Below are 70,000 nucleotides of genomic sequence, written 5' to 3'. Positions count from 1 at the left end.
ATTATTATTATTATTATTATTATTATTATTATTATTATTATTATTATTATTATAGTATCTACTACTGTACTGTGTTGTAGAGGAACAGGACAGAGACACTGAGACAAGCCGACCTGTGCCCTCTACAGGAGAAATCAGGATGTTATGGAAAAATTACAAAGCTTATGGTGCTCCTTATTTTACAAGATGTTCACATTATTGGAAATAAAAAGCGGTTGATATCTGTAAACGTCCTCCCACTGATGTGCAGACACAGATTGCCACAGTGGATGAACAGTTCATTCTCATCCTTTCTGCTCTTCTCTTTTTTTTAGCTGTTTCAACAGATTAAGAGGCCAATTAGTAAAGCTCTCACAGCACCTATTACCACGCTGGGAACTGGAGAGAGAAGAAAGCCCCTCTCTCCTCTTCCAAAAAGGCGGATTTCTGCCTCATTGTCGCTGAGTTGAGAGCGAAGGATGTGGAGTGAACGCGGAGAGCTGATGTGGTAATTTTGGCTCGGAAACAATGCAGCGCTGTATAAAGAGGGGTATTTGTTGTAATGGGGGGGAGGAGTAACAGAGGTAGTGTTTGCCCTGTGAGTGATACACTGTGCACACACAGCGAGGTGACATCATGAAGGCCACACTAACTTCCAGATGAAGGAGGAAGCATCGTATTAACTCCAAATCAGGACGCTGACACAGACCGTTTGTGTAATTGTAATGAGCACCAGAAACGACAGCATAGAACGGTGGGGGGGGCTTTTCCGCTGGAAGACGCTTTAAATGGATGGAAAGAGAAAGAACAACAGGCACAGAGAAAATGGTCAAGTATGTGGATTTCACAACATATAAGCACATTAACCCAATGTTTTTCAACCTTGGGGTCAGGACCCCATGTGGGGTCGCCTGGAATTCAAATGGGGTTGCCTGAAATTTCTACTAATTGATAAAAATTTAAAAAACAACTTACTGATAAAAAATATATGGTAAGTTGAGAGAGACAGTCACAATCCATAAAAGACATGACAAACTGTGAAGCTAAAACTGAAGCACTGTGGTTCTGTTTATCTGTCAAATGTTCATTGTGGTCAGTTTCAGATGCTGCAGCTCTTTCATAATTCATAGTTTGAGTTCTTGTTTGTTCAGTATTAATTGTCAGCCTTGTAAATACAAGTTGGCCTGACTGTACATATCCTGACCAAGGAAAATAGAATTCTCCCTTTGTGCAGTAATCTACACCTGGCTTTTCTGCCTCCATCCATAATAACATACATTATATAGTGGAACAAGTACCATGAGGACTAGGGATGGGAATCGACAACCGGTTCTTTTTTGAGAACCGGTTCCCAGTAGCTCGATTCCTTGGAATCCTTTGCCTGCCTGCTTAACGATTCTGCTTATTGATTCCGCCTTCGTTGTGCATGCGCGATGACGTCACACATACGCTGCATTGTTTTGGTCGGAACGTAGCCAACATGGTGTTGAGGCAGAAACGGTCTAAAAAGACGACACCAGGTCCAGTTACTTGGAACACTGTCAAAGCTTCCATGTCTTCAAAAGGGTGGAATCCCTCCAATATCCTCAAACATTTGTCCACAGCATGTGAATCATTTACAGGAATGTCACGCTGATACTCCACTCAGCGGTGCTTGTGAATGTAGTGGCAGAGTGAACGCCGGGCTGGTTCCGGTTCCGGTGTGGGCAACAAACGTCGTAACTCCTCAAATACAAGTTTCCGAAGGTCAGAAGGGAAAGGAAATGAGGTGCACAACAACAGGAGACAAGCTGAGCCGAGTCAAACCGGTTCCACACAGTAGAAATGCGGCAATAGAGGAATTAGTAAAGCATCTTTAGTTTCACTTTCACTGTACCCCCCCCCCCCCCCCCCCCCCCCCGAACTGGGCCGGCGTCATCTGTTATTATTTGTACATACTGTATATGTTATATTTTTTGTGCAGAGATGGAAATATAAAAGACAGTTAATGCAAACACACCCGTTTGTACTCTTTTATTCCCACACCCAATGAGAATCGATAAGGAATCGGATCGATAAGCAATATCGATAATGGAATCGGAATCATTAAATTCTTAACGATTCCCATCCCTAACGAGGACCCAAGTGCAGATAAAGGTGTTCAATAAGAACAGTCTTTATTAACTGGCAAACAAGCAACAGGCAAGAGACAGACAGCAGGTGAGTCAGGGACAGGCGGTGGGTCGGGAACTGGGGTATCCAAACAGGACCAGGAGGGCTCAGGCTGGAGACGAAGTCAGGGACAGAAGGTGGGTCAAACATCCAGGGCACAGACTAGGAGACGTGGTCAGGAGACGGCTGGTCGTTACCGGGGGCTGAAGACAGGCAGGCTTGGTCGGACGGGTAGGCAGGTAGGGAAACCAGGCAGGCGGGTCAGGTTAGGACGAACAGGGTCAGGATCAGAGATACAGACAGGAGAAAAACACTGGAGAGTTACACACAGAGGATGAAACAATCTGGCAAGGAACAAGGAGCAGAAGCAGTGAATATATAGGCCCTAAGGAGCTGCAGCTGAGGGCACAGGTGGGAGGAGTTAGACTGATGAGGAGGTGTGGCTGAGAGAGAGATGAGGAGGTGTGGCTGAGACAGAGATGAGGAGGTGTGGCTGAGACAGAGATGAGGAGGTGTGGCTGAGAGAGAGATGAGGAGGTGAGGCTGAGAGAGAGATGAGGAGGTGTGGCTGAGACAGAGATGAGGAGGTGTGGCTGAGAAAGAGATGAGGAGGTGTGGCTGAGAAAGAGATGAGGAGGTGTGGCTGAGACAGAGATGAGGAGGTGTGGCTGAGACAGAGATGAGGAGGTGTGGCTGAGAGAGAGATGAGGAGGTGTGGGTGAGAGAGAGATGAGGAGGTGTGGCTGAGAAAGAGATGAGGAGGTGTGGCTGAGAAAGAGATGAGGAGGTGAGGCTGAGAGAGAGATGAGGAGGTGTGGCTGAGAAAGAGATGAGGAGGTGTGGCTGAGACAGAGATGAGGAGGTGTGGCTGAGAAAGAGATGAGGAGGTGTGGCTGAGAAAGAGATGAGGAGGTGTGGGTGAGAGAGAGATGAGGAGGTGTGGCTGAGACAGAGATGAGGAGGTGTGGCTGAGACAGAGATGAGGAGGTGTGGCTGAGAAAGAGATGAGGAGGTGTGGCTGAGACAGAGATGAGGAGGTGTGGCTGAGACAGAGATGAGGAGGTGTGGCTGAGACAGAGATGAGGAGGTGTGGCTGAGAAAGAGATGAGGAGGTGTGGGTGAGAGAGAGATGAGGAGGTGTGGCTGAGACAGAGATGAGGAGGTGTGGCTGAGAAAGAGATGAGGAGGTGTGGGTGAGACAGAGATGAGGAGGTGTGGCTGAGAGAGAGATGAGGAGGTGTGGGTGAGAGAGAGATGAGGAGGTGAGGCTGAGAGAGAGATGAGGAGGTGTGGCTGAGACAGAGATGAGGAGGTGTGGCTGAGAAAGAGATGAGGAGGTGTGGCTGAGAAAGAGATGAGGAGGTGTGGCTGAGAAAGAGATGAGGAGGTGTGGCTGAGACAGAGATGAGGAGGTGTGGCTGAGAGAGAGATGAGGAGGTGTGGGTGAGAGAGAGATGAGGAGGTGTGGCTGAGAAAGAGATGAGGAGGTGTGGCTGAGAGAGAGATGAGGAGGTGTGGCTGAGAGAGAGATGAGGAGGTGTGGGTGAGAGAGAGATGAGGAGGTGTGGGTGAAAGAGAGAAAAAGAAAGAAAGAAAGAACAGAACAGACAGGGATGTGACATACAGACTAAATGTTGTCTAAATGTTTATTAGCAAAATAGTATGGCAAACTATTACATAATCAAAAAAATAATAATTTTAGCAAAAAAAAAATGTCTGGAGTCGCCAGAAATTCGTGATGTTGAAATTGGGTCACGAGCCAAAAAAGGTTGGGAACCACTGCACTAACCCCTTACTACCTAAGTTAATTTTACAATTATATATAAAAAAACAAACAGATTTGTATTGTTGCTGTGATGCAGATCCTAAATTAAGTGATGACTGTTCATATGAATATAGTACCTACCATAACTATGATACAATAGTTATAGTAATAATAATGAACATAATAGTAATTCACCCTCCGGTATCCGGGTGCGCTTTTAAGGCACACTTTGCACTTTATGTTAAAAAACTTCATATTATTTTTCACACTTTAAATAAGGTTAGAATTCAAAAGTTGTTCGTTTGTGCATGAGCTTTAAAATTCTGGCCACCACCTAACATTTGCACATTGTATACACAAGAAAATTACAAGACTAGCATCTGTCTCCCAAGTGTGCCTAAAACGCACTATTTCTTCCATTATAACCACTGTTTTTGATCTGTAAGCCTTTAAGGCATAAATCCTGCTTTTACTGATATCTGGGCTTCATTTGAGAGCTGAGGGTCTAAATGAATTTATTAATGTTGTTAATCATTGACATATGCCAGGCTGCAAAAATCAAATAATATTTAATCCAATTTTTATGTAGTATTTTGAAAAAAACAAACAAACATATTTTGCGTTTTTTGCACCAAAAAATGTAGGGACATCATGATAAAAAGAGATCATTTAAAAGGTTAAAAAAAAATGTAAAATGAATGATTATTTGATATGTATGATTAGGGCTGACCTTGATTTACAAAAATAAAATCAAATTAGAGCAGAAAAATAAATCAATATATAAAATTTAATAGTTTGATTTATAGGTGTGCCATTTTGGCACACTTGGTGACAGATGCTAGTATTTTTGAACATTTGACCTAGCGCCAAAAATAATAATGCAAATTAACCAATCTTGGAGTTAATCACTGACATATGCCAGGATGAAAAAATCAAACAATATGTGATCTACTTTTTATGTAGTATATTGAAAAAAAATATTTTTTTGTTTTTTGCATAAAATGGTTTGTTTACATTACAAACACGGCATTTAAAGGGTTAAAAAATGTGACAATTGTTGAGTATTTGGTATTTTTATTTATGGCTCAAGTTGATGAAATAGAAAAAAGTGTAAAAGAATTAAAAAAACAAACTGTATGAAAAACTTTTTGACATTATTCCACAAGTGTGCCAAAAAGGCACACTTGGTGCTTAGTAAGGGCCTTGCTGGATGGGATACTGGAGGGTTAAAGACGTTTTCCAATCCCAGGCATGTAGATCACTTTTTTTTTTACCTCTGCCAAGGAACGGCGGAGGTTAGGTTTTCATCGGGGTTTGTTTGTTTGTCTGTTTGCAAGATAACTCAAAAAGTTATGGATGGATTTGGATGAAATTTTCAGGAAATATTGATACTGGCACAAGGAACACGGTTAAATTTTGGTGGTGATTGGGGGGGGGGGGGTGTCAATCTGCCTTGGCAGAGGTTTGCGCTCTCTGAGTGCTTTTCTAGTTTGTTTGTTTGTTTGACTGTTAGCAAGACAACTCAAAAAGTTACAGACGGATTTTGATGAAAATTTCAGGAGATGTTGGGACTTGCACAAGGAACAAATGATTAAATTTTGGTGGTGATCGGGGGTTGGAGGGGGGGGGACTGATCTGCCTTGGCAGAGGTCTGCGCTCTCCAAGTGCTTTTCTAGTTCTAAATACAACATCTAATCTATGGTTGTTTTCATTTTTAGTTCAGTTTTTTGTTTTAGATCACGTGAAATTAGATCATATGCAGGAGGTTTGTCCCACATGGATGGATCTGTTTTTCACAGACAAGCCTCACTGATTTACAGCAGCCACTAATGGCTTTTTAATAAAGGTAATAATAAAGGGTGTTTCAAAAAATTTTTTTTAAAAAATGCCAAATGTTACAGTGGAATGCAGAGTGTCAGACAGTAATATATTACAGGTATTTTTGGCAAAGCAAACAAAACTGGTACATATGTGTCTTTGCTTAATTATACAGTGTTGTTATTACCTGCTTGCCAACTCGCCGGGTAAGGAGAGATATTCTCACCTGTGTTGAGACATGAAGTAGCCTGGCTCTGCTCCTTTTCTCATCAGGCCTCATTATTTTCTTCCATATCTGTGCGGCGAAGTCATTACAGGCACTGAATGAGACAGACACAAGTGTTCAACAAGCCTGAGCTGGTGGGGTTCCCAATGAGAGGGAGGAACTAAACCACAGAGAGAAGATCCAGAAAAACTGACGAGCCTTGGATCTGACTTTAAAATCTAAAACACGTTTGGTTTGTCTCATACATCTGCATCATAGGGTTTGGAATCTGAGGCTGCTGAGAGTCATCTGAACCATTTCTACCTAAATATACTGGATCACCAACAAAATGTAATCATTTGTTCCTTGGGCCATTATCAACATTACCTGAAAATTTCATCAAAATCTGTCCATAACTTTTTGAGTTATCTTGCTAACAGACAAATAAACAAACAAAAAAATCTGCCCCCCCCAATCACCATCAAAATTTAATCATTTGTTCCTTGTACTGGTACCAACATTTCCTGAAAATTTCATCAAAATTCATCCATAACTTTTAGAATTATCTTGCCCCCCCCCCCCCCCCCCCCCCCCCCAATCACCACCAAAATGTTATCATTTTTTTCTTGGGCCAGTATCTAACCCTAACCCTAACCCTATTTCCTGAAAATTTCATCAAAATTCATCCGTTTGCAGTTTTCAACATGTGGGCTGGGGTCACACTGAGGTCCCTCAGAGAGTTACCAGGGACAGATCGCAGTAACCTGTGGTCCTTAATTTGTGTAAAATAACGGCCAAACCCAAAAATAATGAATAAATAAATTGATCAAAATGCAGTTCTATTCAGAAGCATGACATACTCACCACTGAGGTCCCTGTCATCTGGACTGCTGTATTTTTCCTGATGGGTAAATAGATAAAAGTAGCGCACTTCTTACAATGACTTAAAGGGGTCATGTTTTGCTAAACCCACTTTTATTAGTCTTTGGTTCTTTTATTTGTGTATTTGGACACTAATAGTTTGAAAAGTTTGAATTTGAAGCCTCCAGGTGCTGCAAAGCTATCTTTATATTCATTTTGGCAAAAATCGAGTGGATTTCTACGACCCTTTTTAATTCCTGCTTAATTTGCTACGTTTTATAACTAATTATGTCACAACATTTGTACATATAAGGTCAAGATTTGTGACAAACATTTCTCCAAGTACCCCGTAATTGTTTGTCAGCTGCAGCGGTTGTAGTAAAAATGAAAAATATGTCCAAACTTCAAGCCGATTACCTGAAATGTTCCGTTGTTGGCTGAACGGGACAGAGCAGCACAGTCAACAACTTGGAGGGGGCGGGGCCTGAATTGGCTCATGTGCATTTAAAGGGCCAGCGCTCAAAATGACCTTTCTGGTGTCATTACTCAGAAATAGGGTTGAAGATGGACCTGTGGAGTTGAATTAATGAAGAATTCAGACCCAATCATAGCATTTACAGTTTATGTAGACCACAGGGAAATGTTTGAAAATGCATAATTCCATTTAAAAAAAGGAAAATATCACTCCTTTAAATCAAATGAGACGTAACAGGACAACAATTACATAAAGACTGGACAAACTGTGCCGTTTTCTTTGAAGTTAGAATGGTTTCAGTCTTCACATTATGTTAATATAATGTGAAGTTTGGTTTATGCAGAAACATGTGTTAGAAACGTCCTTCAGTGGTTTACCTTATAATGTTATATGTTCAGAACATTTCAGAGCCTGTACTTTTTCACGTGTACTGCAGCAAAGAAACAGTCAGTTCTTCTACTTTTACGTTTAGTCTGGAGAGAACAATACCTCCTCTAATGATGACAAGAAAAACACCTTCTACAAAACGAGTTAGTTATTAGTTTGTCTTCCATGCAAGCAAAGAAAAAGAAAAAGGGTTCAGTTAACTAAAAGTAAATTGGCTGCGGCACCAGCATTCACCTGTAACACTGGTCTACAAGGAAAATGCTTCCAGAATAAAAGTAATGAAATTTTACCACATGAGAGTCACTGACAAAGAAAAATCAAGTCAAAAATGCTGGCTGGCTGAACTTTCCAAGATACAGCCTTGGGTCAAAATGTGAAATTCAAGAATTAACAAGAGAATGGGTTTGACTCAAAAGGAATATTTGTCTCAGAGCTACAAGATCTACTTCAAAACACTGTCTGCACATTAGAATACATTCACTTTACAGGTTCTATTTAGTGGAAGATTTATAAAACTATTATAGAAATGTACATAAACCAATATATACAGAGTGGGGAAGCAAAATTTACAATGAACATTTAGTTGTTTTCTCTCAGCAGGCACTACGTCAATTGTTTTGAAACCAAACATATATTGATGTCATAATCATACCTAACACTATTATCCATACCTTTTCAGAAACTTTTGCCCATATGAGTAATCAGGAAAGCAAACGTCAAAGAGTGTGTGATTTGCTGAATGCACTCGTCACACCAAAGGAGATTTCAAAAATAGTTGGAGTGTCCATAAAGACTGTTTATAATGGAAAGAAGAGAATGACTATGAGCAAAACTATTACCAGAAAGTCTGGAAGATACTATTAAAGAAGAATGGGAGAAGTTGTCACCCGAATATTTGAGGAACACTTGCGCAAGTTTCAGGAAGCGTGTGAAGGCAGTTATTGAGAAAGAAGGAGGACACATAGAATAAAAACATTTTCTATTATGTAAATTTTCTTGTGGCAAATAAATTCTCATGACTTTCAATAAACTAATTGGTCATACACTGTCTTTCAATCCCTGCCTTAAAATGTTGTAAATTTTGCTTCCCCATCAAATGAGACGTAACAGGACAACAATTACATAAAGACTGGACAAACTGTGCCGTTTGATTAAGTGTGTAATAACACTTAATCATATACCTTGAAAACATCAGCAAACCGGCACTTTTGTCATTTATTTTCCAATTAATCTTATTAAAATACGTAACATTTAGCACATTTAATCTCTGAAGCAAATCATTTCTAAAAAATTGTAGACCAGTGTAATAAACCATTTTAAAAAAGCAAAATATCACTCCTTTAAACTAACCTTAAAACAAGTCTTATCCACCAGATTTAATGGTTCACATTGTAGAACCCACCACGTCTCCACAGACTGACCGTGACACAGGAAAACATGATCTACCAAACACACTATGGCCTTGTTCTGCTCCTGTTTGTCACAGTGTTATGGCTGTTAACCAGCTCACACATGCATCCACACACATCCATATACGTCACAGCGCACCTGTTACTGGTACCACTTCTCTGATATTATCTGGTGGATTTTACTGAGAAGAACCACCAGGTTCCAGAAATGAGACCTCAGACATGGACTCAGGGTCAGAATCAGAGTAAAAGTGGACAATGGAAAATATTACTGGGAGAGATGGAGAAAGCCCCATGAACCCATACAAATTATAATCTATTCACAGAGCGAGAAGATGAACTATAGCGAAAGTGGTCGAAGGAGACAAAGCCCCCTAGGAAAAACTGTTCTCATGACTTCACCAAAAAGACCTGAAACAGCTGTCAATAAGGATGTAGGGTCTGTGTGAGCAGCACTATACATTAAAGCAGTTTTTTTTTCAGCCTTGGGGTCGGAACCCCACGTGGGGTCGCCTGACATTTCTAGTAATTGATGGAAAAAAAAAAAATAAAAAAAACCTTATTAATAAAAATATATATGGTGAGTTGACAGAGACAATCCCAATCCATAACAGACATGACAAACTGTGAAGCTGAAACTGAAGCACTGTGGTTCTGTTTATCTGTCAAATGTTCATTGTGGTCAGTTTCAGATGCTGCAGCTCTTTCATAATTCATAGTTTGAGTTCTTGTTTGTTCAGTATTAATTGTCAGCCTTGTAAATCCAAGCTGGACTGACTGTACATATCCTGACCAAGGAAAATCAAATTCTGACTTTGTGCAATAATCTACACCTGGCTTTTCTGCCTCCGTTCATAATAATATACATCAGACCTGGGCAAAGTTAGGCCCGTGGGCCACATGCGGCCCGATAGCTGACCCTGACTGGCCCGCATGAGGTCACTGGCAAATTAAAAGTCAATGCAAATATATACCATGGTAATAGATGCAACCAATGCAAGGGCGCAGCTTTTATTTTGTAGGATCTGCTAAATTAGCTTTTTTCGCACATACTTTCCGTACTCAGCATAAAGCTTATGGTTATAATAAAGCTTATTGGCTTGTTGGTCAGTTTCAGCCCATTAAGATGTCAGCTAACGCCAGGGCCAGATTAACACTCCATTGTACCCTGGGCAACAATATTCAAGGGCCCCATCATCACAACCCCAGGATCCCTGTAATCTGGCAAAATACAGAATAAGTTCCAGGAATATATGTAAATATACCCCATACTTCAATATCTAAGTATCATCAAATGCATTTTGATGTACAAATATGTAAATGCTCGTAGAACTACAAGTGCACCACTATAGCCTCTTGTCAAGGCCACTCACTTGCATATGATGATATGAAAACAAAACACATTAGCATCAGTATAATCTAAAATTGATCCACTACATTAGAAATAGAGGGAAGTGTCCTCCATTTTCACAAAAAATGAATAAGAAACCAGATATTTTCGTTATGCCCGAGCTACCCAGGGCCCTTCAGAGGTCGCGGGCCCCTGGGCAATTGCCCAGTTGCCCATATGGTTAATCTGGGTTTGGCTAACGCCAAAAAAAAGAAAGAAAGATTGATTAAGAATGCAGAGATTTTAACAAGACATGGACTTCTAAGTATTTCTTCACTGAAGTCAGAAAAGGAACTGAGATATGCAAACAAACAAAGCTGCATTTATGGTTTTTCATGTAAAGTTAACATGGAGCTGGTTTTGCACATTTACAGAAATGTTTTTGTGAATATTCATTAAATAGTTGTATTCTGTGCTCCACATTTTCATTGTGTCATTGTATTGTTTCATTTACTGTTTTTATAGAGAAATACTGTATATTGAGCAGAACTGCAAGTGAATTGATCTGGCCCTTAATTTTTTCATGTGGCCCCATTAGAAAATTAATTGCCCACCCCTGATATACATTATATACAGACTAAATGTCATCTAAAATTAATGTTGATTTGCAACATAGTATAGCAATACTATTACATGATCAAAAACAAATTAATTTTAGTAAAAAAAAAAAAAAAAAAAAAAGTCTCAGTTTTGAATATCTGGGATCGCCAGAAATGTATGATGTTAAAATGGGGTCACGGCTACAAAAGGTTGGAAACCACTGCATTAAAGTAAAGTGAGAAGCAAAAGTAAAATAAAACACTGAATAAATACTTACTTTCCTGTGTCAGTGGTTGTATTAAATATCATCAAATATATTTCAATGATTTTAACACGTAACATAAGTGAAATGACCTGCAGTACCAGTAACAACAACAACAGTAATAATAATAATAATAATAATAATAATAATAATAATAATAATAATAATAATAAAATGGTAAAAACAAAAAAATAGGAAGAACAATTTCATCCTAAAGTCAACATTAATATTTAATTAAAAGATGCAAAACTTTTGGATTTATGAGCAGATAATGATGATGAGCATGAACATTTAAGGGACATATTTTGACATTACAAAAAGTGAAACTTACAACTGACCAAATCAGAAAATGCAATTTGTGTTCCCACATTGTGATTGTGCTGTGATGATGGCGCCCTCTGCAGGACAAACGATGCTATTGACAAATTCAGAACTTGGGCTTGTGGGTCACTGTGCATGTATGTCCTATATGTTGAAGAAGAAAGAGGAGGAACTTAAATGTTTATACACTTTTTGGTACAAAAGTTTTTCTTTACTTAACTCTGTTTAAGTTGTGTTTTTTTTTTTAGTGCGTGTTATGACGTTGTACTGGCAAGTCAGTTTTCAGTGGTTTAAGGTGAATGGACTGATGGGACCTGTAAGGGATTGTCTGGTCTATATGGGTGTTTTCATGAAACTGGGTTCATTTTGGTACCTGGCAGCTTTTTAGACCCAATTATAAAAGAGACATTTAGACATATTTCCTCCCAGGATGTACCTAATAATAACCTCAGATAAATGCAAAAAAATATACTCTTGCTGTGAGCCATCCCAAAAGGAATGATCTTTTAAAATAAAATATTGGGGTAAAAAATGGGACCAAAATTGGGACAGGAAAAGCTATCCAGGTGTCAGTGTATTTGAAATGGAAAACATGGCTGGAAATGGTCTTATATAGTGCTATAAATAAAGACACAGTATTAAATTTGTCAATCCTAGTGGTTTTTCTAATCCAGACATGTGGGTTTTTCATGAATCTCAGTTTCATTCCAGGTTTTGTGTGTAACCCATCGTGTCCACTGCTGTTACATGCGGAACCTGCCCATTTAAACACAAATAAATCGTGATTTTGCATCAGCAGTCATTTTTGTGAAACACTCTCCCTTGCATAATTAATTCGATTCCCAAAATATACCATATAATTATATAAAAATGTGTTTTATCTGAAAAATTACAGAAGAGGATTAGGACCACTAAAAAAAAAGGTCCAATATAAAAAATTTTTTTACTATTCTGCTGAGGTAAAAGTCAGAATTCTGAGATTAAAGTCAGAATTCTGCGAAAAAACTCAGAATTCTGACTATTTTCTCAGAATAATAATTTGAAAAAAATATTGGACCTTTTTTTTTTCTTTCTTAGTGGTCCTAATCCTCTTCTGTAGAAAAATACCTTCTACCTCATAAACCATTTATGTTTAAAATAGACCCAAAGTGCTTCCAAACTTGCTTCATAACATTAGTCTACATCTGGGTTGAATTTTTAGCCCCTCCTTCCTGTTTTTAGGTACCAGTTTCATAAAAGCACCTACATGTTACTGTTCATTTCATTTTATTGAAAATTCCCTAAAATGCATTAAAACCTAAATCATGCATTTGTTTAAGAAATGCTAAGAGAAGAAAAGTACAGATCATCTTTAAATGTTGTGAACTAATGGGAAAAAAGTTGTCAGAGAAATAAACAATAATAAAGAATACTTTATTCATTTTGTGAATTATAAGAAACAGGGTGAAACAGACAAGACAAAAAAAGCTGAATTAATATATTTTATTACCATTCAAGTATATATATATATATATATATATATATATATATATATATGTCAATATTTGTTCCAAATACAGTATAAATACAAAAAAAAGCACTTTTTACCTTCAGTTTTATGTCTTCAATGATTTCAAGTATATTCCTACTTCCAAATTTGTGTCCAGTTGAAACAGAAGTTGAATATGTGTCCACCTTCACAGTAGAATGAATAATGTGCAGTGTTCTTGGACGTGAGGTTAAATATTATGTTTAAGGTCAGTATAAATATGCTACAAACACAGGACATGTAAGATGAGGGCCGTTAAGGTTTGAGGAGTGCTGTGGGTGTCAGGTCTTACTGTGGGGAGTGAGTGGGCTGTACCAGAAGTAGTGGGGGGTTACTCTTAATCTCATTCGGTCGACACATACACATAGAAAAGTTTGAAAGATGACAGAGATAAGGTCAGTTATCAGGGTGGTCAGGTCAAATGATGCTACATCAACTGCCTTTCAGTGGTTTTCCTGCTTCGAAAATGTTAAAATAAAGAACACACCGGCAGCGGCATTCGTCTTTTCATTGCTCTTGTTCTTTTTCATTCTCATCCCTAGACTTGGGAATCTCCTTCGCTTTGATTTACTGCATGTTGTTTCCTTCTGTCAGCATCGCCTTCTCAGTGTTTTTTTTTTTTTTTGGTGCGTTTACAGCAGCTCCTTGGCCAGGGACTGCAGGACGTCTCTCTTCTCGTACAGGTACATCTGCGTTTCCCACAGCATGTCCACCAACACCGCGTCACTCACCTCGTCCAACATCACTTCCTGAGACAGCTGAGGACTCAACCTGCAGGAAAGTACAAGAGACGCATCACAACTACGGTACAGCTCTGGACAAAAAAAATAAGACACCACTGCAAAATGATCACTTTCTCTAATTTTTTTTTTTTTTTTTTTTACTTTTTATTCTAATATTTTAAATCACTTTTACAGAGAAGAAAAAAAAACAAAAACAAAAACACAATACAACAAGGGGGGATGTTGTTCCTTATGCTTTCGACTGCTTTTTCGTACCTGATCTGATATCAAGAATTAGTGTCCTTGAATATGGTCCATTTCTCCCATCTTCATTTAAAAGTTCCCATCTTAATCCTCAGATGAAATGTTAATTTTTCCATGGTATATATTTTCTCTATTTTCTCTGTCCAGCCATTGTTGTGGTCGAAGAGGGTCACTTTTGAACCAGTTCCTTGTGACTACCTTTTTGCACGCAAGAATTAAAATTTTAAATAAGTGTCTTCTCTTTTAATTACATCATCAGGTATTAGACCAAGGTAGACAGTCTGGGGGTCCATTGGAATTTTATAATTTAAAATGTCCTCCATTGTCTGACTTTCTTTAATTTTACCATTTATAGGTATGTGTTTGAGTAAAATGAACGTTTTTTGTTTTATTCCCTAAACTTTTAAAGGTGCCGTATGTAGGATTGTGGCCAAAACTGGTATTGCAATCCCATTCAAAATACTGTAGAGCGTTGGTATCCTCTCCGCCTCCCTCCAGTCTAGGAGTTGCCAGATCCAGCATGAGCGTCTACTACTAGCGTTTCTACAAATCCTTGCCACCACACCATAAATTTCATACAAAAAAATCCCCACCAGACGTATTATACATAAGTATAATATATAATAGTCCAGGACAAACATCCTGCCCACTCAAATGAAAGTTTGCGAAGATTCAGGAGATAGGCAAAGGGAAATGAGCCTTAAGTTTCACTTTTAGTACAAGCGGCACGGATCCCCCCCCCCCCGACCCCCAACGAACCGCAGACGCCGAACTACTGTATTGTTACTTAGAGCATGTATTTGCCAAACATGACACATGGTCAAAATAACAAAAAGATGCAGGTGTTTTCAGACCTCAAATAATACAAAAAAAACAGTTCATATTCATTTCTAAACAACACAATACTAATGTCGTAACTTGGGAAAAGTTCAGACATCAATATTTGGTGGAAGCTACCTTTCAACCTTTCTACCTGTCATTGATTATGGTGATCTACTGTACAGACATGCAGCTACCTCCATTTTAAGGAGCCTTGATTCAGTATATCATGCTTCTTTATGTTTTATCTCTAATGCAAAATCTCTGACTCACCACTGCACTCTCTGTGACTTAGTGGGCTGGACATCATTAACACTTTCAGTGCCATGGGCCGATTAAATCGGCTTTACGAAAACAACCTGTAAAGTGCCACGGGCCGATCAGATCGGCTTTGGAGAACACGCCATATTTGTGTACAAACAAACCATCCACCCCCATTTCTTTCTCACATTTCGATGACGTTCTTTCTGTGTCCCCCTTTTGAGACCAATCAGACGGGAATTTGAGGTCACGCGACCGAATAATATTTTTATATCTTTTTAATGTTTCTTATTCTCCGGTGTTTCATCAGAGGGAGCCCTCCATGCCGGGGGGCGGCTGTGGACTCCGGGGGCTGTGGCGCCTTCTCTCACTAGGGGTCCGCTCCTTTCTGGTGGGTGAGGGTCCCAGTTGGCCCTCTCTCACTAGTTGGGATGCGGGGCTGTGTTGCTGGTGCCTGGTTGCCAGGGTTGGCGGCTGCATCCTGGTGCGGATGGCTCCGAGACAGCGCCTCCTAAATTGATGTTTTACTTTTACTTGTACATTTTTGTTCTGGTCTACCCGTGCTCAGTCAGTCTTCTTAAGTATGTGTGAGCTTGTGGGTTTGCATGTATATGTGTGTGTGTGTGCGGGTGAGTGTGGGTGGGGGGCGGTAATGATTTTTAAACTGATATGTAAAGCACTTTGTGCTACAGTTTTTAATGTATGAAAAGTGCTATATAAATAAAGATTATTATTATTATTATTATTATTATGAATTAAGCAAATTACGATCAATAATGAATCGGCTGCGTCCGGTGCGTTTTGAATCTAATTAGCAATCGGTCGGATGTTACCGAGCGGTTTCCTGCAGGATTCTTCAAATATTATAAAAACGACGCGAAATACTGAAAAACGGCCAAATTCTATGGCACTTTTAAGGCTTATTAGCCCCTTAACTGTCTGGCACTTAAAGAGTTAACCATCCGTAGACAAAAGCAATGGTTTACGTTCATCTATAAAGTTCTGCTGGGTAAACTACCAAAATACCTCAGTAATCTTCTTTCTGTTAGCTCTAGTAGTTTCCATCTACGTTCCTCCAAGTGGTTGCTTTTGACTGTTCCCTGAGTTCTGACAGACTTTGAAAAAACAATATTTTCCTTCCATGCACCATGATCGTGGAATCTTCAAAAAACTGTAAAACTACATATATTTATTTCTATTAATGATTTTAAAAGTATCATGGAGAATGCAGTGAAGGAGGAATGTCACTGTTTTTCTTGATGCCATTATGGTTGAATAGTTATTGTGTTTTAATGTTCATTGTGTATCATATATGTGTGTTATGTTGTTTGGACTTTGTATGGCTGCTACCTTGGCCAGGCCTCCCCTGCAAAAGAGACTCCCAATCTCAATGGGACTTCCTGGTTAAATAGAGGTAAAATAAAATAAATACATTTTCAAAGACAGCTTTCACTTGTCTTCTCTCTCCATCAGTACTGTTGGATGACTTTATGCAGCTCCTGGCAGAGAAATTTAAGAAGCTCATCAATGTTTCATAGCTTGTGACCATCCATGTTCCTCCAGAAGTTTTCAAAGTGGGTTCAGGTCTGGAGATTGGGCCGGCCATGACAGGTTCTTCATCTGGTGGTCCGTCATCCATACCTTTATAGACCTAGCTGAGGCCAGGAGCATTGTCCTGATAGAAGAACCAGTCCTCAGAGTTTGGGAACATTGTCAGAGCTGAAGTCCAGTAGTTTTCAATAGCTGTTTTTGGATTCCACTTACTTTTGTGATATGTAGCAGGAAGCACTTCTACACGCTCTCATCCTCTCCCCTTTGTCTACATGTGTTCAACGAACTTTGGTTTACTGGGACTTACTACCTACATTTAATTTAATGTCTGTTTAATTTACTGTTTCCTGGTTTAATATTTGTTTGAGTTGATGAATATTCTGAAAGGTTTTGATGATTATGTTGGTGATTCTGAGTTACTGATTTAAAATAAGAAAAGTGAGAAACCATAGTTTTATGGTATTGTCTGATTATATGTCTTTTGTAGCAATGAAGTAAGCAGCTGGGGTTTTTCTCTCCAATTTAAGTTAAATACTTTAGAAATCTGACAGGTTGAGGTGAAGTTAAACCATTCTCCTGTCTGGCGCCCAACACTTTTTTTGTTTGGAGAGACTTCTACGCTACAGGTACTAATAGCACTGTTTTTGCCTATTTTAAGGAGATAGTGATGGCCACAGTAGTGGTGTTTATACTTGTCCTACTTAAATAAGACATGGATCAGGTGTTTATTCAGTAGAATAAGGTGTGCTTGTCTTGGAATTCAACAGACACAGGAATTGAATGACTGTCATCCATGCAGACATGCTGATTTCAGAGGAAACTGCAGTGGTCTCTTAATTTTTTCCAGAGCTGTATGTGCAAAACAGATGCAGAGCACTAACGCTGATACGCAAACACACACCCAAACTGGACAACAACTTACAGAACTCTGCGTGAATGAAGTGTCATACTCAGATCTGTGTTCTTTTGTTCAGTTCCATCAGAGTTACATCATACCTCCACAACTATGATGTAACAGAGCTGCAGTCTTATTTTGACCAGACGAGTAAAAGACAACTCTGCGTCTAATTCTGTCGGTCCAGATTTTAGAGAAAATACCCTCAAAGAGTTCTAGAGATGTTACTTAAACAAGAATGGGGAACATGAAAACATCAGCAGCCATTTTAGTCATTTTATATGAGATTTTTTTTATGTTAGCAGAACCAATAGGGTCTTTTAGTCTGCATTGGTATTTATTATTTATTGTTGATTACTTAAATGCATTTATTTGTAGTTGCTTTCAAGGATCTTGTATTTGTGCACTGATTTATTTATGTTTGTCACACTGCATTTTGGATGTGGGCTGATGTCTACAGTAAGCTGCAAATTAATTGCCCGTATGGGATAAAAAAAGTTTTCTGAATCTGAATCATGCATCATGATGTGGCTGTTACAGTCAAACTGTTGTGACCGAAAGCAGCAAATGGAGGAAAAAAGACCCAGAGTGTGTCAGACCTGTGGTAGACTGTATCGATCATCTCGCACCAGGCTCTGGATCTGTCCACCGCACAACCGTCAGAGTCCGTACACTGTCAGAGGAACAGAGAGGAGCTTTATAAACACACAGATCTATTAACTACAAATGAATCTACTGGTGTTTATCACAGCAAAAAACATCAAGGACGTTAAAGAGTAAATAAACCCCTGAACATTCTAGGTTTTAAATCTATATTTAATCTTTAACCTTTTCATGTACAATACATAATATTACAACTGACTAAAATACAATTTTTCTATTGGCCAATCAGGTGCCATCTGACATTACCATTGAATGCTACCATCAAATGCTCCACCCTCTTTGTAACCGTCATTCCCATAATACTGGTCTACATTTTTTTAGACATTATCTGCCTTAGAGATTAAGGGCTGGATCTACTAAGATCCCAATTTGTGTGTAGTAATTTGCTTGCATATGTAGAATTTTGCGTGTGGTGGGTGACCACGGTTTGCGGGTGATTTACCAAGATTGTTTGCACAAATTACAACAGGAGCAAAGTCTTGGAGACCACCCTATTTAAATGAGGGTTTTGCGTGCACTACTGGAGAAAATACGCTGTAAAAACTGCTCTGGGATACACCAGCACTAATGGGAACAGTGACTGGAATGATCCAGACGCAAGGAAATGTAACGTTGGAGGAGTTTAGTCATAGAAGGTATTGCACGACTCATTCATGCATGCATTTATTTTTCATTTTAAAGGTGTGTGTGTGTGTGTGTGTGTGTGTGTGTGTGTGTGTGTGTGTGTGTGTGTGTGTGTGTGTGTGTGTGGTGGGCACACATGTCTCAATAATTTTTCCTTCCGTCACTCCAAAGATGTTCACACGAGAGTGAAAAATGCGTTCTCTGCATCTCGTTTCATCATTTCGATGTCTCCTAACCACTTCCATTTTGTGCGCAATTACGCATCCAAACTGTTTGCTCCTCCTTTTGAGACATGTTAAATATAGATGCAGTTTCTATGAGCAAAATTGCTTTCGGGTTTGATAAATCACTTTAAGTGTGCTAAATTAATATATTTACATTTTCTCCCCCCACCACACGTACAACTGCATGTAAACGCCCCAAATTGCATATTCATTGTGCCAAATGTACTAACTGGATCAGAGGCACTATTTTGCACCTTTGAAAGACGCAACCCTTATTGCGCAGTGTTTGTAAATCAGTTTGTACATTTTTTTTGCGTGTGCAATGATTTTGCATGTGTTTTAATACATGCAAACCTTTGATAGATCCGGTCCTAAATGTGCTAAATGTAACATACTTTAATAACATGAATTGAAAACAACTGCTCTATGTGATGGTTATCTGATGTTTTCAATGCTTATGATAAAGTGTTATTATACATATATATCGGTTTATGTCCATTTATGTAATACATTGTTAAATATTCCAGTATAAAGAACCTGTAAAGTGAATGTATGGAATGTGCAGACAGCAGCCCCTTTTACACAGCACTTCTGTTCCAGGAATATTTCACATTTATTCTGGAATGACATCTGTGTAAATTAAATGGTGGATCATTTGGTCCCACCTTTATCACCGCTCTGTAACACCTCTAGAGGTAGTAACAGAGCCACGATAAAGGTGGAAACATGATTCTGGAACACCTCTCATTCCACAACCAAGGTGTGACGTTTTGATGAAGTATTGCATGTGTGACCCTTGCGCTGGAGGGATTTAAAAATGAGCGCAGGTCGTGTACAGCAAACAAACATATCAACACGTCCAGAATGATGTCAAACTGGGGAGACGATGAGATCTGCGACCTGTTGTCACTTTGGGTGGAGGACTCTATCCATGCTAACATTTGTGGAATGGTGAAATACGGGCTGACTCTGGAGAGGTTAGCAACACTGCTATGCTCGGGTATTTCCGATGCACAAGTTATACGACGACGCTGTACTGTGTCACCGCCCCTTTGATTCCGGAACGCAGGTCCACTGTGTAAAAGTCCAGCCTGTCTCACCTCTGTTACTCCTTTGGCTTGGCTGTGGAAATTGGTCAATGGATCTGTATGTAAAAGTGACTAGTGTTTTGAAGTAGATCTGGTAGCTCTGACGCAAACATTCCTTTGGAGTTAAACCCATTTCTCTCATTAATTCTCCCAAGTTCACACTTTGACCCAAGACTACATGCTGGAAACAACAGCCAACAAACAGTTGGACTTCATTTTTTATTTATTAGTGACTCAAACTTGGTAAAGTGTCCCTACATTTATTCTGAAGATTTATACTAGTAGACCAGTGAGGTGAGGATTGGAAAGCAGGATACATGTCTACAGACTAACCACAAATCTACACAACTAAAGCGTTCACCTCAAAGAGCAGAGATTTAGAAGATGCACATGAACACAGCGTAAAAACATGCAAGAGCTAATGAGGTGAGTTTGTCATCCAGGGTTCTAGTTCTGCATTTTCAGCATAGTTTAGCAGCTGCTGGAGACGCCTGTATTTCTACTGACAGTTACAGACAGCTCATGAAGTGTGTTCAGTCAGTGTTGTGGTGACAGTGATCCTGCTGCAGCTCTACTGTACTCACACAGTCCACCAGCATCTTGCCCAGCTCCTTGGCTCCTACGAAGCTCTTCGCCAGTTCCAGAGGGTTGGAGGGTCGGAAAACATCCACAGAGCTCACCATCACCTGAGGGAGCTTCCCTGTACACATAAAGGTCATTCACACCTTGAAATTACTACAATTCCTTGCTCTCAGACATCGGCAGAAAAAAAGATACATAAAAAAATTGTGTGACAGTTTGATGACACACTCAGCTCTCGAGACAAGACGATATTGAGATCACGAGACCAGATGATATTTCACGTTACTTTTGAGAAACTAAAATGATAAAATATATGACTGGACAAACAGACTTTTTTATTTAACAGAGTTACAAAACAATGTAGATGCAATTTGAAATGTTTTATAACTTGCATCCATGCATGACCTAAGCTTGAGCTTTTAACTGTTGAACTTCTTTCCACAAATAAAATTAAATATTTCTTTTTTTAAAGTGCAAACAGTATGTGCTAAATTGTAAAATGGCCTCATATCAGCTGCAATAAAAAGGCCAATGTTGCAGATAACTTAACGATAATAACTAGGGATGCAAAATATCGATTAATCCATTAATCATTAGTTGGTTATCCCTAATCAATCGATTAAAGATTATTTGTAAATTTGTAAATTTATATATAGAGCACTTTTCACAGACAGAGTCACAAAGTGCTTTATCAGTTCAAATCAGAATCAAATTAAGTTTACAGAGACCCAACAGAATTAATTGATAAGCTGCGATTTTCCTGAGGACCAGAATTTCTCTTTCGATAGGGTCTATAAGAATAAAAGCTAAATATTGTTTATATATTTAAGCATGTCATATTCCTTAATGATTAATTTATTGTACCACTGGATACAGTACAGGCAATGACATTTATGGAGTAGAACTAAATAAATTCTGCAAAGAAATTCAATAAAATAAATGCATCTGAAGAGGGGCAGTTTCGAAGAAATGGGCAGTTCTGACTTTGAATCACTACCTGACATGATGGAGCGAGATTTCAGCCGAGATGCCGAGGACAGGAAACAGAAACACTAGCATAGTTATTTTATGACTGAATGACTTACCGGTACCGAGGGAGACCACTATACCCAACTTCTTGACCTTCTCTCCACGGCCCTGAGATACAGAAAATTAAACAAGTGTAAAAATACAAATACTACATATTACTAAAATAAAGTGAATTAGTATCTGTTACTGCTTAAATATGCATTTATGGAAGAGCAACAGACAATTATATTAGAACACAGCTCACCTCTTCTTTTAAAGATTTGTTGTACTGGTGGATTTCTGACAGGGCGTCAAGTGTCGGATTGTTGGCCAACAGCCCCCCATCCAGAAAACGGCCCATGGGTCGGAAATATGTAGGGGCTGCGCCGCTGGAGCGGGCCGCTCGCCACACCAGCTGGTCTAGTGAGAACACAAAAAACCTGTAAAATACTTTATCATAATTCATGCGTGCTATACAAATGAGTTGACAGTGTGTTTTGACCAGTATGTGTTACAAACTAAGGGACAGATTCACTACATAGAGTAAATTAGCAAGAGGTTGTGATGGTGATCTACTAACAAAGTAAAAATGTATGAACAGAAGTAGCCACTTCATCTAAATAACAACCAACAGCATCTACTCAGAGTAGAAACCCTAAATGCACACACCTGATGAGGGTACTTTACTACAAACACAAACCGTATGTTACTTGTAACCCATCAAACATAACATGGACGAAGGTTTGCGAATGTGTTTCTGTCAGGAAACATCATGGCAGCCCAGACTAAGGAGAGGCAGCTGAAGGAGAAATTTACTGCCTTAACATTTAACATGTTAATGAAGAAATGTAGTAATTAAAAAAGAACTAAAATTCTTTAAAATTGCGACTTTTGGAATATCACTGTGGTCGAGTATACAAGTGAGGGGAAAGGCGAGGAAATGAATAAATGAAGGCATGGTTCATAACAGAGGAGATGATTGTTATTGGAAAGCCTTCTAATCATTTAGGAATGTTATCTGCCTGTGTACTCTTCCCGTCGTCCTCTGTCATTATAATCAAATCCCTCCCTTTTAGCGCCTAACCCTTGTTCTCAGCAGCGTTATCTCTGTATGACAGCCATGACAAGACCGAGACATGTGCTTTTTTTTAGCATTAAATGATGGTGCAATTGGAGTGACAACCGCAAAGCTAGTAAATCACGACGTATGACTCATTTAAATCCAGCCCTCCTCAACCTAATGACACTCCTACAAGTAGGAATAAGGCCAGCCGAAAACAGAACCGTGCCCACACCTTTCCAATGATGTTCCTACTACAGTTTTTAATGCTGAACAAGGCTTAGTGCTGGAGCCTTGTTCGGAAATCTGGCTCTAATAGTGATGTGTTTAATACCCTTCAAATGCTTATGGTCTCATCTCATCATTGTAGTCAAACACTGACACACCTTCATCTACCACCATTGTGCACTTTTTGGCAGGGTCTTCTGAGTATCCTATCATTGACACTTCCTCATCCTTATACTCAAAGTCATCCTTTTCGCATCCTAAACGTTATCCTTATCATCATCCTCACCCTTACCATCATCCTCATCCGCATCCTTATGGTTATCCTTATCATCATCCTCACCCTTATCATCATCCTCATCCGCATCCTTATCATCATCATCATCATCATCCGCATCCTTATGGTTATCCTTATCATCATCCTCACCCTTATCATCATCAACCTTATCGTCATCGTCTTCCCATTCTACGTTAATGAGACAATGGAAACATACAACACTGCACAACTGGGCCTGTTCATGAGTCAGGGTTTACATTACATCAGCCATATGCCAACTTTTAGCTGCAGGTGAAACACGCAGGGCTGGGAATCAATCAAAAACTTTCAAGAGTGGTACAGATACAGAAGCTGTAGTTTTATTTCTCTGCTCCATGGGCGCTTTAAGATTTTTTAAAGAGCAGTTTCACAATATACAATATATAAACCCACTACTAAAACTTTAAGATGTCTGTTAATGTAATGTCTAATAAAAAAAAAAAAAAAAAAAAGGACAGAAATCAAAACTGATCCAATTTACTCTTAAAGTATTGACTTTAGTTGATCAACTTGATCTTAAGTCCAATGGGAAATTTGCCAGATAAAAAATAAGAAGTATATTTAAAGTGTTTACTATTGAAGCATGTCGCAAAGACAAGCTGAACGTACCGTACCACAAAGATTCCCTGGGGAGGCGCTGCACCATGCAACCTCAGATGCTTTATTGGACCTTGATTCAAATAATATAAAACATTGGCTATGATTCACCCGTAATCTCTTATTACCTCCACGCATAACCAAAGTTATATGAAGCATAGTTTGGTGCAAAATGTGTTTTTCCTACCTACACCTGCACTGCGCATAGAGTGTGAGTCATGTGTGAATCATAGTTGAACAATAGATGTTTGAATACAGCACAGGTTTTCAAAGGTGGTACACCAAAGATAACACCAGATTAATGAACCTTCACCCCTCTACTTTTCTTTTAGCCATTGACTTTATCACTTCTGTGTGATTTAGTCTGATATTTATACTGTCAGGGGACCGGTAAGAGAAAATAATAGAAGTAACCCTAAAACCAGAACATGGTTATGCAATGCTGCTCCCTCCCGCTGTGTAAAAACGAAGCCAGTATCCTGGGGTCATGACAGCTGTCATGTTGTTTGTGTGATGCTATTTGTGTTCAGAGTCTGTGCAGTAGAGATGTAGGGATGTAAAGTCGAATGAATTCAGCACAACAATTGGTCACTAAAACTGTAATCAAACAATTGACTGAAAATAAATTGTCTAATTTTATATGTGATGTGCTTTAAATGTGTATTTCTAGTATCCTGCTGTAATCAGTTTAAATGAGAATTACAATATTTTGCTGTATTTGTTGTAAAATATATTCAGGTTGTGCTTCTGTTTTACTTTTTTGATTTTGTAAAAGCCCTTCTAGGAACAACTGTTGCAAATTAGCATTCGATACAAACACTATGATACTTACACTGGATTACTGCTCCCAGTTACCTATGTACATGTATCTATCTCTATTAAATAAAACATGAAAACAATTAGAAAGATGATGATTTCAACACAAATCAGCAGGTGAAATCTACCTTAGTTTGGCCCACTGACAAACATGATAGGGCACTGGATTTATGATGGGATTCATGACTGAAATTCTGAAATATTAATGACCAAATTGATTGCCTAGCATAGCATAGTCATGAGTATTACGGCAGAACACAAATGTACACAATAAAATGTGCAAATTTTCTTAATCTGCCAGAAGCATCATTAACCAAAGACACTTACAGAAGTGCACACAGGTACTGTTAAACTACTGACATCACCTTATGTGAGAAAACAACCTATGGCATTATCTGGTGTCATCACTGAACCACCTTGTACACTTAATATGTGTCTGCTGCAGTGAACCCACACACACACTGTGGGCTGTGTTGAGTACCTTGTGGGCTGGTGAGGGGTTTGAACGTGGCAGTGGTTGCATAGGGGGGCTCCCTCTGGGCGGAGGGTGGGTCGTAGTTCCTGAAGATGTGGAGTTCTCCTGGATGTCTGTCTGCCAGAACACTGGTCACCATCACCCTGAGTAATTATGAGACCAAAGTGTGAGATGTGCTAAAATGATGCTAGTTCATTAGAAAACATGTAGAAAAAACTCCCAGAACGTTCAATAACACCACAAATGACCTGATTACCAGATCCTGGATACTATTCTAGTGCGTATAGTGAATATGTATTCTCCTGTGATCAACTGCTTGTACATATTTAAACAAACCCTTGAAAGAATCATTCCTATGCTGTTATGACTGTTTCATAATCAACTTAGTGGTCATTTTCCTTTTCCATTGGTTAGTTCTGGTTCTTCAATTGGTCCGGTTCACAATCCCTGAAATGGCTCATGCATGGATATAGAAAACAAACTGTAGGCTGGTCTAAATCACTGGCTGGTTAAAATGATCATATACTACTGCCTATTGGTGCTTGGAGGACACAATGAGTCATCTGGGCACGTATAATACCTGGGGTGCTTGACGTCAGTCATTCTGGTATTCTCTCCAAATTCTTTCTTCAGAAAGTCTTCCAGTGGTGCTGACTCATAGGGCCGTGACCCTTTAAACACTTGTTCTTTCATCCTGAAGTACAGGCAGCGCAGATACTCCATAGACTTTCCTGCACAAAGAGAAAACATCATTACTACTTTGACACTCTTAAGACTTGTCGCATCCCTTATAAAAACCCTGAAACCTAAGCATTGTTGCTAAAAACAGTGTTCTCAAACCTTAGAGTTTTCTAAAAAAAAAACAACAAAAAAAACAAACAACTTTCAATTATTTCTGTCAGCAGCTATTCTTAAAATGTAAAAATACACAAGCATACAGCTAAGACCATTCATCTGTCTATGCTCTCCATCATACAAAGCAGGATGGAAGGACATAGAAGGTACATCAGTGGAAGGAATACCTTTACTATCTGTGTTTATGGATAAAGAATTACAAAATGAGTTGATGGCACCACATGACTCAATGTTACACACAATGTTTGATTCTTGGAAAAACATAAATAAAATCTGTCAGTTAGGTAACCAGATCAAAATACTTTGGTGGTGTGCCTTTGACTCAGCTTTTAAGCCAAACAAGAATGATGGGAGATTCAAAAGGTGGCTCTTCAAAGGATTAACCACCTATTACTCATTCATCCACAGGGGTGTCTTTCAGAGTTTTGAGGAACTTCAGAGGTCTCATGGGTTGGAAAAAGATGACTTCTACAGGTGTCTGCTGGTTAGAACTTATTTTAACCAAAATCTATGAGAAACCTGGGAAGCAGCTGATTGAGGATTCTTCAGTATGTTTTTGTCCTTGTTGAAATCTGGTTCATGCACTACAGTTGTTTCCAGGTTATACAGTATTATTCTATTGTCTAAATAGGGTGACACAGACCACATAAGAAATAAGTGAGAGAAAGAAGGAAATCTAGTTATTTCAACTGAAAGCTGAGAAAAGATCTATAAACTACAATGGATGACCTCCAGCTCCAAGTTTTGGAGGGAATTCTATTGAAAAAATATTGTTAGATTTCTTTGTAACTCCTGCCCAGAAAAAAACAGGGCAGTGGAGACACCTGTTAGAGACTCTGTGGGACAAATAACACCAATCACTGTCACATTTTCTGGAGTTGTCCCATTCCAGGAGCAGCTATGTGAGCATTTAAATAACATTTTTACAAAAAAAAAATCCTTGTAAGTGTGAAGCCCTGTACTTAGGAGATATTTCATGTGATAACTGGACTCTGAAAGATAAAAAAACTGTTATTAATGCTTTTGGCAGCTAGCAAAGACTACCACTAGAAAATGGTTAAAGCCTGAAGCATCCACAACTGAAGAATGGATCGATATCATACAGGACATTTACATTCTGGAGAAGTTGACATTTTGTTTTAAGGGTCAAAGGGAATCTTTTGTCACATTTTGGTCAAAATGGACAAAGTATGTAAAACCTGTAATTGATGCGAAATGAATATATCGGTTATGTGAAAACATTTACATGATATACATTTCTGTTTAGGTTAGTGTAAACACACACACCTTAACCCTTTCACGCATGAATTGTGAGAACCTTAATCAAGATTTTTTTCTGAAGTGTTTTTATTCCTCTTTAGGCATGAAAAAAAACGCAATTGATTTTTTTATGAACCTATTTTTCAAGTAGTTACAGAAATGTCCACTCAGCTGGAAACCATGTGTTTAATTTTTGAAGCAAAGAAACATGTATTTGCTGATATACTGTGAGAAAACTATGAAAAAAAAACATTTTTAATGCTGCTAATCTGAGGTTTTCTCACATTTTAACATACCTGCATGGAGATAATATGAAAAAAAATAAAAAAAATAAATAAAAACTAAACTAAACTAAATAACTGTTAATTACAGTCTAATAACACTTAGCAATTTTTTTTTTTTTTAAACACTCAAACATGTTAGTGCAGATCAGGTTTATCAAGAACAGCAAAGTTACAGTACTGGTATGAATTGCAGTGTTTGGGATGATACGTAAGTGTCCACTGTGTTGGCTGATATGGAACTGAAACAATAAAACCCATGAATATACAAGAGAACAGCTGGAGAACAACTGTCCACTGGAGTGACCACTGTGCATGAAAGGGTTAATGTGTCTTATCTTGTTGATGAAAAAGTGGAACAAGCCCTCTCCTCCCATCCACTTGTTATATTTATTCTATATTCTACTAAAAAACTTGAATTAGCAACTCACTTTTCATTCACTTTTGAGGTGTGGACATTGAATTGCACCAGAAAGGAAAGTTTTGTACGAGCTACTTCTCTGACTAAACAAATAATAAAAATAAAAATAAAAATACACAAACATCTCACTGGGCCTTACTGGTAAATACTTGGAAACAAACCCACCGTGGATTATAGCTAGGGCGAGAATGCCCCCGGTGCTTGTTCCGGCCACCCAGTCAAACAGCTCTCGAGTCGGCCGACCCGCCTCCCTCTCCAGAGCAATCAGCATCTGGATCAGCACCAGGCCTTTAATACCACCACCGTCCAGACACAGGAGCCGGTCCATCCTACAACAGACAAGAAAAAGGTCAAAGGAAGGGAGGCAGAAGCACAGACATCAGATAATGGCGATAACACAATAATAAGCACCTGTTAACACCATCATGATGTGTGTAGGTTCCTTGTACGCTACAAAGCTTCCCATAGGTTAATACTGAACCTGTACACATACTCACCCCTTTTTATACATGTTGGTGGCATCCACTTCAGATGTGTCTTTGTTCATTGCACCAACTGTTGTTCCTATATTCATGAGTGACTCCAACCCTGTCAACCAATCACAACAGCTGTTGGTATTGGAGAAACAAATGGCACCAGAGGTAATAGAAGAGAAGCACTGGATTTTCTATGAACCAGAGTACCTTAGGCCTGTGTGACACAGGGAAAACCTGCATGCGCAATAAAATTGTTCAGTGTTGACTACAAAATGAATGTGAGGATACTGAGGAAAACTGGTTAAAAAGTTATTTACAAAATAGGTCTCAGTATGTATCAGTTGGAAATACAAATTCACAACTTAGAAAAGTAACATGTGGGGTCCCACAAGGTTCAGTTCTGGGACCTAAGTTATTTATACTTTATCTAAATGATATTTTTATGGCACCTAGTAAGTTAAAATTTACAATATTTGCAGATAATACTAATTTGCTTTATTCAGGAGCAAATATGAAACAAATATTAGAAACTGTGGAAAAGGAATTGATAAAATTAAAAAAATGGTTTGACATAAATAAGTTATCACTTAATGAAGATAAAACAAAATTTATGGTTTTTGGTGGTGCTAGGGGAAATTATGATATAAAACTGAAAATTAATGAAATTGAAATTGAAAGGGTGTATGAAACAAAATTTTTGGGAGTGATTATTGACCATAAACTCTGATGGAAACCACAAATAGAATATATCAAACGTAAAATGTCCAAGGCTGTTGCGATTCTTTATAAAACTCGAGACTTGTTAAACAAAAAATGTTTGCATATATTGTATTGTTCACTTGTAATGCCATATATGTCATACTGTGTGGAAATATGGGGCAATGTGTATAAAACTAATATAGACCCGATAATTAAACTTAAAAAAAAAAGCTATTAGAGTCATAAACAAAGCTGGTTATCTCTAATCAAGTAATCCACTTTTTATAGAATCCGGTTTTCTAAAATTTTTTGATATTGTATATTTAAAAACAATGGAATTTATGTTTTGTGTTAAAAGTAAAAATCTTCCTCCTTGTATTCAGAAAATTTTTAAGTTAAGAGAAGGAAATTATAATCTAAGAGGGATGTTTGCGTTTGAAAAATGTAAAGTAAGAACAAACGTTAAATATCACAGTGTTTCTGTTATTGGTGTCAAGCTATGGAACGAATTGAAGGATGAAGTGAAAATGTGTAGTTCACTGTTGAGTTTCAGAAAGACTTTAATTTGTCAAATTCTGAAGGGCTATGAAAGTAATATGATTATAAAGTGACTTCTGCTGCAACTTCAGGTGTGGACTTAGAGTAAGGATGGGAATAGGAGAAGCAGAAATAAGCCTCTGGCTTCAGCTTCTTCCTTTTTCAGTTACAAATTGTGTTAATTTTATGTTTTTGGCTTTTTTTTAAATATGTATGTGTTTTGTATTTAACTGAAATAAACATTCATTCATTCATTCATTCATTCATTCATATCTGTCGACTAGCTGTGGCTTATTAATTGTGAATACATGGCCTGAGTAGATAGAGGTTCTTACTCATTGTGTTTCAGTCTGTCTTCTGATAATGATGTATGCAACACTTATTTTAAGCATGTTAACAAAACAACAGCCCTAACAAATTGAGTACAATCTTGCTTTCTAGATAATTTCATCATGTTCATGCTTTTGTGTTAATTCTGTCATTCTCTGCCTCTTGGTTGTTAATCGGGCCTTTTAGCTCACAATACACTACCAGTCAAAAGTTTGGACTCCGCTTCGCATTTAAATGGCATCAGATGGACCACAGATGGCCAACAAGCGCTCAGCATCACTGGGAACTCCTTCAAGACTTCTGAAAAACATTTCAGGTGACTACCTCATGAAGCTCATTGAGAGAATGCCAAGAATGTGCAAAGCAGTAATAAAAGCAAAATGTAGCTATTTTGAAGAATCTAAAATATAAAACATGCTTTGAGTTATGTCACACTTTTTTTTAAACTACATAATTCCATTTGTGTTCATTCATAATTTTGAAGCCTTCAGTGAGAATCTACAATGTAAATAGTCATGAAAATAAAGACAAACCAGGTGAGTCCAAACTTTTGATTGGTAGTGTATATTTGATGTAATAAGAGACCATTTATGAAAAAGGTATGTCTGGATAGAATTCAGAAGGTCTGTGGGGGACCTGAGACACTTAACAACAAAGAATATTCATATCATAGCTTTAGATGACAAATTATTATTATTCATTTGATAACAAGTGTATTGGAACTGTAATACACACTTATGTACAAGTACCAGATACATTGTATTAAGTGGTTATAGCAAGAAACTACACATGCACGAGTTATTTATTTTTTGCCACTGGTTCATTGGAAATTTGTCTTTTTTCATTTGGAGTAGAGTTTCTGTTAATTAAATTTCTGCATTAATATTTTTGTTTTATTTTGTATTATAGAGATTCTTTTCAAAAAAGTTTTGGGCTGTATTTTTGGTTTGTTTTAAAAGATTTTCTACAGCATAAAAGTGTACAGCATTGCATCGTGCAAGGCTAGGACATAAATGACTGTATTTACAAGGCCTATATGTAAAGTTTTGCTTTGGAAAACCTTGATGATATCATTTGAAATTGCTCTCCTCTATCTATGCTATCCTCTTTAATTTACAAATCCAAAGCTACATAGGTTAATAAGAAGCGCAACAGCCCTCAGAGTTAAAAGTGCTCATTTTCTAGGTAAGAACCTTCATTACGTGTTTATATCACGATGCAATGAAGATGTGACTTATGTATCATAATGTGCCTTAATGCTTATGTAACTGTACTCCTTAGAGTCTCAGGTTTTAATACAGATTCTGATCTTTTGAGCTGCTGTTATTCAGTGCATACTTGAATTGAATTTATCTCAAAACCCTGACCCTGTACTCATTCATTTTGGAAACAGAGAACTTAATAATAAAGCTGCGCTGACTGTGTGCCTTGATGACTCAAACGGAAACATTTAGAAGAAATAAGAGTGAGTGAAAGCAGTGAGGTGTTGGTGATACCTGTGCTTGGAGGCCTGGCCTTGTTGGAGCTAGTAGGTGGGCTGTTGGGTGAAGGGGGAAGGCAACGCTGCACACCCACACTACACAGCATGTCCAGCAGTATTTTTCTATTAGGACCTTTCATTATGACACATCACACACATGCACACACACCACGGAAAGCAGAGAGAAAGAGAAACGAAACAGAACAGGCAAGAACACAAACGGGCTGTTAGCACTAATCATGCATTACTGCAATAATAAATCAGTAACAACAGATGGGCTAAAAAGCACAGAAGTCAATCAGGCATCATAGTTTTTCATACTCCTTTAGTCTTACTTAATTATGCAATGTTTGTAACTGTTGGCTTTGTGGAAAAGTTGGAGATGTATTTCTATGTTATTTCAGATCAGTTAATTTGCAGATAATTCTTTGCTGGCATGTGGTTTGGTGTGTGTGTATTTTCAAGGCCTTGATATGATTGACTGGATTGATAGGAGAAATGATGGTCACACATCCATCATGTTGTGGGAAAAGCAAGTCATCTGCAACAAGGTTGTGCTATTGCAGAAAGCACTTTCCTTCAGATATTGTACATCTGTAAGTTATTTATGATGCTATGTAGTCATTTGCCATGTATAAATTGCAATATTTTTCCATTTTTCTTTTTATTTTATCTTTAAACTGACATTTTTAGCTGCTTCAGAAAAATAACACCATTCAGGACAAATATGTTAGCATGGGATTTTCGGCCATTATCACCCAACCCCATGATTAACTCTAAATACTGAATAACTCAATAATGTGTCGCAGATGATAATGCAGTAAAAATATGTACTAAGATACTTTGGAACCATTTGATTTTAATTACTTGACACCTCCTTGAACCATCACCTTACTGTGGCGGAGGAGTTTGAGAACCTTAATGACCCTAGGAGCTATGTTGTCGGGGGCATTTCAACCCTGGTAGGGTCTCCGAGGGCAGATTGGTCCTAAGCGGGGGCCCAGACAAAGAAGACCCAGATGCCAAGAACTAACAAGCGATCATGTACCCAGCCCGGATGGTTACTGGGGCTCTGCCCTGGAGCCAAGCCTGGGGTTACGGCCTGTGGGCGAGCGCCTGGTGGCCGCGCCTTTGCTCATGGGGTCCTGCTGGACCCAGCCCAAACTGGAGACAAGGCTCATTGCCATGTGGGCCCGGTGCATTGTGGTTCGGACAGCAGACCAAGGCGAGGGCCTTGGCAGTCCGATCCTCTGTTATGGAAACTGGCTTTTGGAACATGGAACGTCACCTCTCTGGTGGGGAAGGAGCAGGAGTTTGTGGAGGAGGCTGAGCGTCACCGGCTAGATATAGTCGGCCGAGCGTCACCGGCTAGATATAGTCGGCCTTACCTCAACACATAGCGTCGGCTCTGGAACCCAAGTCCTTGAGAGGGGATGGGCTCTCTCTTTCGCTGGAGTTGCCCCAGGTGAGAGGCTGAGGGCAGGGGTGGGCTTTTTGACAGCCCCTAGGCTCTCTATCTGCATGTTGGAGTTTACAAGTGGATGAAAGGGTTGCTTCCCTGCACCTTCGGGTCAGGGAACGGGTTCTGACCATTACCAGTGCTTATGCACCGAACAACAGGAGTGCTGGAAAGTGCACTGAAAGGAAACTACATTGTCCTATTGGGGGACTTTAACACCCACATGAGCAATGACAGCATGACTTGGAAGGGTGGGGTGGAGAGGAATGGCCTGCATGATCTGAACCCGAGTGGTGTTCGTTATTGGACTTCTGTGCCCGTCGCAGTTTGGCCATAACTAGCACCATGTTCGAACATAAGGATGCCCAATGGTGCACTTGGCACTAGGACATCCTGGGTCGCCAGTCAGTGATGGACTTTGTAGTCCTATCATAAGACCTGCAGCTGTATGTTCTGGACACTACTATCTGGTTGTGAGTTGGATCAGGTGGCAGGGGAATATGCAATGCAGACCTGGTAGGCTCAAACGAGTAGTGCAGGTCTGCTGCGAATGCCTAGCAGAAAAAACAGTCAGGTTGATCTTCAACTCACACCTCCAGCAGAGCTTCAACTGCTTCCCGAGAGTGAAGGGGAACAGTGAGTCCAAATGGGCTCTGTTCCACTCAAGCTGGAGGGATTACATCTCTGGGCTGGCCTGGGAATGTCTCAGGATTCCCCCATTGGTCCTGGCGAAGTGGCTGGGGAAAGGGCTGTCTGGGCTCCTCTGCTTAGGCTGCTGCCCCCGTGATGCGGACAAGCGGATGAAGACAGTACGGTACTTAAGCCTGCTATTTTCATGCAGCAGATTGACTATCAGCAGCGAAACAGATGCTTTTCAATGAGACAACATATATTCATGTTATTTTTTGATTAAACAGGCATGTTAGATCAAACACATTGCCTTGATGTCAGAACTGCATTCACTCTCCAAACTGAGTTTTCTTTGAACGTCACTGTTTCGTACCCTTGCTGTTTCGTGCAGCGATCAGTCCGGGTGTTTCTCCAAGGTCGTTGTGGATTTCCACATCCGCCCCGAATACAATCAAAGCTTTGATCAAGTCCATGCTGTCTTTCTATAAAGATTTCACAGAACATGTATTATTACATTTTCAAAAACCTATACATTCTGATAGGATATGATCAAACCAACACGATGATACTTTTTAAGGAAGTACTTAATAAAAATCAATGCATTTTAGCTTCGCAGGTCAGTTTTCATTTAAGGTACATATACCATTAGTATTTTTCTCAGTGTACCTTAGTTGAGAAAACAACAGATGTGGAGAGGAGATGTGGATAGTAAAAAAAAAAACAACTCCAAAATTTAATTTGCCATTCAACACGAGTCAGTAAGAAGCAAAGGGAAGGTGAGTAATAACATGACCCCGTGTGAATGTGTTTTACATTGAAGCAGATCTGTAATGGTTCACAGTTATGGGTGTCGTAAACCTGAAATGTGACTCACACCTTCATCGCTAAATGCAGCGCTGTGTTTCCATCCTGGCCCTGCAGGTTGGCATTCGCTCCGTTGATGAGCAGCACCATGGCCGCTTCAAAGCGGCCTTTCTTGGTCAAAATGTGGAGGGCGCTCTCCCCCGTCTTACTGAGGTAGTTCACTGGACACCCCTTATCCAGCAGAAAATGACACAGCTACACACAGAGAAGAAGAGCTAATGGTAACCATGGTAACCATGAATTATGTTCAAAGACCACAGTTAATAACTTGACAAAATACAATGCATTTTGTAATACACGGTGTGAACGTAATATACAGTATATGTATGGTTTGCAGCTGTTATTAGAAAATGCAGGTCTTGCACTTTATAGGTGAAAAAAATGTAATAATACTGTGTTTTTAAAAGCACAAATCGGTTTACATCTGTTTTTGTCCAGACTCTATGGGGCCTTAGAAAAGATTTCATGAAAGGTATTATGTGTATTTTGGGTACAGAAGGAGGACCAGGCCAAAGATTACAACAAGCAATTTAGAATTTAAAGCTTTCACCTCAGCAGTTTTGGACCAGTGCAGAGGAGTCCCTCCATATATAGCGTCCACAGCCTGGAGCTGGTTGAAGTCTGCGTTGAGAATCTCCTCTACACACCTGACAAACACACACAACGTCGGCTGGTAATGAGGACAATAAACTTTAGAATTTGATTTATATTAAATCTAATTTATATTCATGAGTATATTCAAAGTAACGCAATTTCAGCCGCAGTAATGTTGATTACTGCTCAAGAGTCATGAAACATTCACAAATCACATGAATAATCTTAGAGTAAGACTAGTCAGCTGAACCACTGGCAGCAGAAACAAGAAAACTACTTGTTGTTATGGATCATCCTCTGGGTACTTTTGTCTGCTCACCCCCTCTCGCTGTACTTCATGGCAGTGTGGATGGGGTAGCCATTACAACCAATAACATCACACTTGGCCCCGCCTCCCAACAGGGCTTTAACTGTCTCCACGCGTCCGAGACGACAGGCCACATGAAGCGGCGTTTCCCCGATGTCACTCAGCTCATTCACCCCTGGACACATCCGTGAACACAGGACCTGAAGCATGTGTATCAGAATCAGAATACTTTATCAATTCAGGGGTTAAAAATTAATTATCACTAGAAAAAAATTATCATTATGATAATTAGAGGAAATTTACATAAATAAGTGTGCAGAAATATTGTTGTGTGTAATTACAATTACGATGTTATAAGGTGGAGTTAACCCTTTCATGCATACTGGTCACTACAGTGGACAGCTATTCTACAGCTGTTCTCTTGTATATTCATGGATTTTATTGTTTTAGTTCTGTATCAGCCAACACAGTGGACGCCTATGCATCGTCCCATACACTGACATTCATACCACCACTGTAACTTTGCTGTTCTTGATAAACCTGATCTGCAGTAACAGGTCTGAGTGTAAATCACTTGCTTGTTATCTTGTTATTGTTAATAGACTGTAATTAACCATTTTTCTTAAACAAAAAGTTTTTTTGCATAATATCTTCATAAAGTGAATAATAACGAATATTAGAGTATGTTAAAATGTGACAAAACATCAGATTAGCAGCATTAAAAAATTTATTTCATACTTTTCACACAGTGTATCAGTAAATACATGTTTCTTTGCTTCAAAAATTAAATGCATGATGTCCAGCTGAGTGAATATTTTTGCAATTCCATGAAAAAAAGGTTCATAAAAAAAATTTCAATCGCATTGTTTTTTTCATGCCTAAAGAGGAAAAATATCTTGATTAGGGTCAAAAAACGGTATTCAAAATCTCTTTGAAGGGACATTTTAGAGACAATTTGACCCACATTTTAACTTTTAAATTCATTTTTGCTTTAGTTGGTCCATAAAGGATTATCCAAAACAAGGAGCTACTTTATATTGAAATAAATGTTGGAATGGCAATCAATTAAATTTAGCTCTCTGATGGGACATTACTGCATTTTGACCCATTAAGGTTCTCATAATTCATGCATGAAAGGGTTAAACAGTCTGATGGCCACAGGCAGGAATGATTTCTTGAGTCATTCAGTGGTACATTTGCATGGTATCAGTCTCTTACTGAATGTGCTCCTGTGACTGACCAGCACATCACAGAGTAAGATAGATAATTGGAGTAAGTATGATAAGGAAAACACAGAAGAGGTGATGTTCCTAAAACTGAAATGGAATTAAAGCTGCTCCTGATGTGACAACAAAAGTGAAACAAAGAAAAGTAGAATTAGTGTCTCACAGCTGTATATTGCCACAATCCAGTCAAGCGTCACAACTGAAATCATTTTACTGTAACTTTTCAAGCAGCTGAATTGGAGACATTGGAATGAAGGTACTTACAAAGTAGACACTCTATTATATTTCTTATAATGCATTATACAGATAATAATAATCCTCTGACCCTCTGTCAGTCATTAAATGCAGAGTCCTTGCCCTTTGTCTGTATTTTCTTTTTTTTCTCTTGTTTTCCTGTGTTCCAGACCTTCAGACACTGAGTTTGCATCTCCAGCTAATAACAGCATTGGCAGCATGCATGAGAAGAAAAATACCGTATATTTAAAAAAACGTACTTCATTTAAATGACTCTCATCTGTCTGCTCGTCTCAGTTGCTGCACAGTTCTGTCTGACAGACAGAACTCTGGGCAAAGCATACACATGGACTTTTCAGCTTAACGCCTCTGACAGACTTGTCAGTAATGCTTCTGCTTCGGCTGACAGAATCAGGAAACGTCTTATTTCAGCTATCTCTGTTTTATTCGTCACTGCTCATTCTCCATCCAATCTATTATTCACTCAAACACCACTCTCTTTCACAGTCTCATTTACTCAATAGAGAGGAAGCCAAGATTGTTCCAACTATTCTCTATACAGATACAAACAAAAATGTTAATAAATAATTTGGAGCAATGAATAAGTGAATGAGGGGCTGCCAAGTGTCAAGTCTAGATGACGAACTCACATGAGCAAAACTGGGGCTCTGGAGGTCACAGTAACTTTAACCCTTGTCCAGTCTGTTTGTGATTTTTGTGGATGGACAAACAAATCAACAACTCCAGAACATAATGCTTCTGTCCCCAGTTATCGCTGGAGAAGCGGTATGCGTCCCCACCGCAAATCTCACCTGGATGATGACAGATGAGTCCTGTTTGGCAGCGCAGTGCATGGGTGTCTCGCCGTTTCGGTCCTTGATGTCGGTTCGAGCCTGACTTTCCTCCAACAGCTCCTTCACACATGTGGCATCGCCTCGCTCACATGCCAGGTGCAGCGGAGTCTGACCTGAAGCGTTCCGTGCATTGATCTGACTGGAAAAGTAAACATGATATGGATTTCATTAAGATGAAACTGAGTCATGGATTCTGAATTTTAAATATGATGATTCTTAAGTTAACTATTATCATATAAAGTACGAAGGTGCTTCAAAAAGTTTGTGGGGAAAAAAAACATAACTTCGACATGGTTTAAATTGGATGGCCCTCTGTCTTATGCAGATGGACTTAAAGGCTCGTATCAACGTTTGCAGAAGTAAATTGACCTAGATGGAGCATAAAAAGTGAAAAAGTAACATCATAACTTAAACATTTTTTTTTCCATTTTTGTCATTTTTCCACAAACTTTTTGAAGCCCCTCATGTAGTGCAGGTTTTCTTTCTAATTTCACATCTTTACAACATAAAAAACAGACTGCGTAAAATTAGTTCAGTCTACTTTTTGTTTTATTCTGTTGCAAATGAATGATTTTTTTGTTCATTTATTTAAAGTAGAGACAGTTCTGGAAATGGTTTTAAGTAAATACAGTTTAACTTTAAACCGAAATTAAAGCTGGGCGTTTAATCAAATGATTGGAAATTTGTAATAATTAGTTGATCTTTCCATTATCTTCTGTTAATTTATAAGTATTTTGATAATTGGGTTAATTCAACTATTCTGCCAGTTATCAATGAGTCAGATTTGAAAGATTAACCCACAGAAAATAAAATCAGTATCTGTTTGAAAAGTAAATGAAACTAAAATGAAATGTAACCCAGTCTTACCTCTGGACATGGTTATGTTTGAGACACTCCCTCAGCCCTCTATCTACAGCAATGTGGGCGGTGCTCCAATCAGGGTAGTTGCGGATACAGTCCACTATTGGCTGGGTGGTCTCAGCCTTCAGAGGAAGTGTCTCATAGAAGGGTCGAAGCTTGAGAGCATAGTGAGGAAACCAGTTCATAGCATCTTCCTCTGAAGACACTTGAAAGAGTCTGAAAGAGTCGATGATGCAGAGTGAAACAGGAAACCAAAACAACTGCCAACAGCTCACAATATAGTAACACTAGTGCAAATGACAGATGAGATACATTTTTAGAGGCTACAATAATAATGAGAGTTTGGAGCAGAAAATAATTGGCAGTTGACTCCTTGGGTGGTATCAAGGCAACTACCTAAAAAAAACTTTTGATACTATGGGAATTAACTACCTTTGACTTTATTGGAAACTGGAGAACTGTTGAGCGGAACATCTAAGTGAAAATAATAAACACCAAAAAGATACATGCGGAACTGATGTTCAAACTAGGCACAATTCATGGCATTTCTAGGGGCAATTGTCTTTGTAATTTTTTAATCGTTTCTTTGCTGTCAGTCAATACTTTTAATAGAGATGGTTAACATTATCCATCAACCATTATGATGACACTGACAGTTATGTCCTTTCAGCTCCAATTAACTAGACAAAGTGACTAATCACTTTATTTCTACTATATTCTATCACTGTCAAATAAAATGTAATAGAACTATGAAACATAACTGAGAATTTTATTTCTTGTTTGAACTTTTTTCTGGGTCATTATCTCTTGTGACCTCTGTTCACTGAATGTTAAAACAACATTTTAACATTCCAAAATTAATCAATTATGCCCACTTCAATCTGAAACACATAACACATGATCAGGAGGCCAACTATGCTGCTGGTCATGGGTGCTACTGTGAACACTAGGTGTAAATGTAGCAAATGTCAAATGCATTAGTGTGGACATGAGTTTACCATGCTGAGAAGGTCCAAACAGACTACTTCAGAATCAGAGTTAGAACGTGACTTGCCTAGTTTTTGGAAATAGTAGGATTGCTGTGTTTCATCAGAGTTGAGTGACATAAATAATTTTTCAGCTCAAAAAGCATGTTTTATTGAGCAGAAGGTCTTTAAATAGAAGGTCAGCGCTACTGATTCATGACTGTGACATGCTGAACGTTTGGTTTCACAAGACCCCTCCCTTTCTTCCTGCTCAGATATACAGCTCACTCAACATAAAGTGTTTTGATTCACTTCAACTACTTTGTCAATAAATGGTACTGATCAGTGACACTATAAACTAAATCAATAAGATAATGCATGTTCTATAAACAGTCTCTGTTCAACTACTAAATAAATCACAACAACACATGTCATCACAAACAAATAAGCCCTGCTTCATCAAACAAACTTCTGGTAATTTCAGCTGACAGATACACAGTTTAACTAGTTTGTTATCATGATACAAATGTCAGATAAAACTGTATCTAGCGCAACTACACAACTTTTTGATCTTCTGTCCCATGTCCAACATACAAATTTATATGCAACTCAATGCAATACTGTAAATATTATTGTCTGTGTAGTTAAAAATTTAATAAGTAATAGAACTACATTATTGATGTTCTCAAGCTCATGTAACATTTGAGTATTTTTTGAATCATTTCCTATTAACAATGAATGGATCTTGTCTAATATTTTCTAAATATTTTCATCAGATGAACATTATATAGAAATAATGTTATGTCTACCTCTCAGCATCTGTCCCACATTGTCCCATATAAACATACCTTTGCCCTCTATTTGACTTGTTGCATACTCTGAATGACCATGTACTAACCTCAGGCTGACAGTCGGTGTTTCTGGACACACTAGGACACAGTCCCAGCAGTCACTCCCTTTGTTTTTGTACAGGGACATGCGTCCTTCCACACGGACTGGGATGTGTCCTCCATATTCAGATGCTGCCACATCCTTGACGCGGTATGGGTTGGCCAAGAGAGTTGAGGCAACTGAGTCAAGTATCCGTCCCAGAAACTGCATCGTAAACTGAGAAAGAGAACACAGTTTGGGTGCAATCTCTCTGACCTTTCCAACCCTTTGTGATCTGGCACTGAGGAAAGACAAACTTTTGATAGCACATGTGCTTCTCATGTTTATACTATATTTTCCCCTATTGATGAAACAGCATCTGATATCACTTCTAAGTCTGAAATTATATATATATATATATATATATATATATATATATATATATATATATATATATATATATATATATATATATATATATATATAAATATAATTTCAGATATATATAATTTTCAGACTCCCATTCTTCTTTAATAGTATCTTCCAGACTTTTTCGTAATAGTTTTGCTCATAGTCATTCTCTTCTTTCCATTATAAACAGTCTTTATGGACACTCCAACTATTTTTGAAATCTCCTTTGGTGTGACAAGTGCATTCAGCAAATCACACACTCTTCGACGTTTGCTTTCCTGATTACTCATATGGGCAAAAGTTTCTGAAAAGGTATGGATAATAGTGTTAGGTATGATTATGACATCAATATATGTTTGATTTCAAAACAATTGACGTAGTGCCTGCTGAGAAAAAACAACTAAATGTTCATTGTAAATTTAGCTTCCCCACCCTGTACATACATACACACATACACATACATACATACATACATATACATACATTATAAATATACATACATTATAAATATATATATATATATATATATATATATATATATATATATATATATATATATATATATATATACAGGGTGGGGAAGCAAAATTTACAATGAACATTTAGTTGTTTTTTCTCCGCAGGCACTACGTCAATTGATTTGAAACCAAACATATATTGATGTCATAATCATACCTAACACTATTATCCATACCTTTTCAGAAACTTTTGCCCATATGAGTAATCAGGAAAACAAACGTCAAAGAGTGTGTGATTTGCTGAATGCACTCATCACACCAAAGGAGATTTCAAAAATAGCTGGAGTGTCCATAAAGACTGTTTATAATGGAAAGAAGAGAATGACTATGAGCAAAACTATTACGAGAAAGTCTGGAAGATACTATTAAAGAAGAATGGGAGAAGTTGTCACCCGAATATTTGAGGAACACTTGCACAAGTTTCAGGAAGCATGTGAAGGCAGTTATTGAGAAAGAAGGAGGACACATAGAATAAAAACATTTTCTATTATGTACATTTTCTTGTGGCAAATAAATTCTCATGACTTTCAATAAACTAATTGGTCATACACTGTCTTTCAATCCCTGCCTCAAAATATTGTAAATTTTGCTTCCCCACCCTGTACACACACACTACAGTGATAGTGAGAATAGTGTACTTTGAAAGATGAATTATTTTAAGATTATTGGCAAAGAATTTCCTCACTATAATTTCCGTCAAGAGTTTGACAATATACTGTCAAATATATAAATACATTTGTTAACTGACCAAAATATTTTCTAATCAACGTACACACTCTACAGGTAATCGTTATGTGAATATATTCTGTTTACAAAGAAAGTGAACGTAAATTCCTAATGAATGTGTTCATTCTGTTGTTTTTACACAAATCTGCCCTCTCACACTCTTATCTTTAGTTGTCTTCATGAGGATTACCCGTATGGGGCTGGTGTCAATAATAATGAATCATTTATAATCTCCTCTGACACGGATGGACTCGGACACGAACAGTAGTTGGTTCAGTTCCACGGATATAAAGGTGGAATAACCGACGAAGTTGTACCGAATTAACTGTTAAGTTTAGCTTTTAAACTCTCCTAGTATTATTATGGGACTTACCTATAAACTAACAAATCTGACTGGTTTTTCGGTTTGTCTTTTCCTATATCTCCACCAGACCTTCCAATAAATTACAGATTAACAGTCAGCTAGTCTTCAGTCAAATAGTGAATAAGTTCCTCTGTTTCTGCTGCTCACGAGTTTCTACTTGACACGAATCAATTCGTCATAAAACCGATGCTAAAAGCTACAGCACACTGTCAGCACAACATCCTATGAGTAAGTTTACTAATGGACTAATATCCGAACCACTTTCAGCATTTGGTACAGTTAGCTTTCTACTGGGTGAAGCTAATCGCATTAACCGACATTGTGCTCTTACCTGCTAGCTCTCCTCCTGACTTCTGACAGCTACATCAAGAGCCATGCGCTGACACACAACCTTGCTACAACTCTTGATTCATCCAATCAGAGCCCGAGAATTTAACATTGCTAGGTAAAAAGGCGGGCTTAAGGTTGTTCGCTTCAAAACACCAAACAAAACAACACAAAACACAAGTGGTGTAGAGAATAACCTTTGAAATACTACTGCAAATTCAGCAGCTTTATTTATTTATTGCTGTTTAAGAATTCACTGTTTTCATTCCAAAGCTATTACACCATTGACCACAAGTCTACGCAACACTGAATAATAATTACCTTGAACACATGCAATAATGTGCAATAAGGTCATAATTGAGGGTGCATGGTTGTGTAGTGTGCATTTTTATGCATCTTTACTTTTTATTCTGTTTTATGTACTTAATTAGAAGTACTTCATCTTACCCTGGATTTCATTTTATTTTTTATACAGTGACAATAAATGAAATCTAGTCTAGTCTAATCTAATTTCTGTAAATGAATCAGAATTAGACAAGTGAGTTCTTTTCATTTGCAGTCTATGAACAAAAAATGTTGCTCTAGAAAATAAAGTAAGGTTACATAAATACAATATTTTTCACAAAAGATAAAAAAAAAAATTACAAATGCCTAAACATACACAAGTACTAAAACTGTGTTAACATACAATTAACCAAAGCATTTCACATTAGATACATTCTTTCAGTCATTCAGAGATTTTCAAAAATGAGAGAGAGAGAACCTAATATGTAGGGGTGACAGCATGTATGCTGGGATATTGAGTCATTTGGGACAGCATAAGAAAACAGCATTGAATTTCTACTCTTAAAAGTGTGAGCTAAAGCAGTTGGTGGTGCGACATGCTGTGGAAACACATGAAGTCATACGACATATACCCTGTATCAGAGTGCGAATTACCCCTCCATAATTGGGGGGGTAACCTCCTGACTCAGCGTCCTGCACTCTGCTATTCTCCTGTCGTCTCCCTGCTGCCTGCAGAATGCAATGTAACTGCAGTGACACATTTATACTGTAATTGTCAGTAGATCTTAGTGCTACTATTTCCTACTTACTCCTTAAGCACCCAAAAGTGTCTGATGTCAGTCTGCCCTTTCCTTTTCCTCATACTGTCTCTGTGAACAAAATCAAATCTTAATTCAATGAAATAGTATCTGGGCTCTCAGGTGAAGTTACAAATATCTAACTATAAATAAGAAATTATGGAACGTGGAATATATGTGTGTGTGTGTGTGTGTGTGTGTGTGTGTGTGTGTGTGTGTGTGTGTGTGTGTGTGTGTGTGAGATGCTGTCTCCAATCAAGGCAGCCATTTATTGTAAAAAAAAAAAAAAAAAAAACAGCCAAAGCTTTTAATTTGCTGTGTCTCAGAAGGATATGACTGAGCTTTGAACTTTGACCTTAACCTTGAACTCAGCACCACCTACTGAGCCAGTAATACCGAACATAGATGACTATGGGTGAAAAGAACCAGAAAAGAATGTTGTCTTGTGAGTTAAAAATACATGTGGATGTAGAAGGACATCCTGACATTTTGAGTGAAATGCATTTGACAAAATGTTTCTATCATACTAAACAGTATTAGTACTGGTGCAAAATAATTCATTAGTGCATCCACTCTACTGTCTACATCATTCAATTTGACAAAACAAGAAAAAGACAAGTTATTTACAATAAATGTCTCCAATTTAATTCACTCCAGTGTTCAGAAAAACTTTGTGAATAAATGCACAATAATCAGCCAACAGCTGGAAGTCAGAGTGACAAACTACATATCCTGTTGGCGACAATAAATAATACGTTATACAGTCAAATTGCAACACATCCGTAACACACCTCAGGTGTGTCATCTAAAAGAAGAAGTCAAAAGCATATGCCTCCAGTTTACATTTGTTTCCATTATCTCACCACAGTGGACTTCACATACATGGGTTAGAGTTAGGCTTAACCCTAACCCTTACCCTGACCAATGGGTCAATGCCCCTTAAAGATGCTGTATTCTTCAAATATTTTGCAAATTCCTCATCTCAGTAATACACCCCTTTCACACATAAATGTGTGTGAATGACATTCATGAGACTTAAAATTATGGTGGAAGGTGAGACTATATTTTACATCTATTTTTAAAACTCATTTCAGTTATTTTTATAACCGTATGGTGGTGTAGATGGTGGTGAGCAGTGGTTTGAAATAGTAAGGGCAAATATGCTCTGAGTATCTGAGGTGTGTGGGATGTAGGTTCATTTAGCCTTACCTTTCACATTTAGACCTAACTGCAAATTGTACATTTTTGTGTTTGTACTGTTCTAGGAAATTCAAACCAGGAAACAGAAAGTAGCATGAACCTGAGGAAGCTACTGTCATTCTGCATTTAGAGACTTTGGTCAACCCCTCAACAGCAGAACCAGGTGTGTATGGCCCAGATTTGAGGCTCTCAGACCTCTGGTAGAGGACCCGAGCCATTTATTTATATTTTTATATATAAGTTGCACCCTCAGTTTGTACAGTGTGGGGATGAAAGCTCAGAGTAAATGCAAAGGTTGTTACATCAAAACAGAGAAAACTGAAGAAAAAGTGACTTTTTGAGTAAAAATATGTCATTATTATTATTATTATTATTATTATTATTATTATTATTATTATTATTATTATTATTATATTATTGTTGTTGTATCGTTATTGTTATTTTAATTATTATTAGTAGTAGTGGTATTCTTAGTAGTAGTGATTTATTTTGTTTTTAATGCAGTGAAGCACATTGGTCAATTTAGGCTGTTGTGCTTTTTTCATGAAGGGTGATTGATTGATTGATTGATTGATTGATTGATTGATTGATGTGAAGCGTTCATTTGTAACTGCGGCTGTGTGATGTGTTGCTGCAGATGTGGGCGGACCCTGGCATCAGACGGTGATGATGATGAAGGGCAGAGGCAGCGCGCGGTTCTTCGCATCCTCCTGAGTGTCTTCAGCGTTGCCAGGGCGACAGTGGGGGCTGACCTCGGCCACGTGACAGATAGCAGGCTGGTTCGGCCGCCGTGCTGGTGTGTGTCCGTGTGTATTTGTATGTGTGTCTGGCTGCATTCGGCCTGAGCAGAGCAGACGCCGGAGACACAAACACAGACAGGTAGCCTAGTCAGGGACACGAAAGATGGAGCTCTCGGCGGCGGGAGATCGCGTTTTCGCCGCGGAAGCCATACTGAAACGCCGAGTCCGAAAGGTGAGTAAGAGCCGCCTCCGTCCCGCGTGTTTTGGCTCTGTGCGGATGTTGGCCCCGGTCCGCACGGAACGGCACTCCTCCGGTCTATAGGCTCCGTGCTCCCCTTCTGCCTATGCGGTGCTATGGAGGCCTTCGGGCTCGCGGATGCCTTCACTTTGCTAGCACCAGTTAGCTTAATGCTAACTAGCAAGGCTATCAGTCATGGCTGGTATTTTCAGGCAGTAGCAGGGTAATAAAAACAGCGACACAAAGAAGGGACGAGAAGCAAAAGAACAACAGCCGCGACGATGGGGTGAGAGCGGGGCTGTTAAAATGGAGGAGCCGGATTTCTGTGGCAGCTAACGGCAGCTAAAGCTAGACGATCACAGAGAGCTTTTACAGCCTTTGGTGGAGTTTGGAGCTCATTATTAAAAGGCAGCAGAGATATGACTGGATTCTGCAGGAGTGACAGATATGGTTTATTTAAGTGTATTCATTCCATCACCTATTGGAGAAAGTACATTATAATCCACACTACAGGTTAGGCTTTAATTTATTTGTGTCATATCAGTCCTATATGTCTTATCACTAAAACTTATGCGATGGCAGGACATCAGCTCAAATGGCTGATATCCATAGTCAACCAGGAGGCCCAACATGTCTCCAAAGTTGACTTCATATCCTTCTAAAACTTTGCAGTTGCATCCTTTAACATAGCAGCATAGTAGTAGTAGTTGTAGTAGTTGTAGTAGAATAGAATAGAACAGAATAGAATCCCTTTATTGTCATTATACATATGTACAACGAAATTAAAAGACTCAACTCTCTAGTGGTGTGTAGTGCAAAACAGTTTAAAAGAAAAGAAAGTGTGTGTGTGTGTGTGTGTGTGTGTGTGTATATATAATAGAAACAAGCATGTCAACCAACCAAGAAACAGTTGAGATAAATGATAAATATGTATTACACTTTGACCCTGGCTGGACACTAAGGATATATGTTAAATATGTATCTTTCTTTGAGGTATTGTCACTGCACTGTGTTCAGTACCCGTATTGCGCTTGGGTAAAATGTGCTGCTAAATGTGGAGGTGCAGGCCTGGATGAACCTGTACCTCTTCCCTGTGGGTAGGAGTAGTTACAGTGAACGTGTGATTGCATATGGATTGTATCAGGCAATAGATTTAGCTTAAATGACAGTTGATGATAAACTTTACAGAGAATCAGAATCGTCTTTATTCACCAAGTACATAAACAAATGCAAAGAATTCTTGGCCAGTAGATGTTGTCTCTAGTAAATTATAAATATAAGATGTAATAAACAACGTAAGAAAAGTAATCAAAATAACTATGTACATGTAAGGGCACAGTAGTAACCTTTATTTAGTTATAGTGCAGTTTTTTTGTGCAATTGTGGGTATCAAGAGAGAATTAACTGTTCATTAAAGTGACTGCTGTGGTGAGCAAGCTAGTCCAGTGTCTGGAGTACAACAAAAAAGAGCAAAATCATTAAGGTAAATGAAAGAAAACACATATTTCAACCAAACACTCCAGAATACAGAACGCAACAAACTAAGCTCAAACAAAAAATGTGAAATACAAAATGTACAATCACTTAAATTTAATACATTAATAGCACTTTGTGTCTGAAATTTCTTGTCTTTTAGTTGTACAAACTGTTTAACTGAATGTTTTACTATTAAAATAGATAAACTAGATTAAGTCATATATATGTAGGTTATTTCTTAAAGAGTTAGGACCTTTAATCATATTAAACCCATTATGTTACAATGCAAACAAGCTTTAAAAATATTAATAATATCAGAAGCCAATGAAGTACCACCATTGTAGTATTCAGGAAAAGTACCATCTATCAAGCCTTTCAGCAATGAGTGGAAATTGCAAAGTAGCATAATGCAGGAAATCATTTGGCCAGTCCTTCACAGATTTAGAACACATTGGTAATAGAAATAAAAATATTAGATGACGCCAACATGTTTTACAATTGTACCAAACTATGGTTTAAACTAAAACAGGTCTGTGAGTACTAAGTCATGTTTATATTTGTTTGTAGTTCAAAGAGTCCTTGTTTCTTTTTTGTCAGACAGATAAAACATGTGACATGTCTTTGTTGTTCAGTTATTTGTCTGAGGTCTACACAATTAATCAAACTGTGTTTGCTTTTTGTCACAATATCAGCCTGTGCTATTATATAATCGTAAGAGGCTGAAATTTAAGGTCCAGATTTAGGAGGATTTAGGGCGATCCAATCGTAGAACTGGAAAAAACATCTGTTCTAAAGTGATATTTTGCAATCAGTGACATAGAGCAGAGAACGGTACTGTGTAAAGCATTTAAAATAAAAGTTGCAACATTTTTATGCATATTTTTATCAAGTTTTTTTCCGTATGCTTGATATTTCTAAGTGTGTAATCTGTGCATTGCTTTTGGTAACCATCTAAACAACTGAAAATCACAATGTTGATTGGAACAATTGCAGCATGTCTTTTTCACCAAATCTTGCTGTCCTGGTTCATATTAGTTCATATGCTTGTTTCCTGATTTGTAACTATACTTATATGTGTTGTCCTGGTTAAATAAATGAAAATAATAATACTGTTGATTGCAGCCATAGATGCTCCAAATTGGAATGTAAAAAGTGTGTGAAAATATGTCCCTTATTGATGAACCTGCTCTTTGTGAGGTGTAGAAATACCAGGGTTTGATCAGGTTTCTTACAAAAAAAGGGCTTCGTTGCATTAGGAACATGCACTGTTTAGGCTAGTTTGGGGTGTTGTGTAATGGCACACGCACAATCCACACAAATGTAAAATGCAGATTAACACAACAAAGACTCTACTGCAGAAAGGATGTTGATGCAGGTACATTTTAGATTCAGAGGGTCTGAAACAGGAGCTGTTTTTGGTAACCCATCATTGGCCTTTCTTTCTTTCAGGGTAGACTTGAATACCTGGTAAAATGGAAGGGCTGGGCAATGAAGTAAGTGTTTCTTCAAATATTAACTATAATGGCACTGTTTAAACCTTGGTGTTGTTATTGTGCAGCGTCCAGCTATGTTTTGTAATGCTTAACATCCCATTATTAAGGTGAAAATGTGTATTGCTTGTGACACTCCTGCTGTTTTCTTTGCTGAGTTTTTCTGTCTTTGTTCAGACATAGCACCTGGGAGCCAGAGGAAAACATTCTTGATGACAGGCTGATACTGGGCTTCGAGCAAAAGTATGTCTGTAAATGATGAGAGTGATTGTACTTGTGTCATTTTGTACTTTGTTACTGAACTTTGAGCTTAGCATCATCTGCTTTAAGGTTTATTTCCTTCCAGACTTGAATGTCAAAGGCTGGCTTCAGGTCTACTCCTGTGAAAATCTAGTTTGAGTCTTTAACACTGCAACACTTTTGTCTGAATGTAAAGGTCCCTCAGTCCCCGATACCTTTGTTTACATCACTTCCAAGCCTTTGTTGCTCACAAAGTAGACGTTTACAGTAAACTGAAATGGACAGGAGACTGAAACGACACCGTAAAATGGTCAAAACGGAAATGACACATCAAATGGAAAGAGTGGATATGTGCAGACAGAGAACTCAGCTTTGTTCAGATGTAGGTTTGAGTGCTATCTGTGCTCGAATGCACTACTTTCAGACGCCCACCATTTTCTTCACTCTCCTCCCTTTTGATTAGTTTAATTTCCTTACACTCTTCTCTTCACTTGTCTCAGTGATAGTTATTGTTTGTTGAAAATGCATTTGTTCCCCTTTTAGGGAACGGGAAAGGGAAATGCATGGACCGAAGAAACGGGGACCAAAACCCAAAAAATTTGCAATGAAGGTAATTGTTGTTTTGAACTTGCAGCACTGGCAGATACCATTTTGACATGAAAAGTTAATGGATAGTAATTGAGTTTGTGAACCGGTATTAAAGTGTTTGATACATTATACTGGTCTACAACTAAAATGCCTTGTTTAAGTCACTAATAAATAAAAATTCAGTCCAAATGCTGGTTGGCTGTAATTTCACAGATACAGTCTTGGGTCAGAATATGAAATGGTGAGAATTAATTATAGAATGGATTTTAATCCAAAGGAATGTTTGTGTCAGATCTACTTCAAAACACCGTCTGTACATTATATTATGTTCACTTCGCAGGTTCTTTAGACTGGAATATATATCTAAATCTGTTGGATAAATGGACATAAACCAGAATATATGTGTTTTAAAACTTTATCATATACATTGAAGATATTAGATAACCAGCCCTTTGGTCAGATTTCCAATTCATCTTATTAAAGTATGTAAGATTTAGCGCATTTAATCTCAGAGGCATATAATGTCTAAAACAGTTGTATACCAGTGTAATCAAGGTGCCTCTTTCACTCATAACTGTTAAACCGTGTTAACAGAGACAAGAGATACAGCAGCTTCAGTATAAACCGTTCTGATCATAGTATGGGGTATGTAGTGATGAACAGGATATGACAGTGAATGCAGGTATCTGCATAATCATTTCTAAGATCACGTTCACTGTTAATTTTTCTTGATTGTTCTTTACCTCAGGCCCGGTCTCAGAAAGGAGAGACGAGCAGCCGAGCTACAAACTCTCGCCAAACTACATCTCGCACCTCTTCGTCCAGCTCCATGCGAGCAGCTCCCTCTTCTTCTGCCTCTCCGCGTCAATTAGCATCTTCATCGTCCTCATCATCATCTGTGGCCCCCACTCCTAAACTCAACTCCCTCGCAGCCACTCACAAACTGAAGAAAGATATACATCGCTGCCACCGTATGTCCAGGCGCCCCCTGCCACGCTCAGACCCAATGGCGCCCACCTTCACCAACCCCGGTGGGTTCCCCTCCCGCCTCCACGTGTCCCCCTTTTCTGAGACCGTCCGCATCCTGAACCGCAGAGTCAAACCCCGGGAGGTGAAGAGAGGCCGAATCATCCTCAACCTAAAGGTCATTGACAAGCCCGGAAGAGGAGGCACGACCTCGAGCAGCAGGAATACGGCACAAGGACGCCAAAACATCCCGTCTCGCAATCGTATCATTGGGAAGAAGGGTGAGGCCCCTTACAGACCTTTCCAGCCTCCTCTAAAGATGCTCGGGTTCCCCATGTATGGGAAGCCATTTGGGCTGCAGTGTGGAGGTCCGGTGACCTTCCCCTCCCACCCTGGCTCCTGCTCTGCTACAGGTCCCAGGGACACCCACTCCACATCGTCCCAGTACCAGACCCCTCCATCTCCTTCCAGCTCCAGTGGTTCTGAAGGGAAGTCTCCAACCACTGCTCCAGTTGCCTCACAGTCCCAGTCAGCACCAGGAGCTCCTACACCTGGACCACCTTCCAGTGAGGGTCCAAAATCCAACAAATCTCAAACTGAGCCGAAGAAAGTCCAGAGCACCAAACCTCCTGCTCCCGTCCTGTCCTCAGATGCAACAACCTCCTCCTTCCTACCCTCCTCGCCCTCAGCTTCCTCTGTGGAAGATGAAGAGGAAGGGGGCGCGGATCGCTCTGCACCTCCTGAGGGAGGCCAAACAAGCGCACGCCAACGCCAGGCTAAACGCCAGCCACCCACAGCCACCACTAATCCCTCTGCCACCCCTGGGGACCAGAGTGCCACCCCTGTCGAACCAAAACGGGTGCCGGCCGAGGGAGACCCCGACTGGCACCCTGAAATGGCTCCAAGCTGCAAAGACGTGGTAGTCACCGATGTGACCACCAACCTCGTCACAGTCACTATAAAAGAGTTCCCTTCCCCCGCATCCTGCCCTGCCTCACCCTCTGCAAGCCTTGAAAACACCTCGTCCCCTCCCCCTAGCTCCACCCCTGATGACCCCTCCCCACCCAAGCCATAGGAGACCAGATGTTAGGAAACCCGTTGCCATTGATGATAAAAAAAAAAAAAAGATCTCATGCCAGTGTTGCCACTTAAATCCCCTCCTCCCTTTTTATCAAAGGTCTGTCCATACTTGTGTAATACTTAATGAAATGTAATGTAACCAAACACCGCCCAGCCATTGAAGAGTAAGAAAAGAACATATTTTTTTTAAAAGAAGTGTATACATTTGAAAAGGGGCAGCTAATATGCCACCTTGTCACTTAAATTGCCATATCTTGTCCACTTGCACAGCACTGACTCTTTAAAGCAGGGTGGATCAAAATGCTATTTGTTTCCCTTCACTTGCATCAGACATGCAGACTTTAGCTTGAAGGGCCGTGTTCCGACTGCCGGCTCACATTTCTTGTCTCGCATGTCTAGAATGTATGCAGACTGATTTTGGAAAGTCTGGACGGCAAGCGCACCTAACATCCGAGGCTAGAAAAATGCAAGGAAACTGCATCATCAGTGTAGCTACTTAGTCAGTGACGAAACTCACCTCATCCTTCACAGACATCAATAGTCTGGCTCAAAAGATCTGATTTGAGAAACTAATCTGATTTGCGTGCAGTCTGAACACAGCCTCTGATCTTACCCAGATTGTCCTGAAAGTGGAACTCTCACCTATCTTGTGTGTGGGATTCGTTTTGAACAAGCACACTTATATATCCATGTGAAGGAAACAGATATATGGTTTTGATCCAGGCCCTGCTATGAAGGCTGGTATCGACATCCTTCTGGTGTTACGCCAATATCCTGCCCCCCCCTCCCCCCAACTCCATTGGAAGTCCAGCTTGGTAATGATAAATGAGGTGATGTGTTTTTGCACTTAACATGGTTGCTCTCTCATTTATTGCATCAATTCAGCGAGGTAAATGCAATGCACTTGACTGCATCGAAAAACAACCTGTTCTATGTAGTTCATCAATTTTTCAAGGCCTTTTCCTCTTGCTCTCTTGAATGCACATGCATATACATACAGTATGAGTAAGTATATATATGCACGCACAACCTTAAAAGCTGCAAAAGATTATACATAAACAGACTAAGTTATTGCTGTCTTTGCCGTCTTTCCCTGCTTGCCTTGTTTTCTCACGAACCCACCACTTTTCCTCTGCTCTGTCAAGTCCACCAAGACTCTAAACTGGCCTGCAGTTAGTCGTACATTTTTCTGTTTACTAGATTCAGATTTGCACCATAAAACTTGCCGAGGTCTTCGAGTTCGATTTTCTGGCTTACAGTTCAGACTATGAAATGACCTTCAGCCAGTAACCAAATGCAGAAAAATACAGTAGCGTGTTGGCGTTTGATGCCTACGGGGACATGTATAAGGCAGCTTTAGTTTGTACTATACTGACAAGTTGTACACCTGCTTTGTTCTATTAGATTTTAAGTGAACTGTGCTTTCTAAGTTTATTCCTAAATGGTAGTTGCAGTGAAAACCATCCATCAGGAACTGGAGGACAAAGGTCATTTAGCTTTTTTTCATTCAGATCATTTTCTCTCTTAATAGGAGAGATGCTCTAAATGGGTAATTTTCTCCTAATATAAGATAGTGAAGGAATATTTAGAAAAACTCTTGCCTACTGTGACTTTCTCAGCTTTGTTTTTTTTTTTTTTCCACCTAACACCACACATAGTCTGAAAAACATCAGATTCTTCATGTATAAAATGCTAAATTATAATCACATTTGCAGCCTGAATGTGAACGCATTAACAAGTCCTCTTATTTCTTCTCTGCACGTTGCTATCACAGCAAATCTGCTTTTGTCATTTCGTAGACAATTCTTTGCGGTAACTTCAATTCAGAAACAGCTGCACAAAGAATAAGAGTAGAACCGTCTCTGGACCTGAACGCTTCATTTCAGGCTCCTGTTGTGGCGTCATCTTTGTGCTGGAGTCTCTGTGACCAGCCTTCATACGCTGACCTTTGACCTTGTACATTCTTCACTGTGTTGATGCATCAGTCTCAGAACATAAAGAGGAAAACATCTGTGTTTGACTTGAAGCCAGATTGATGTAACAGCCTGAAGCACAAAACATCTCCAGTTTCTATTCATGTCTAGTTGTCAAGATTAGTCTTGGTATCGAACTGATGTCAGCACCGCTTTTTGAAGGTTCCAGCTTGTTTTTTTTTTTTTATTATTATTATTCTGTTTTATCTTGTCTCAGCCAAACAGGGCTCAGTTCTATCTCAAAACTAGTCAAAACCACAATGACTCACTTAACAGCAGTCATAGGACTTAATGTAAAACTTCCTTAACAATTTGATTCATTTGTAATTTGACATTTTTGGAGAAGAAGCTGTGTCTGTCTGGAGGAGATATCAGCTACATCTAACAATAATAACATTTTTAAGCTCAAATCATCATGGCGTAATCTGTAGCTGATATAGGACCAAAAGGGAATACAGCAGAGGATAAGTACTGCAATGATTATCGAAAAAAACTGATGTAAACATTTATAGGCACATAAAGAATAGTAGCATAACTAGTGATGGCATCTAATATTATCTGGACATATTCAGCACCTTTAGAAAGATTGTAGATGTTTCTCAAAGTCGAGGGAGGATCCTTAAAGCTGCAGTGTTTGATAGTATTTTAAAGTAAATTAGGGGAACGATCCATAATTATATTTTAAGCGTATTGCAGTTGAAGTGGTCTGAGAAGATTTTAGCATTTATTCCAGACTTCTGTTTTCAGGCTGAAGAAAATATAACCCATGACTCTCTGATTTTGTCTAATCACAGGTAGAAAGGATTGTGATTGACAGCTGTAATTGCCAATCACTGATCAGATTCTGTCAGACGTGACCAGGACGAGATCTTACCGCTCTACAGAAAAACATCTTCCCTCGAAACATCACATCATCAGTCTTGATTCGTTGAGGGAGTAGAGTACTGCCGAAGGGAAGGCACGTATTTTTGACCTCTGATGTTTTCCGCCTGATTCCAGCTCTTGCAGCTTTAAGGCGCTTCCACTTCCATGATTCCACAACTTTACATTTCGACTGATCCAGTGTCTGGAAACCTTCCAAGGACTACGTTCTTTGCTCTGTGAATGTTCAAAGACGTTCCTGTGTATCCTTGGCAAACACCATCCCGCGCAAAAGCCTTTTAAAAATGACAGAGCTATCCAGTTGGCTGGTGCAAATGCAAAGTATAATGTATTTTATTGTTCTAGTAAATGTATTTATTAGTGTCAAAATTGACTGTAGTACTGTCAGTGTCAATGCGTAGGAAGGATTCAGCTTACATGGATGTATCCTTGACTTGGAAAGGCTGTTAGTTTCAGATACGTAATTAGGTACAAATGCTGCCTAATTTAGTTAACCCGTTCCCAGGGACTTTTAAACTTTGTGAGAGATTTATGGGACGGGGCATGTGGTGACGAGTACTTGTTACTCTTTCTTTTTTTTGTTTTTTTTTTGCTTGAGTAGAATTGCAGAATGTAATGCCGTCGCTTTGTATCTGGTCCGGTCTTGGTTTCTGACACCTCCAACTCTTAATTGCATCTTACACTGGAAAAAACGTCAAAATCTTACCAAGTCTATTTTTCTCATTTCTAGTCAAAATATCTAAGACATGATCACCTAAAGAGTAACTTTTCAGTAAGATATAAGAACTTATTTTTAGACAATAGATCTTAAAAATCTTATTTGGAGAAGTCATACGAGGATAATTTTCACCTGTTCCGCTGGAAGATTTTTTTTTTTTTTTTTTTGGTTGACTTGAGCGCAGACCTTCGCCAAGGCAGATCAGTGTGTCGTTGTCGTCCCCCCCCCACACACACACACACAAAAAGAAAAAATCATTTGCTCTTTGTGCCAGTATCAACATTTCCTGAAAATTTCATCCAAATCCGTCCATAACTTTTTCAGTTATGTTGCTAACTAACAAACAAACAAACCCTGGCAAAAACAACCTCCTTGGCAGAGGTAATTAAGCATAAATTAGAAAAGCACTTGGAGAGCGCAGACCTTCGCCAAGGCAGATCACCCCCCCCCTCCCAAAAAATCACCACCAAAATGTAAGCATTTGTTCCTTGTGCCAGTATTAACATTTCCTGAAAATTTCATCCAAATCTGTCCATAACTTTTTGAGTAATCTTGCTAACAGACAGACAAACCTCGATGAAAGCATAACCTCTGCCAATGGAACAAGTGAAAATTACTTTGGTAAGATTTCTTGAAATGAGATTTTCAAGATCAATTGTCTAAAAATAAGTTCTTGTATCTCACTGAAAAGTTCCTCTTTAGGTGATTATGTCTTTAAGTGTGAAGAGATATTTTGACTAGAAATGAGAAAAATACACTTGGTTAAATTTTGATTTTTTTTTTTTTTTTTTTTTTTCTCCAGTGTAGTGGCAGATAATGCTCAGCCAAATGTTAAATCTTCCAGCCGTCTTGGTTACTCATGCTTTCCCAACGGGCCAATTAGCTGCTTTCCAGTCCTGCTCTGGCTCTGGCTGCTGACTTCGGACCAGTTGCCTCATAAACAAAAATGAAAGGATATTGGCACGGTTCTTTTTTTTTTTTTTTTTTTTTTTTTTTTTTTTGTCTGTGTGTGAACTCTGTCCTCTAGTTTCATCATCCCAGAGGCAGTGTTTTTCAACTTGCTTAGTTTCATGTTGTGTCTATTACCCGTTTGTTGCTGACTCTGAACGTCTGCCGAGCTCATGCAGTTCAAGTTTCCAACAAAGACGTCTGAAATGTTACGGTGCGTTGAACAGAAACGCGGCCCTTTACACCTTCAGACTCCAGACTTTGTTCCGGTGTTGCCTGCCCTTTCTGGACTTTTAATCCCAGACCTTGCCTCTTACTCTGCTGTTCCTGTGTGTTACAGTATTTCAAGAAAACATCCGCATGTGTTGCCTTATAGCTGCTCCGTTCACCCACAGATGCACACGAGGCGACACCTACTTTGTCTACGCTCAGCTCCTCTCGCACTGAAGGTGAACTTATCTGCCACAGCTGCAGCACGGCGAGGATAAATCGAATATTATCACAGAATAACAGTTTGGATCGTTTTTTGTTTGTTTTTTTTTTGTCGTCCTTGAGAAGTGCACAGTGTAGTCCATGTCTCATTAAACCAGACGAGGGGGATGTCGCCTTATTTCCTGTTATGTACTGGATGGTTCTAGTTGTTGTCAGTACTGTTTCAATACTCTCATAGGTTACACATGGAAGGATTTATTCCAAAATGACACATCCATTAAATGAAGAAAACCGGTGTATAATTCAAATTGAACTTCTGGTGCAGTACGGAAATCCTTATATGACTAAATAAACTTACAGACTGGTATATTTTATTTAAAAAAAGGAAAAAAAAAAGACGACTAAATGATTATTTTCTTCTCCAAATGGATCTATCGTAATTTGGAATTGATTATTTCATGTACTATATCTTTAATATCTTAAAGTGGTGGATAGAAGTGACTCTTGCAGTTGGTAGATGTGTAAGGTATTAGGCTGCTACGTGATGTTTCCAACCATTGATAGCAATGTTTTTTCAGCAATGTTTTTTTTCTTCTTTTTCTTTCCAATATGGGGTAGCACAACTCAACTTAGTGGCCTATCTTTCAACCAAATAGGGCTCTTGATTTAATTTGTTTTGCTTTTTCTAAGCTTTCTTTTTCCTTGTTTTTTTGACTTGTTTTATATGTGTGATGTAATTTTAAGTGCTAGATTTGGCACAAATTGGAAAAAAGGAAGGATCTTTGTTAAATGTATGGATAAAGATGCTTAAATAATTGAAAATTGTGCTTTTTAAGCCTTGTTTTTTCCCTTTGTACTGTATTTTAATACTTTGTTTGTTTGTTTGTTTTTTAAAATATGCATAATATTAATGTGATGCTCTTTATTTGAATGCCATTTTCAATAGTCCAATATGGGTTTGATCAGACGGCAAACTCTTGACTGATGATTATATTGACTGCAGTTTTGTCTGGTTTATTGCTAATATGAATTATGTACATTGTATTCATGGTAATGACGAGGAGGGTGAAGATAATGATGAGTGTAATGTATCTGAACTTCTGAAGCATGTTTTGCAAACCCTTATTGTACAGATTATGTATTCAGTGTAATGTTACCTGTTACTGTTGTTGCTTTTTGTGTGTTTCTTGTTCAAGGCTTTTAATTAAAAGCTCTTTAAAATGCCATTTGCTCTCTTTGCTTTTTTTTTTTTTTTTTTTTTTTTTTTTTTTTTTAGCAGTATTTTCTGGTTTTGCTGGTTTTGCCAGTTAACAGGATCAGGGAGGGTCTGGGGCTACAGGTACCAGTACAGCAAGTCTGTTTTTTATTACATACACTGCCCGGCCAAAAAAAAAAAGTCGCACATGCAATATTTGACGGCACCACCTTTAGTTTTATTACAGGAGACTTTCACTGTCACATCTTTTTTTACCACATAATGCTTATGTAGTCTCACAATAAGGTTCATAATATTTGTTCCATCCATAGTTGCGTTCATTTTTGATTATTGATGATGGAGAATCAGACCGCTGCATCAAGTCTTCATCACATGCCAAATTAGAGTTGAAGAGTAGTAGAATGTAGGTTTTTCTGAACACAAATCCATTATTTTTACAATCTAAAACTTTAAAACTCATTAACCTTGTGGAGTTCATAACTATTTAAATAATGTATAAAGCAAAGAATATCTGGCTGTCGGGCAATATCCAAGAAATGTTTTGTAAAAGAGAGGGAGTCTATGATTTATGGGGAAAATTTAAGAATTCATAAAGTACGCACTACGTTAAAAAGTTTCTGTATTACCATCTGTGGAGTAAAATTGAACAAATTGTGTGTGTGGAGATGAAACAAATATTAAACATAATTCAGTTTAAAAAAAGATAAAGAATTGATTCTTGAGAGGTATAGTATTTAATAATGACAGTGAGGGCTGTTTGTTTATGGATGTTGTATTGATAAATATGCTGTAATTACTGAAGAAAATTTTTGAATTGTTGAGTCTGTATGACTGTACTAACATGATCATATTATTGGGTATAATTCAGTTACTGCATTATGTATTTGTTGTGGTTCGATGCTAAAATTAGGAAATTGTTATTGTTTGATTCTTGTATTAAGTTAGTGATAAAGGTGTAAAAGCACTGAGGGGTAGGATTAAATAAGTTTATACGTCTTCCTACTCCTTTTCGACCATGCAATATTCAGACTTGTATGTGCCTGAAGATAGATTCTGTTCATTTAAATGTTATTTTGTTTTTGTCTTCATTTGCTTCTTTTGTTTTATTTTGTTTCTTTGCATGTTTGAAAGAAAGAAAGAAAGAAAGAAAGAAAGAAAGAAAGAAAGAAAGAAAGAAAGAAAGAAAGAAAGAAAGAAAGAAAGAAGGAAAGAGGCTGTACTTTATGGAAGTGAATCCATGTGTGAACCATTCTGTCGTAAGCCTGATGATCCTGATCAGTCCGGGCATTGTCCGATCTTTTTGACGTTAAACACATAAGAGGCTACTTACTGCATCACTTAGTTAAATAAACAGCGTGGACAAAAAAAAAGGAACTGCCTGGATTTAACTAAACAAATAGTTCCGATCCTTCCCTAGGTAACTACTGCAGTGGTTCATCATGTTTCAGCTGGAACAGGTTATTGAACTCAAACAGGGTTTCTGCAGGTATCAGCAAATCTAATGTAATGCTTTCTAATGCCCTTTTTAATGCCACTTTAAACAAATTTAATGCCCATGTCCAACTGCAGATAAAGTTATATATATATATATATTTAGCTTTTATTACAGCTCATACTTATTGTATTTATTGTTATTGTATTTATTGTATTTTTCATAAACTTGTGCAATATCACAACATGTGTATGAGCAGGAGAAACCTTCAGGTCATAGCAAACCCCCCCCCCCCCCCCCCAAAAGCAAGTTGTCATGACGACCGCATTGGATACTGGGGTGAACTTCAAATACACCATGTATTTAATCATATATAAATAATGTTTTATCCTCTTTAGTGTGCTTTTTTTTTTTTTTTAACATTTTTAACTGAATATTGAGACTGCATCAATTGTCATCTTCCTCTTCTTCCTCTTCCTCTTCTTCCTCTTCTTTCTCTTCTCCTCCATCTTTTCTTCCTCCCCCTCCTCCTTCTCCGTCTTTATCTTCTCCTCCTCCTCCTTCTTCATGTTCTCCTCCTCTTCCTCCTCCTTCTCATTCTTCATCTTCTCCTTCTCCATCTTCTCTTCCTCCTCCTTCTCCTCCTCCTTCTCCTGCTTCATCTACTCCTTCTCCATCTTCTCATCCTCCTTCTTCTTCATCTTCTCCTCCTCCTCCTCCTTCTCCTCCTCCTTCTCCTGCTTCATCTACTCCTTCTCCATCTTCTTGTCCTCCTCCTTCTCCTTCTTCATCTTCTCCTCCTCCTCCTCCTTCTCCTTCATCTTCTCTGCCTCCTCCTCCTCCTCCTCCTCCTCCTCCTTCTTCATCTTCTCTGCCTCCTCCTCCTCCTTCTCCTCCTTCTCCTTCTTCATCTTCTCTGCCTCCTCCTCCTCCTTCTCCTCCTCCTCCTCCTTCTCCTTCTTCATCTTCTCTGCCTCCTCCTCCTCCTTCTCCTCCTCCTCCTCCTTCTCCTTCTTCATCTTCTCTGCCTCCTCCTCCTTCTCCTTCTTCATCTTCTCTGCCTCCTCCTTCTTGGTGATACAAACCTATATATGCATCAGTGGATCATCTTTTCTGTGTGTCACTGTCTCATCCATTTAGGTGGAAACTGTCAAAATGAAAAGAATAAAACACAAAATAATGGCATTAAAACACAAACACACACACACACACACCATTGAACCTTTAACATAGAACTATTACTCAATTTAGCCTTTTCTGGATTTATTTAGCATTACAAAATGTAACTTATAGTAAAAAAAAAACAACTTTTGGGCTATGGATTTTGTGTGCGTTGTGACTGTTTTAGCTCAGTTGTTTTTAGTCTAATCATAATTTAATTCATATGTTGTTAACGCAGGTGCAATAATCTAGTGGTATGTGCTGCATTTGCACTTATAGTGTGGGGTTTTTTTTTATGTACGTGTGTAATTGTACTGTCTGCACATATTGTTATGAAGTTGTTCAGCACTTTGGTCAAGACAAATATTCTCTCGGGGACAGCAAAGTGTATTTGATTTGATTTTAGCTTTTTTGCAGCAGCAGCAGCCGCACAAAATCATGCAAAGACACATGAAACAGAAACAAGTGATGCCAGGCACAACAAACCCCGCCCCTCGAAGATTTTTAAAAATCATAAAAAACTGGAACTTTGACGTACCTTTCCCAAAATGTAATAATGTCTGTTCTGGGTCACTGGCAATCTATAAACCCAATTTCGTATGAATTCAAAGAATAGTTTTGCTGCTACAGTGTTAACAAACAAACAAACTGAACCAACTAAAACAAGTGGTGCCAGGCACAACAAACCCCGCCCCTCGCACATATTGTAGCTTATTTTGGCATCGATCCAGCTGATGTCAACATGTCTATGCATGGTCTGATGTCAGTATATCAATTCCCTCTATATATAGTATATATGTGCCAAGTTTGAAGTAATATAAAACAAAATTGATGTTGTTATGGACACTTGGAAGAAATAAATGGAAAATAAAGGAAATGGAAGAAAATAAAGATTTAAAAAAAAATCATAAAAAAATTTGAACTTTGACCTACTTTCCCCAAAATGTAACCACATCTATTCTGGATCACTGGCAATCTATAAACCCAATTTGGTATGAATTCAACCAATAGTTTTGCTGCTAGAGTGTTAACAAACAAACAAACAAACAAATGAACAAACCGAACCACTTGTCTTGTCCAGCGTTCTAACAGCAGAATGGTAGTCTGGTTCCTTTTGGTGCTGAACAAATTTGCTTTGCCAAGGGTAACTTCATAAAGTATATGAAGCGCCCTTTGATATTCTACTGTGTTTATTATGAGTTTTGTTGAACCACATTTCGATGACAAGTAGGCAGAAGTAGGAGAAAAAAAAAAAAAAAAGTAGTGTGAGATACTCCCTGGTAAAATGTCCAATAAAAAGAGGATACACAAGCAAAGGTGTTAGAAAAATGGGCAATGATGACTGGGAGTACAGTTGGTGTCGGCTGCTGCCTTATCGGTACAGACAGCTGCCTGTCAGCCATCTGAGCCCATAAAGGAAAAAAAAAAAAAAAAAAGAACAAACCGAACCAAAAACAATACCCCTTTGGCTCCTCTTTTGGGGTGATAACATGTATTTTGTGCAATGATTCAAGCAGTTTTTTGCAGTTTATTACACCGTCACACAGTCATGGCCGACAGCATATGTTATAAGTACTGCAGTGTGAGTCCATTTTAGCTGAACTGATGGTTGAAGTGCACACACAGTGAAGGCGTCTCATGCTGTAAGGGTCAGCCCCTCTATCTCCCACTGTGTGGTGCTGTTGAGCCATTTTGATGCATTCAGGGATCAGACAGCCTAAACCAGTGAAGTTTGGGGTGAGGTTCAGGTCACAACTCCTGGGTTTTCATCTCTGTGTGTGTTGATGTTGTGACAAATACATATAGCTCGAACAGTATTATTGTTTTCCACAGATGCTGGTTTATTTTTCTGCTGTTTTACTGTCACACCAACACACATCCTTTTCATTTTCCCTTGGTTTCCTCTTTCTGTCTCTTACTTCCCAGCAGGTGAGACTACACAGACTTCGAGGTCATCATGGTTTGATTGTGAGGCCCATCTGGATCTATGTGTGTGTGTGTGTGTGTGTGTGTGTGTGTACATACGCATTTCTGTCGCCAGTGGAGATTAATCTACAACATGGGCTTGTGTTGACTGTTGTAAAGCCTGCCCGGTGTTTGATCCTCAGACTGGAGCCGATGCTTAAGCCTTTTACTTCCATTTGTTCCTTAGAGATTTGACCTGTGATAGAAAAATACACCCTTTGCTTCCATCTCAAACAACAATTCTACTTTTACATTCACATTTTTAACTCTTAAAATCCTAGGACTATTTTTGTGGTGACTTTGAAACAAATTTTTTTCTGTTTAACTTTTCCTAAGTGATTTGTCACCATCTATTATAATATCATCCTCTGCATTTTCCATTTTTCAGTAAAAATCTGTTTGTTTGGGTTTTTTTTTTTAATAATTAATTCACTGATGATGTAGATGTTCATCAAAATTTAGAGTAAATTCCAAGGTTATTATATCAAAATAGAGAAAACTGAAGAAAAAGTGACATTTTCTGCAAAATATTTAATTAATTGAACAGAAATCAAGCATTTACATCCACTGTCATTTGTCAAACTACATGGGTTTGTTTTACTGATGAATCAATATTAGGATTATTAGGATTCGTCGTTGAAAAGTTATTAAACACTTTTGATCAGTACATTCTTTAAGTGACTAGCGGATGTGCAGATCTTTTAAGTCTTTAATAGGTAAACAGATTTGTCTGGTGTTTCTTCTTCTATTCTTATGAAACTACGATATTATGGTTGAAAATATGCAAAAATGCAAAGTTTTATAGTCAAATATCAACAAAACCCCAAAATACCCTATTATATGAAGAAATCCAGGTTGCGGATCATGAATCTACCAAATCGTGACTTTTTATCCAGATCACCCAGCCCTCATAGGTGAAATGTACAAACTAGTCGCATCTTAATGGTTTATTTATATGAAATGTGAATGAAAAAAATGACTCTTGCAGCAAAATGTATCACTAGTAATATATATATATACACACACACAGTAGATCACAAAATATATCACTGAACATAAAAGCAACCATTAATTAATTTTTCTCCACGATGAACCTCTCCAGTGATTCATCACCATTTATTTACATTATTATCTGTTGCCTTTCACCTTTAATTTCAAAGGTTATTAAATCAAAATAGAGAAAACTGAAGGAAGAGGGACTTTTTCAGCCAAAAATATCATTAACTCTTTCATGCATTAATTGTGAGAACTTTAGTCAAGATTTTTTTTTTTTTTTTTTTTTTTTTTTCTGAGTGTTTTTATTCCTCTTTTAGGCATGAAAAAACAATTGAAATTTTTTTAACAAAACTATTTTTCATGGCGTTCCAAAAATGTCCACTCAGCTGGACACCATGTGATTATTCATTTATTTTTTTAAATATATATAGAATTTTATTTATGGATTTTCAACAGTATACATGAATGTAATATACAGTGTGTACATTTTTGTTGTCCTTCTTAACGTAAGTCCCCACCCCCAACTTAGAAGTAAACATAAACATGTAAATATATCTACCAAAAGACATCAGAAATATGAACAGGAGGCACATAGTGTTCACACAAATTCTACAGGGTGTCCCATAAGTCTCCATACATAGGAAAAATAAACGTTTCTTGACATAAACCATTTTTATTTATATAATATGCTCTATATGACTGCCATTTTGTCGGGAACACATTTCAATGCGTGTCCTCCACTGCTGAAGAACTATAGAGAAGAAATATAAAGAAATACATGTTAGAACCATATGTATTATGTCTCCTATGTATGGAGACTTATGGGACACCCTGTGGATGTGAAATCATAGCAACAGCTAAAATAAATAAAATAACATTAAATAAATAACCATTATATAAAAAAAGAAGAAATAACAATAAAATAAATAAAATATCTACTAACAGTTTTCCAGGTGATGAGTGGTGATTTAGTATTAAAGTCATGATCAAGTGCTCATTCTATAAGTTTCTGTGGTTTTTAGAAAAGGCTACCATGCTTTATAGAATTTTGCAGTTGATCATGCTAACATACATTTCATCTTCTCCATATGTAAAAACCTCATGATGTTTGCAATCCACTGATCATGTGTGGGAGGGGTTTCCTGTTTCCACCTCAAAAGTACAAGACTCTGTGCAAGTAGAGACGTAAATGCAATAGCATTTGAATAATATTTAAAAATATGAATGTTTGAAGGAATCACTCCAAAAAAGTGTATGTATTTAATTTTTGAAGCAAAGAAACATGTATTTAGAATGCAATATTACAACGTGATATACTGTGTGGAAACTATGGAATAAAAACATTTTTAATGCAGCTAAACTGATGTTTTCTCACATTTTATCATATTCACAATTTTAGTAGCAATTGATTTACACTCAATCATGTTCTGGAGATCAGGTTTATCAAGAAACGCAAAGTTACAGTAATGGTATGAACTGCAGTGTATGGAATGGTGCGTAAGTGTCCACTGTGTTGGCTGATATGGAACTAAAACAACAAAACCCCATGAATATACAAGAAAACAGCTGTAGAATAGCTGCCTACTGTAGTGACCACTATGCATGAAAGGGTTAATTCAGTGTTTTTCAACCTTGGGGTCAGGATCCCACGTGGGGTCACCTAGAATTCAAATGGGGTCACCTGAAATTTCTAGTAATTGCTAAAAGAAACCAAAAAACTTATTAATTAAAAAATATATGGTGAGTTGAGAAAGACAATCCTAATACATACCAGACATGACAAACTGTGAAGCTGAAACTGAAGCGCTGTGGTACTGTTTATCTTTCAAATGTTCATTGTGGTCAGTTTCAGATGCTGCAGCTCTTTCATAATTCATAGTTTGAGTTCTTGTTTGTTCAGTATTAATTGTCAGCCTTGTAAATCCAAGCTGGACTGACTGTACATATCCTGACCAAGGAAAATAAAATTCTCACTTTGTGCAGTAATCTACACCTGGCTTTTCTGCCTCCGTCCATAATAATATACATTATATAGACTAAATGTTATCTAAAATTAACATTTATTTGTAACATAGTATAGAAAACTATTACATGATCAAAAACAAATTAATTTTGGCAAAAAAAATTCTGAATGTCTGGGGTTGCCAGAAATGTGTGATGTTAAAACGGGGTCACGAGTAAAAAAGGTTGAGAACCACTGGGTTAACTGAACATAAACCAAGTGTCTCCATCCACTGTCGTTTAATGAACTCCACGGGTTTTACTGGTAAATCAGTGTTGTAGTGTTGTGACAAAAATAGCGAAGAAACCACGACTTCGGGATGCTCTCAGGGAATCTCTCCCATTCTTTATTCAACAGCGGTTTTATACAGGGGTGATCTGACATTATTGTTGCCATAAAAGGAATCAACCATCTGATGCGTATGTGATAGACTCTTTAGCCAAACACGATGATATGTTATTTATTTATTTATGTTTTTAATTATTAAATAAATAAATAATCCTACTATATAATGCACGTTCTGTGTCTGTCCGATCGATGTTGCAGCACAGGAGGGCGTTTGTACAGATTTTCCTCAGCCTTCACAGGCCGGATCGCCACCTAACTCGTCAAATGAATAAAAACATTACCTGACTATCTACTATGCACAATTTTATGTCCGTATTCAAATGTTGTGAGGTATGCTGGGCGATTTTAGACTCTCATGCTATCGTACAATGGCACCATGGGTACAATGCCGCTAGTAATAATAATAATAATAATAATAATAATAATAAAAAGATGATATGTTATTAATGACCCTCTTAGAATGGTTTGGAAACCTGTGAGAACTTCCGGTTTTCTTGACTTTCATAACTAAGTTTTCCAAAGTTCTGCTGATTTGCCAGGTCGCTGTGACCTATTGGTAGCCCTTCCAGGAAACAGGACACACACACACACACACACACACACACACACACACACAATTTACCAGAAGTTACTCAGCTTCATGAAATAAGATCCCCATACTAAATAGTTTCCTCAATATTCCCAATAGTAGCAGATGACAGTGTTTCCACGTTCACGATGTAACCATGAAAACATGACAATCAGCATCATGTATTGATAGGATTAGTGGATCAACAGGTATTAAACATTTTAGATCAGTACATGCTTTTGGTTAATGGCGGATGTTTTTTTTTTTTTTTTTAATCTTTGTGGGTTTTAACAGATGTGGTAAAGAATCAATGCTTAAAAATGAACAAAAAAAACAAAAAAAACAAAAAAAAAAAAAAAACTCATTTTCATTGCAAATACAACAAATGAGTGTGCATTGTGACATCTCAGAAAAAGAGCCAAAACCACAGCATAAAAAGAAAGATGAAAAAGACTCCTCTCTGTTTTGTGAATGATAAAAACCTTTGCAATCTTAAACTCCTGTTGCAAATTGGTTGAGCTGTCTCATACTGAAGTACTATTTCTTATTTCACAGGGTTGAGTTGTCATCTCTGTAAAATACACTGTCCTTCAGAATTAAAACAACAGGTTCCTTCTTAACTCCCACTGGAATTTAACAGTCACACTACAACAAAATGAATCAGATGTCATTTAGTTGGATAGAAAGATTTCCTAAACAAACAAAATTGTAGTTCAGAGACAAATATGCTTTTCATAATCCTTACAGAAAATGTCTTTGAATTGATTTTACTTGTTAGACACTCAAGGTTTTGGTAGATGAAGATGAGCAAAGGTGGACTGAGTAAAAATGTGTTCATCAATGAAAAAAATGCAAAAAATAAAGAATGTAAATCCTACTCACAGCACTTTCCAGTTAGTTATTCTGTCACTAGTACATATTGAGAGAATACTGTCTAAAAATATTGTACAGTTATAAATTTTACTGCAAATGTGCAGCTCCTAATAGTGTTCACCTTCATTACTGAATGGTCAGTTTTGGTGAACACATGGGTCAATCATCAACAGATGTTTCCTTCATGTCTTTATATTTTAATCAATAATCAGGCCACCCTCCAAAAGCTGTTTGTGTCTGAGGAAAAGCTTTTGAGTGAAGGTGGTTTTTGTCAAACAATACCACAGAGAGTGACGATGCAGGAAACCGAGAAGGTAAAAGAGAAAATAGGTGTTTTCAAATAGAGGCTTTACTCTGGCAAGAGAAGACACTTTTAAGAGACAGCAAACAGAGGGAAATGCATTCTTCACCACACTCCATTTGTAACCTTTGAGGGTTCAGCTCTCTGCTTTTTATTTATTTTTTATTTTGAATGCAGCTCATTCAATGCACCTGAACACACTTGAATCCAAATTATGGAATGGTTGTTCCTGAATGCAACGTTTCTTTTATGGAGTCAAGGGAGGTATTTTATGTAGCTTTTCTGTGTTTACGTTGCTTCCTATAGTCTCTCCAAACCAGAGGTGATTTCTCATAGACTGCAAAGGAAGCTCAGCTTCCCCTAAAATTATGAAAATTAAATGGTTAAATATGTTCGGTTGTGTTGACATTTCATTGACTACAAATGTGTTAGAACACGTTCATCTCACAGAAGAGTTCGCTCAGAATCAGCTTTATCACAAATCATCACACTCGATGTTGTTCACTTCTCATACATTCCCGTTGCGCTGTTTTCTCATTCGATCTCTGCTCAGTGCATTTGCCCGTAGACGCCCGGCATCCATGCACTTCAATGGGACTGAGTGGAACAGTTTTTTTCATTGCTTCAAAACTTGACGGTAATTGGATAAATGCCACGATGTTGTCCCGCCCCCGGACGCTCAGCGTCTCTGGGGGTGAATGGAGCTGTAGGCGGAGCTCGGCTGGGCTGGACACTGGGCTTCCACGTGCTGATTGGAGGATCAGTCGAAAGGCTGAATCCCATTTGATTGACAGCTATTTTGAGATCTACTCCTTCACTGACACAGTTCAGTTTAATACCGTCACACATTCTGCTGTCAAATCAAGAGAGAAACCACTACGAAATTACTTGTTCATTTCTCGCACTGTAAATAAAACACACTCATTGTACTTCCTTGTTTCAATTTAACATAATTTCAATGTTTTCTTGTTTACTTGGTACGATAAGGTCACTGACCATTTTCTTAAAAAGGAACGGAGGGCTGAATTTATGTTGAAATAACTTCACAATTTTTTTGATGTAAGCTGACAATGAGCTTCCCCTCTCTGAAAGATGAGCAGCCGCCACTGTTCCAAACCATTATGTGTTAGAATAGCTTTTTATTAAACCCTCAAAGACCCAAGTTGTCACCAGTAAACCAAAATCATCTACTGATCTATAATGTGTAATACCTATTGATCCAATAATCCTATCAATACATGTAAATAAGTCCACTAAAATACATTTTATCATCTTTTCATGGTCATCAGATATGACCCATTTGGACATTCAGAGGCTCTGTAGTTACCGTGGAAACACCATCACCTTCTACAACATTGATTCACCAGTAAAACCCATAGAGTTGGATCAATGACAGTGAATGGACACACTTGTTTTTATGTTCAGTTAATGATATTTTGCTATTTTTCATCAGTTTTCTCTGTTTTGATATAATAACCTTTGAAATTACGCTGAGCTTCTTTGAACATTTGAGGACGGCTGTGGGTCAGTTGGTAGAGCGGGTCGTCCAGTGACTGTCCACATGTTAGAATAGAATAGAATAGAATAGAATAGAATAGAATAGAATAGAATAGAATAGAATAGAATAGAATAGCCTTTATTGTTGATGTCCTTAGGCGAGACACTGAACCCTAAATGGCTCCCAGTAGGGCCATGGCAGCCGCCCACTGGTGTATGAGTAAACGTGTGAATGTGAGGCTTTGTGAAACACTTTGGGCACCATGAAGGTGTGGGAAAGTGCTATATAAGTGCAGTCTACTTACTGTCCACATAAATATTAAATTAAATACAAAAAGACATGATTTTCACAAAAAATGCTAAATGAGACAGATGATATTGTAAATAAATGGTGATAAATCACTTAGGAAAGGTCAGTTGTGGGGAAAAAAAAGGATTTGGAAGCTGCCACAAAAAAAGTCTAGGTCTTTGAGGGTTAAAAAAAGCAACATTTATTTATGCTGTTATACTATTGGATAGATAGATAGATAGATAGATAGATAGATAGATAGATAGATAGATAGATAGATAGATAGATAGATAGATAGATAGATAGATAGATAGATAGATAGATAGATAGATAGATAGATAGATAGATAGATAGATAGAGACATACACACATACATACATACAAACAAACACACACACATACACACATACATACATTCACACATACACACATACATACACACACATACATACACACACACACACACACA

General features: G+C 38.2%; 2 protein-coding genes across 4 annotated transcripts; one reads left to right on the top strand and one right to left on the bottom strand.

The window, feature by feature from the left end:
* Positions 1-13,670: 13,670 nt before the first annotated feature.
* Positions 13,671-42,887, bottom strand: pla2g6 (phospholipase A2, group VI (cytosolic, calcium-independent)). Of its 3 annotated transcripts, none has more exons than XM_030160637.1 (18): positions 42,835-42,887; positions 40,513-40,721; positions 38,656-38,865; positions 37,747-37,927; positions 35,487-35,674; positions 35,124-35,220; positions 34,586-34,768; positions 34,083-34,191; positions 31,637-31,753; positions 28,596-28,686; positions 28,264-28,430; positions 25,862-26,012; positions 25,288-25,424; positions 22,058-22,212; positions 21,870-21,921; positions 20,787-20,902; positions 18,203-18,276; positions 13,671-13,862 (listed from the first exon to the last, which is right to left on the bottom strand). In XM_030160637.1, the coding sequence occupies exons 2-18, from the start codon at positions 40,713-40,715 to the stop codon at positions 13,724-13,726; spliced, it is 2,370 nt and encodes a 789-aa protein (XP_030016497.1). In that variant the 5' UTR covers positions 40,716-40,721; positions 42,835-42,887; the 3' UTR covers positions 13,671-13,723. The 3 variants fall into 3 exon arrangements, with proteins under 3 accessions (XP_030016497.1, XP_030016620.1, XP_030016538.1); XM_030160760.1 differs by having other exon boundaries at positions 28,264-28,427; XM_030160678.1 differs by lacking the exon at positions 42,835-42,887 and adding an exon at positions 42,513-42,823.
* A 2,935-nt stretch (positions 42,888-45,822) lies between these two features.
* On the top strand, positions 45,823-54,785 carry cbx6a (chromobox homolog 6a). The gene is made up of 5 exons (XM_030162767.1): positions 45,823-46,084; positions 49,016-49,059; positions 49,234-49,299; positions 49,840-49,906; positions 50,633-54,785. The coding sequence occupies exons 1-5, from the start codon at positions 46,016-46,018 to the stop codon at positions 51,923-51,925; spliced, it is 1,539 nt and encodes a 512-aa protein (XP_030018627.1). The 5' UTR covers positions 45,823-46,015; the 3' UTR covers positions 51,926-54,785.
* The last annotated feature ends 15,215 nt before the right edge of the window (positions 54,786-70,000 follow it).

The sequence above is a fragment of the Sphaeramia orbicularis genome, chromosome 1 (assembly GCF_902148855.1).
Source record: "Sphaeramia orbicularis chromosome 1, fSphaOr1.1, whole genome shotgun sequence".
Lineage (NCBI taxonomy): Eukaryota > Metazoa > Chordata > Actinopteri > Kurtiformes > Apogonidae > Sphaeramia > Sphaeramia orbicularis.
The sequence above is the reverse complement of the archived record's forward strand: the minus strand, read 5'-3'. Positions and strand labels throughout refer to the sequence as shown.

Excerpts from the sequence above, each read along its gene's own strand:
- pla2g6 (XM_030160637.1), bottom strand. The coding sequence starts at position 40,715 with ATGCAGTTTCTGGGACGGATACTTGACTCAGTTGCCTCAACTCTCTTG. Across the intron at positions 28,687-31,636 it reads GGCCAGGCCTCCAAGCACAG|GGTTGGAGTCACTCATGAAT; the intron begins GTATCACCAACA and ends ATTGGTTGACAG. Across the intron at positions 18,277-20,786 it reads GCAAGATGCTGGTGGACTGT|TGTACGGACTCTGACGGTTG; the intron begins GTGAGTACAGTA and ends TTCCTCTGACAG.
- cbx6a (XM_030162767.1), top strand. The coding sequence starts at position 46,016 with ATGGAGCTCTCGGCGGCGGGAGATCGCGTTTTCGCCGCGGAAGCCATA. Across the intron at positions 49,060-49,233 it reads TGGAAGGGCTGGGCAATGAA|ACATAGCACCTGGGAGCCAG; the intron begins GTAAGTGTTTCT and ends GTCTTTGTTCAG. Across the intron at positions 49,907-50,632 it reads CCAAAAAATTTGCAATGAAG|GCCCGGTCTCAGAAAGGAGA; the intron begins GTAATTGTTGTT and ends TCTTTACCTCAG.